Raw genomic sequence first — 72,089 nt, 5'->3', positions numbered from 1 at the left:
CTTTGATAAAGTTGAAATGCACATTATTTTGTTTGGTGGATACTGTTGCCCCCTGGAGGCCATTTCTCAGTTATCACAATATTAGATTGAAACTTAAATTAAAACTTAGAAATGTTTGCTATTATAAACAAAATATTCCCTTTAGCAATTAAAAATATTGTGACTTTAATTAAAAGGGTTTATGAGCTTATCAGAGAAATAACTGATTTCTTACTATGCTGATTATTTTTCTACATTTGCTGTTTAGATTTGCAAATTGCTAGAGAGTAAAATCTAATTGGTTTTTAAGGGAGATGAATATTTAATTTGAATACAGTACTTGGGAAAAATAAGGATTTTGTGAATATGTGTGTGTGTTTTTTAAACAGTGTAGATAATCAGCTTGGGGAGTGTGAATGTCTCCACATGCACTCTAGACAGGTTTGTATGCAATGCTCATAGAAGTTGCTCATTTAGCTCACATTGTTCATAGAAGTGCAAGAGAAAGGGCAGTGCAAGGTTGTGAGTAAAGGCAGCACTGGGCCTCACTCAGGCTTTGAAGGTGCTGTATTGCACGTGGCTGGAAACAGCGCTGAAGTCAAAGGCAGCTCACAGAGCTCAGAACTTTCTGTGGCCAGTGACAGCAAGGCTTCGGCTAATGGCCAAGTAGGCAGCAGCTCAAACCTCACATCCATCTCCTTCTCCACTGCATGACCTCCTGGAAAGGGAGCACTGCTGGGCTCTGTTCCGGAGGCACACAGAGTGGTCTTCTGAAGTGGAAACAGCATCTCTGCATTTGTGTGGAAAGTGTGTCCTCTTTTCCCTTTGTTTCTGGGTCTGCTGGAGTCTTTGAGCTTTTTACAACAGTTTTGTGCATGGCTATCTGCAGCTGACATTCAGTCTAGACAGCAATGAATGTTGGTCACTGTCCGCTGGAATAAAATCTGAACTACAGACCCAACTGCATTGTTAATAATTAATTGGGTTGCTCACAGAGAAAGATTTTATTTTATGTGACTACAAACCTATTTCTAAATATTTAGTTTTTACTGGCATATCTAAACATTGTCACTAATGGTATGGATTAAGTGTTAAGTTATACATGTTAAATTGTTTAGCTTTTGTAATTATTGCCTTGCCTATGCTTGTAATAGAGCTTTTTCTTCAGAGGGGCTGTACCACTCATCTGGTGCTCTGATTTCTGCTGGCTCCCCAGCCCTGTGGAGCTCTGGAGTTAGTTTTGCTGTTCTGCACCAGGCTTCCTGGCCTGGTGAGCACCAGCATTCCAGGACATAGCCATGCTGGCAAAGCAATAACCCCATCGTAGCGCAAAGAGTATCAGGTTTGTGAAGGGAACAGAATAAAGGCTGTGCTGGGTACTGCTTCTCCTGTGTATTGTCTAAGCCCAGTGAGGCTGATGTATCTGGTGGTTAATGAGCCATACACCAGGACAGACTCCCTGTTCTAGATCCCTTCTTGGTATTTGACTGTTGCTTTCCATCCTCACATCAATCTCATGCTGCAGGAAGTCTGGCAGCTTTCTGAACAGGCATATGGAGAGCATTTGCTTCTCCTTGCAAACTCTTTGTCTGAAGGCTGTAAAGTGTCCCTTCTTCTCCTGCTCTTTCTTTTCTTCCTCTCCTCACCATGGATTCAGTACTTCACTTTATGCGAAATGTAATCTGGTCTGTTGCACTGAGCTTCATTAGCACTTCATCTAAGCTGAGTTACGGCCTTTAAAATCTGCTGAAAATCAAAGAAAGGGTGCCTGTTAAGGGGAGAAACAACTGGGCTTGAACTGGTTATTTTCTGCCAGTAATGCCAGTTCCACATAGAGTAGGTTCAAATATTATAATACAGCAGGGTAATATCTGTTCAAATTATTACTCTTCTTTCTGGGCACACTTGTGAATAAAGGCTTCACATAAAATGAGATGCCAGGAATTTGTAGTCGCAGCTCTCTTGATATGCTTCCTAACTAATTAAAGTAGTTAAGTTTTCAGCTGGTGGAAACGTTCAGTCCATGACATAGCTCAGCAGTGTTGATAAACTGAAATATATTTAAGTTTTGAGGATGATCTGATGATTTGAGTCTTATCACATACATATGTTTCCACCTTGTTTTTACACATATCTTGCATATATTAAATTTAAACACTTACATGTAAACCAATACTAACAGTGTATTTCTGTTCCTTCCAAAATTCTAACTTTAGAAATTAAGACATGAAAGCATTGAGGATGCTCATTACAGTGAATGGAAAAGTCTTTACTCTCCTGCCTCTCTACAGAATCCCTCCGTTTCTTCCTGAAGGCTCTCAGCCTGCTTCTACATACCTAATCCTCAAGCCAGAGTTCTTCTTGTGTTGCTTTCAGTAGATAAAAATATACATAAACACAAGCATAATTATTTTAATTCTCCCCAGTTCCTGAATGACACTGGATGTCAAATAAAAGAGGTTACCCCACATTTGCCTCCTGCTCTCCTACTACAGAGGTACTGGTCCAGCCTGGGCAGATGGGGATCCTGGCTGAGGCCACAAGGGATCTGAGCACTTTCCAGACTGAGGCAGAGATGAACATCAGAGGAGGAGGAGGATGTAATACGGAAGGAAGGAGAGGACTGCAGAGACTTGCACCCTGTAAACAAGCCATTTCAGAGGCAGGTAAAGTTCTCTTTAGAGAACATCTGGAACAGATCTGCCAAAATTGTCAGAATAGGTCTGATTGATGGATCTTGGATTGGGGTGCAAAGGGTGTGTGTGATTAAGTTTCACCAGGATGAAAATGGATGAAATATCCATTTGCTATCCTTTTGAAAGGGAAAAATACAAATCTCTGCATTATTCACAGGCAGGAGGCTTAAAATGATGAGGAAAGGTTTTGGTTTCACCTGGCATACAGTTAATTTTCTTCTTAGAAAATTCTATGAAAATTCAAACCTTCTATGGTTTGAATTCATTGTGATAATAATGTTGATAACACACCTATGTTTTGGTTGTTGCTAAGTAGTGCTTACCCTAAATCAAGGACAACTGGCCTGAACTGGTAGAATGTCATGCCCAGTGTATAAAATAGGGAGAATTGGCTGGGAGCTGCTGTTATGTGCTGTGAGATGGGCTGGGCATCAGTCAGCAGGTGGTGAGCAACTGAGTTGTACATCACTTGTCTTTCTTGGGTTTTATTTCTCTCTCTGTTTTTGTTGACTCCCTATTAACTACAGTTAGTATTACATTTATGTTATTAATATATTTTATTTCAAGTATTAAAACGTTCTTATGTAAACCCACCTCCACATCCCCACTGGTGTTTGGGGTGCAGTAAGTGAGTGGCAGTATGGTACTTAGCCTACTGGGGCTAAACCATGGCAGGGAAAAATAATTTTTGCTTTCAGAATGTCATTTTTAACCTTGGTACACTTGAGACTTTGGTCGTGACATCTCTTGAGAAATAAAGACTGCATATGAAATGAGGCCTCTTGGGAAAATGAAAGGGCTCAGGTCTAGGACTGAAGCTGAAGGAGGGTGGTCAGTGTCAAGGCAGATCAAAAGCACCATCTGCAAGATGATCCTGCTCAGCTTTCTTTCCAGTGAATGTGAACAGAGAGCCTTTAACGTAATATTTAACACACAGGGAGTGCTTTCCCAGGAAAGTCTTTGAGAAACCTGAACAGCCATTATGGGGAAGCTGAGGCATAGAGGAAAAATGAGGTGCCTCACCACAAGGCAAACATGATCTCAGAGATAAATAATCATGATATGCTGACTTCTGCTCTGTGTTCATTCTGTTGGTTAAAAAGCTGGGGAGGGGGAAGGTAGATCTTAAGGCCATACTGCTTTGGAGAAGAGAGGAAGTTAAAATATCCAGCACTGTTTGAAATATGCCTCTTTTTCCTGTTAAAACCTCCAGTTTTAGGAACAGGGCTTTAACGGTCACCACAAGGAAGGTTTAAGCTAACCATGGTAGCACGGACAGCTAATCCAATCTTCTGTTTCTGCTCTGACCACAAAATGCAAACCCTAAGAGGTTTATAGGCAGTGATGAGGTGAGAGCTGCCTTGCCTGCATGCTGGGTGGTATTTACAGCTACAGAAATGTGAATAAAGTGTACTCCAGAACGGCATTAATTGCCATCAGTTATGAATACCACAACAGGAAGGAGAACTAAAACCAGAATGCAGCTTCTTGTGTTGGTGATGGAGGGCAAGTACAGCCACAAGCTGAAGATTTGTGACAGAAGGAGGTATTTGTAATTAACAGCGAGGAGGAATTCTAAACTGGAGCAACTTTATGGTCACCACAGTGCAGCCCTGGAGCCATCAGTGCTGCCAGCATGGCCAGAGCTTGGCTTTGTCTGCCATGGCAAACAGGTGGATGAATAGAAGATGACACTGCTGCATGCATGTGCATGAAGCAGCTGGCTAGTTGTCAGGACTTCCAGCACTTTTCTTCCTACTGGAAGAGAAGTGGAAAAAACCCCAAAATCAAATAGACTTACTGACACAAAGAGGTGTCGGGCATTGTGATGCACCAATAGCCTCATCCTTAAAACACTGAAAATCAGTAGCTCAGGGTTCTTCTTTCTGGGCCTTACTCAGCCCAGTAAACCCCAAGCCTGTGCACAGCTGTTCTGGTCTAAGTCAGTGTGACTGACTAAGGGAAAAAAACACACAAGACCTTTGGAAGGTCCCTTCACATAAATTGCTTCCAGTGAATTACTTACAGTTTACATTAGCAGCCACACTCTATGTGATATCATTAAATTTTACAAGGCTGTGAATGAACAGCTGCATCTTACACAATATTTTTTTATCTTTGCATGTAAGGCGCTGGTTTTTTCAAGGCTGTTCCCTAGGCAAGTAACATTACTTTTTCATTCTGCCACAGGGAAAACTGCCATTACTTCCGTGAAAAATTGTACTGCTCTTTAGTGTGAAGTATTAACAGTATTTCTTAAAAGCTAGTTTACTTTGGCCTTACAGGTAAGGTGTGTGGGGGCGAAACGCTCTCACAATAATTCAGCAAATGAGTTTATTTCAGAGTTATGGTTGCAGTTTACAGTGCTAATGACTCACGGCATAGAAATCTTCTGGTGAATACCCCGATTGGAGAAAACTCCCTTGCCTTCATTGTGGTGTTAACATGGGAACTTACACAGCTGTTAGGTCAAAGGCTCCAGGAGCTGCCCCTGCTTAGAGATTGGAGGTGCTCTAAGCTTGGGCAAACAGCCTGGTGGGGCTATGGTGTTGAAGTCACTTTTGCTTACATGCAAGCTGACACAACTCAAGGAGAGTCCAAGGAGATCCAGTACCTGGGATCTGACTGGTTACAGGGCTTTCTATATATAGGGGCTAAGGTAGACAGGGTCTTCTGCAATGGACTTGAAAGGAGTCTATTCCATAGACCCACCTGGCTGAATGTGAAGATCAGTGAGGACAAACGTAAAATCAGTTCTTTCCTGTAATGCTAAGCATGGAAATGTTAACGGGAATCCATACATCTGTGTGCCAGTGACTGGATAAAGCTGGCATAGCAGACGTACCTGGAACAACTGTGTAGCAGCCACACGTGGGCATCTGCAGACTGTTAACCTCTCCCAGATTTCAAACTAAGAGACAGGGCCTGGAGGTTCCTTCACATCTCGAAACATCTTCTCAGCAGAAGTGATATGCCTGTACTTCCTGTCCCATCCCAGGCCCTCCTTCTTGAAGAGACCTGACATAAGGATTTCCAAACCAGAGGACAAATCAAAAATGTGTCACTTGGAAGAGGGGATGATGGACAGGGAGAGATGGACAGGTGCCCTAGGCCACTGCTAGCTGGCTTTTCCCAAACTGTCTTGCACATTCGTAATTTGTTTCTGACTTAAGGAACAGCATCCAAGTGTGATTTATTAATTGACTAATGACAAGAGATTAGGTGGCTGCTCTTCTGATTTCTCTTCCTTATAAGCAAGGATTCCTGCTGCTCAGCAGAAGCAAACAATATTCCTTGGAACAAAATGTAGCTTTCCTCTAGCTCTCCACAACACTTAGCTCATGGCAGTTAATGCCATTAGTCAGAGATCTCCAATTTAGGTGTCATAAAATATTAATTATCAGGTGCTCAGTATCTCTCCCCAGGTGTACATGCTCAAGATGCTGCTGAAGTCCCGTTGGGCAGGAATTATGGGGACAGAAGGAGAAAGATGTTTTGTTTGTGCTGTGGAGGAGGCTAATTACAAAACTTCTCACATTACTGGTGAACTTAATTAATTTGATTACTGCAGAAGAGAGTCTTGATTACAACTGGAAAAGAAAAGCCCAATAGCAAATTATGGGTAATTTGATACAAGACCTCTCAAGTTTATGGTTACATGGCAACTGCATGTTTTGCTGCATTTTGAGTAAGAGTAGTGACTAAGACCTCAGCAGAGGGAGTGGCACAGAATATCCATGGGTCAGAAATTTCCTTGTTCTGGTTTCCTGGGAGAAAGTCCTGATGATTTCAGTGAGTAAAAGAGAGTGTTGCCATGGAAGGAGACTCACTGGTTGTTCCCTGTTTCTGCTAAGAAAATTATGTCTGGAAATCACCTTTTCAATGATACTATTCATCAAACCATAGCTACTTGCCCTATGTTTAAACTCTATTACACATTATTAATAAGCTTCTTTCTTTATTCTGTCTGTGGATTTATAAATAACTAGATTTTATCAGAGATGTTATGCACATAAACAAGCTCTAAGTTTCTATGATTTTCAGTCACCCTTCTACACCTGTCCTTTGTGAAGATGTATTTCAAAAGCCATCTTCCTGCTAGTGGCTGAGCTGGTGATATGTGGGATTTCATTAGTAAGGCAGACAGATACAAGCTGATGTCTTGGTTGAATCGGCTGTTGGATCTTGGGGTTACAGAAAATCCTTAGGGATGTGTGAACAGGCACACTGGTGAAATCACCAAAGAAAAGAGCAATATAAAGAATGGCTATATCTTTAATATTTCTCAGAGCTGTAGTTTTCCTAAAGGTTAGTCTGGCTTTGGAACTACTGTCAGAATGTAAAGAGAAGCCCTCTGGAGCTAAACACATGCCTTTTATTTGCAGTATCTCCTTCCTCATACGACATTTACTAAGCCTTGCATGCTACTGTGATAAATACACTGTTAGATCTGGCTTGCTATTGCCTGTCACTATGAGGTCCTGGGAGGCTGGCAGAGCTTCCCAAGGGTTCACCAATACTGGGAAGTCCCACTGAGGTTTCTGGGGCATTCCTTCCCTTAGTTGCCAATCCCTGTTCTGGCAGCACTGCGTGGGGGAGCAGGGCCTCCTGGGCATGTGCTGCCCCATGCCACTGTGACATGCAGCAGGGCATAAACACAGGGCCTAGGATGCTCCATGGAACTGGGAGGTTGTATGTGAGCATCTGGCTGCCTTGAGTGGTCAAACAGGGGTTCTGTAGTGAAATGAAGGAGAAATTTAATCTCTTCTAGGACCTCTGTTAATGCAACAGGGAAATTTTTTTGTATAAAATATTTCCTTTCAGCTGTGTTGGCAATTATTGGCTTTTTGCCAAATTGATCTTGCATCTGGAGGTTTTGCCATTTTAAGTGTGTCAGGCAGGGAATGAAAAAGAAATCAAAGCTGCGCTGACAGTACCTTTCAACATTGATGAGGAATCACAACAGAGATGGGATGTGAGTAAGCAACTCAAGGCCACGTTCTGCTCCAGCTATGCAGAGACAATATGCTGAAGAACAATAAAGTGGAGCAGTTTGCTTAGCAGAGTCTCTCAGGGCTATGGGATTTTGGATATGTGCCCCTATTCTTTTGGAAAGTAATAGCACTAAGTCATGGAGAAGAGAAAGGAAGACACATACTCTTCCGAAAAAACAGCCTATTAGTATCTGGTTTTCTTTCTCTCAGTCCAGGGAAAATATTGTGCAATATAGGTGATGGATGTGTTGCGTTTACAGTATCAAAAGATGAAAAGTCAGTTCTTACAAAACTTAAACTCAAGTTGGGTTGTGTAAGAGAAAAAACTTGACATTGAACATGATCTGATCATGAGTGGTAAGTTGTACATGTACTTCCATGTTTCTATAGATCAGGGGTTTGTAGCAGTTTGTATCCTGCCCCATTGAACTTTCATGCTATTAGTAGAGTTAGGTGGTGTGAGACAATTTCTGTCAGGAAGATTTGGCAAGCAGAGTCTCCAGCTGCTCTGGGCCTTGCAGCATCACCCTGTGTTTGTGACATGCAGAATCTTGATCTACAAAATTTGAAGTGTTCAGGTTTGCACATGGACTGGCAGTCTTATCTTTATGCCATAGTTTAAATCTTGTGAGTAGGATCTCAATAAAAGACAAATGTCAAGTCTTTGTATAAGCAGTATTGGTCTTTGTTGGATATGTAATGTCAGTACTAAAGTCAGAAGACGTTCTGCCCACTTCAAACTATCAAACCCATTCCTGTGTCTAAACTTACATCACACTGAATATTTACTTGCTATAACTGTTCCATATAAATTGTAGTAATGCCACTTTAAATATATTCCTTTCAATGGCTGTAAGGCATAGGGGATTTTTTTATTCAATTGCTAAAGATCTGGCTATTCTGTACCTACTAGCAAGTACTGAAATATTTATAATTATGCCAAGCTGAGCAGCCAAAAGATGTTCAGGAACACATCCAAAAAGAGCTGAGACCAGCCTGCATATTTAGTGGGGAGTATCTCTGTAAACAGAGAAGGAAATCAAGCATGCAGATGTTTGGGAACAAGTTTCTTAATTTATGGAACTCACTGGTGCCCACTGGAAGCTGGTGAAGATATGACAGCTCATTCCCTGTAGCAGATCTGCCTTTTGGCTTCTGCAAATGTGTCTTTGTATGGATAATGTGGCACAAGCTGAATGTGGCCATCTACAGTGATTAATGTCCTCCCATGGGAATAGGACACTGCTGTGAAAACCATAACTTTTGCAAAGTTACTGTGTGCTGCATAGGAACTGGTTTCTTTTTGGCAATGCAATACAATGATGCTACAGCCTGCACTCAGGCTCTATTTCTTACCAGTTTCTTCTTAAAAGCTCTCAAATTACATCAGTGGTAAAACTCCTGTTGCCTGAGAGGAACTATCTGGCCAAACCAGAATACATCGAAAAACTTCAGCACATATCATTACAGTTAAGAATATGAAATCACTTTTCAAGGCGTTGGCATTGAAGATTCCAGCACACCTCTAGGTCTTACTGATTCCAAACTTTAACAGTAACACTATTAAATAGGTTCAGGAAAGATTTCGGTACTCATCTTCACATCTTCATATGGATTTACTGTTACTAATTGGCTTTCTGAAGCAGATAATTTTGCCAGCATGTGGAAATAAATTTGGCCCTAAAAGAAAAAGGGAAAAATCCATAGTTGTAAACTAGAACTACTTACAATGAACTTGTAAAGGAAAACTGTTTGCTATCCCTTATTCAAAACACAGTGTAATTTCTCTAAATTAATTCCTACTCATTTTCTTGTCCCTGTTGGTTATGACATGAAGGAACAGAATCGAAGTAAGGGATGAAAGACTTAGGCAGGGCATTAAAGCAGATCCCAGTGAAGTGCTGGGACAGATGGCCTGGAGAGGCTGTGGAATCCCCATTACTGGTGTTTGATGTTTGTCTTATCCTGTCTGAAATAAGCATTTGTAGAGAATGTCAGAGACAGTGATTTTGTCCTAAGAAAAAGAGTGGATGGCTTCTTGAAATCTCTTCCAGAGTCTTGCCATCCTCTCCTCTATTTTCCCTATGATTTACATTTCCTTGGGGTTTCTGCCTGCCCTCTTCTATTTTCTTAACTGTGTATTATGGAGGCCTCAGATATAATTGTTGAATATTTGAGTGTAACAAGCTGTTTTTCATTTTCTTTGATTTTCCAACTACATTTTGGTTGTTACATATCCGAAATAGCATATGACCTTGTTAAACTGCAGTTCAGTAAACCATAGTTTGGAACAAAGAATGCAGATTTGGATTTGGAGTTCAACAGAAAACAAACCAACCTCATGCCACTGTCCTGCCAAGGAAAAATGTGGTATGTTTGAGGTGAGGGTCCTCAGAAGCTGCTCAGAGACCAGTGAGCGATCTCCTCAGCCACAAAGTATATGTGTTGGATCGTAGGGAGGGTATTAACCATGGGATCATCTGGGTGGTCTTCATGCCTCAGCCTGGCTGATTCGCAGACTAGGCAAATCCTCACTTGGCAGATGAGCAAGTGAAAAAATGGAAGACTACTTCTTTTCATGGTAGGTAAACAACATATTTCACTTTGCCCTTCAAGCATGTCACTTGAAGCCAAGTGGTTGAGTCATGAAGCCAAAGGAACCACTCTGCTCCTCTGTGATGTTGAAAAGCTAAATCACATTCTCCAAAAATAGTTTTGCATGGACACATTGGATGCCCTTCCTTGAGGAATTTTACAAAATGTCCAGAGTAGAATTGGAAGGTTATTCTCTCTACAATGCACATATATGTACATATATGGGAATATGTCTGTGGCTAAGTAAGCCTAGGCCAGCCCTGGGTGCTGCAGCTCTCACATACATAATCCCCTGACTTCATTTTGAATATGTGCCACAGATAAAGCAAAAAGCCTCAGGAGGACTTACAAATCTTACTACCTTCTCAAAGCCTCAAACAGCATTACCTCTGAATACAAAACATCTGTGTGTTTTATCTCACTGCAAGCACAAGTAACAAGTGCCATTTCTGTAAGAAGCAGAGCAATTAGATTGTGAAAAGGTTTTCCTTCTCTCATCAAAAGTATAGTGAAAAACCAATCTGAAAAACCATCTACTGCCCAGCCTTTGTGCTTGGAGCACCCATTGATGTGACAGATACTGGTTTAAGAGTATGGGTACCTGGATTTCAGACAGTGGCCCTAAGTATTTGATTTCACATCACAAAATTGACCTTAAGAATCAGCTATGAAAATAATGCAATGGTTAAAGTGAAAAAAAAGAAAAAAAATACATTGAGGCTATTATTGGATGTTTCGATTGTGTTGACATGAAGGAACTAGTGCCTGAAATTGGCACTTGAATGGTTGCATTTGAGAAAGTGAGTCTGAATGTGTGTGTGTGTGTGGGCAGGGTGTTTTCTGTTAATGCAGATCAGGACTCCCCTACAGTTAGAGGCTGCAGGTCACGAGGTCCTGCCATAACCATGCTTTCACTTTGTCTCCTCACTCAAAAATAGGATTTGGTGAAGCAGAGAGATGTGGGGGATGGAAGCAGAAGACGTGGGGGATGTTGCAGGTTTTTGGTTCTACTAAAAGGTGTACCTGACATAGTAACACTTAGCATGATTGATACCAGTTTAAAGCAAGCTGGTTTGTTGTTTTTTTGTGCCCTTAACAAAACCTGAGAAGTAGTCCAGAGTTGTGGCTTCAGCAACCAGCGGCGTGAGGCTGGCTGAGCTGTGTACAAAGGGTGTTTGGTTTCCAGCAGATGTCTCAGATACCAAGCCACTAGATCCCACCACAAAAATAGTTGTGTGAAATATTTGTGCATTGGCTGGACTGCTCCCCTTCACTGAGTGCTTTGAAATATCCCACTTGGGCTGTGGATTCTGTCCAATAAGCCTTCTTCCTCCATGGGATGGCGAGGTTCCTCTGTGTGAGAATGAGAAAGGGAAGAAATATGAGTTTTCCCTTAATTTTTACAGTTGTGCTTTTGAAAACTGACATGCATTTTCCTAGCAGGCTGCTGGCGTCGATGTTTGCCACCAGGAGGGATGGGAGAAGGAAAACAACAAGGCCTAAGGCTTCTGGCTACTTTTAAGGGTGTTATTTGGCTTCAGGAAAGAAAGGACCTATAGCCAAACCCACAGCTGATGCCAACTGGCAGAGACAGTGATGGCAGCACTGGGAAGCTGATTTACACTGTCTGGGCATCTGGCCCTGCAGAAAAGTGTTTTGCACTGCAGAATATGAGATAATTTGGAGCCTGCACACTTGAGCATTTCTAGTGTTAAGACTGCTGTTGGTCATTCTTCTCTTTTCAGTGTCATGTGCTTCCCACCTGTGGCCTTTCCTAGCCTTGCCAGGGGCAGAGCTGTGCTTTGCAGAATTTGAAGATGGTGACCATTACTGACCACCACATACACATATTTTTCAGCTAATCTCACTATAAAAATCATGCCACAAATTCCCCCAGTTTCATTCAAATCAGTGAAATCATGCAAAACTGCTGCTTTCGAAAACAAAATGTTCTTAGGCAGAAGAGGCCGTGTTTAAGGGATTTAAGGAAACCCCTTTGTTTAAGGGGTTTCAGACCTGGCTGTAATCTGTCTCTGATGTCTTTGTTGTTCTTGGCTTTATGGGATGTGTACTGTCAAACTGAGCTGTGAAAATGGGTCAGGCACCACACCCAGAGAAGCAATAACCCATCACCCTCATCAGCAAAGTGATGGCATCACCTGTGGCTCTGCGTGTAACAAAACCTATGTTGCCTGATTCACAGGCAGACTGAACTTCCCCTTGGGAAGTTCAAATGTGTTGCAGCCACATGTGCACACAGCTTTTACAACCTTCACAGCCTACAAGAGGCAGTATTTTATGGTGTGCTAGCTGTTTGTTTGTTTATTTCTTTTAGTAGAATCTTTAACCACAGCAGATTTTTATATTTTCTACAAGAAGCACTATAGGACAAGAGTGAGAGTATGAGCAATGGGAGGAAAAAGTAATAGGTTAATAGAGTAGTAGAATCATTTAGGTCAGAAAAGACTTTTAAGATTATTGAGTAAAACCATTAACCTAACACTCCCAAGTCCACTACCAGACCGTGTTCCTAAGTACCATGTCTTTTAAATACCTCCAGGGAGGGTGACTCAACCACTTCCCTGGGCAGCCTGTTCCACTGCTTGACAACCTGTCTGCTGAAGACATTTTTACTAATATAAGATTTAAACTTCCCCTGGTGCAAATAGAGGCCATTTCTTCTTGCCCTTTCTCATCACCTGGGAGAAGAGAGTGACACCCGCCTCACTACTCCTTTCAGTCAGTTTTAGAGAGCGATAAAATCACCCCTGAGCCTCCTTTTCTCCAGGCTAAACAACCTCATCTAGCTCAGCTGCTCCTCACAGAACTTGTGTTCCAGACCCTTCACTGCCTCTGTTGCCCTTCTCTGCTCCAGCAACTCAATGTCTTTCTTGTTATGAGGCATCCAGAACACAGGATTTGAGGTGCAGCCTCACCAGTGCCAGGTTCAGGGGGCCATCACTGCCCTGGTCCTGCTGGCCACACTATTGCTGCCACAGTCCAGGATGCCATTGGCCTTCTTGGCCCCCGGGAGCAGCTGGCTCATGAGCAGTTGCTGTTGACCAGTACCCCTGGGTACTTTTCCACTGGGCGGCTTTCCAGCCACTCTGCCTGAAGTCCGTGGCACTGCCTGGAGTTGCTGTGACTCAAGTGCAGGACCTGGCACTTGGCCTTGTTGAACCTCGTACCCTTGGCCTTGGCCCATTGATCCAGCCTGTCCCAATCCTTTTGCAGATGCATTCCATCGTCCAACAGATCAACACTCCCATCCAACTTGGTGTCATCTGAGAACTTACTGAGGGTGATCCCTTTACCCAGGTCACCCTGGTGATCCCTTCATCTTGACTCACCAAGGAGACCACCTGCCCAAGTCATGGGAAGCCAGTTCCTCCAGGATAGTATCTGGGAAATGGTGTAAAATGCTTAGCTAAGGTCCGTGTGGACAACAGGCACAGCCTTTCCATCATCCACTAGATAGGTCACCCTGTCACAGAAGGAGATCATGTTGGTCAATGAGGATTTGCCTTTCCTAAATCCATCCTGGCTGGGTCTCATCACCTGGTTGTCCTGTACTTATTGCATGATGGCACTCAAAATTATCGGTTTCATGACCTTCCCTGACACTGAGATCAGGCTGACAAGCTTATTGTTCCCTGGGTGCCCCTTTCTGCATTTCTTGTAGATGGGCATCACATTTTCTGATCTCCAGTTAACTGGGACCTCCTTGGTCAACCAGGACCAATGGTAAGTGATTGACAGTGGCCCAGCAAAAGCTTCACCAGGTCCCCCACTATCTTTTGGTGGATTCCATCTGGTCCCACAGATTTGTGTATGAAAATCATGTAGCAGGTTGCTGACCACTGCTCTTTGGATTATGGAGCATCTCTTTCTTCCAACTCAGAGGGTCGGGTACTTGGAGCACAACTGGCTTTTCTATTAAAGACTGAGGCAAAGAAGGCATTAAGCATCTCAGTGTTTTCCACATCCTTAGTCTCTCTGGTTTTGCCCTGCATCCAGTAAAGGATGGAGATTCTCCTTAGCCCTCCTTGTGTTGCGGATGTATTTATAGAAACAATTCTCATTGTCTTTTACATCTGTAGCCAGATTAAATTCTAGTTGGCCTTTGGCCCTTCTAATTTTCTTCCTGCAATATCTCACTAGGTCTGGAAAGCAAGAAAACTAAACTGACAGTACAAAAGCAACCACACATGTTCAGAAGAAAAATTCATCCACTCACGTGTCCTGTCTCTGACATACGCTTAGACCAGAAAAAACACATGCTCCTAGAGCATTCTCCTACTAGCATTCTAGCTACCAGTCAGGCTCAGAGACTTGCCATGCTGGAGGTTGTTGCCTCTCTCTCTTCAGTAGCTCTTTTAAGGACATTCCATCCCTGGCTTTCCTTAATGGCTTTCTGAAACTTTTTATAATTCTGTTACACAAAGCATCTTGTGGTGGTGAGTTTCTCCATTTCATGAAATTAGGACAGAGTGAGTGGCTGTCATTCCTCAGCCTGCTGCAAGAGCATGGAAGCAAAGAGAACACAGGGAACCCCACTGGATATCAGCACCAAGCACTGATGTGAAGTGTGGGATTTGTCTTGTTCCATGGAGCAGCAACACCTACTACTAAATAAATGTTCTTGCTAGCTTCCTTCCAGGTTAGAATGGTACAGAGGGCTGGTACCAGGTCCTGGTCCTAGGTGAGATCCTGACTGCTAGGATATCAGTAATATTGATCCATTTTAGTCCAGCAGTACCTGCAGGCCTTGGATCTGTTCTGCATTGTTCAAATGCAGCAAAAAGGCAGCTCAACTCAGCAGAGCTGGCCATTGGAGCACTTTGTGAAAAAGAGCAGGCAGATTAAGTGGATGCTGTAGATAGTCCGTACCTTTCTTTAGCTGTTTCTGTATTTGCTGGATGCCTAATTTGGTGCTAGACTGTTCAGGTTTAGGGAAAACCTGTTAGACCATAACCAGAGAAATGAGGAATACCAGTTGCTTTCTCAGCAACTTATGATGCCCTTTGAAGCACCCTCTGCCCTGGGATGAAGTATATGGATTTGTCTGATGTATCTGCCAAATTAATTTCTGCTCCTGATAAGCCCAGAAGGTGTTAGTTCAGTCAAAACTGAGACTCTTTTCTTGTCAGCACTAGACTCTCAGGAAGGCAACAGAAGTGTGTATTTCTACACTATCCAACACAGAGCTTCCCTCCAGAGGAGTTTAAAGGGGTGGGCACCCAGATAACTGTCTTTACTCTTTGCCTTCTCAGAGGTTTCAAGTCTGAACCATTGTTTGACAGTGAAAAAACACAGCCTCTTCCTCTGCTAGCTGCAGGGTGTTTTGAAGCAAGTTGCCAATTTTGCTACTAATGATAAAAACATAACCTCTACTAGCATTTTTTTTTGGTCAATAGATCAGGATATGTATGAACAACCACACACAACTGATAGCTTACAAATACCTTTCTATAAGGATTGAAGCAATTTTGGAGGTAAAGCTGCAATAGATATCTAAAGGTTTGTTTCTCACAAGCATCTGAAGTGTCATTGATACCCTTGCGTTTTGTATGCAAGTGTATTAGTCCTAAAAAAAGTTTCTCTTAAACCACCTGCAAAAGCTGTGACATGCTGTAGGAAAGAAAAAAAGCAGCAACAACTGTGTTTGTACAGTAAGTGCACACAAAGGATTTGTACTTTTTCAGGTTGACTTTTAGATCAGAGCTGAAGAACTGCCAGGAGACTTCTGCAGGCAGAAAAATCTTGTGGGAACAGGGTGGAAATGGCTCAAGCTGGTGAAACAAGCCAAAACAAGATCATTTATTCCTAGATAATTGCATCAAATCAAGGTTGACGTACATGCAATTGTGCCTGTGGAGGGAGATAATGTAATGTAGCTAATATAGAATAGGAACACAGACGTCATGAGCAAAATTAATTCCTAATATAGCTTCAGTGGGATTGGTAGATATTACCCAGGCAATGAATATGACTCAACTTATCATATAGAAATGATATATGACTGCAACCTTTTCAATATATATGAAAAAGACCTTTTTAATATGTTAGTAATCACTTTCAATAATGTTATTATTAAATGCCATATTTCCTAATGAGTTAGCTAGTGTGTTGTAAAAACAGTTCCATAAGAATTTTTTTAAAGTCTTGGGAGAGGTGCAGCAAAGTGGCACACCTGCTTACCACTACAGCATTTTGAAGTGATACCATAGACCACAGTATGTTCTGAATTAACTTGAGAGAGGATATTATTTTGCCAATGTCCTTATAACAAATAACAGCTTCAAAATACAGCTGTAGCATCCCTAAAATTGTTGTGCTCTGACCAGAATACATTGTCTAGGCTTAGCAATGATTCTTGAAATAAAGTGTAAACCAACTAATTGTATAAAACTACTCAATCTAAACAACAAACTGCTTCACAGAGGTCAAGATTATGAGGTGCCTCTAGACCATCAGAAGATTTCACACTGGTATTACTGTCAGAGAAAAGTGAAGGAAGGAAACATGTTAAGATCAATAATAAGAGAGGAGGTTGTGTCAGAGCCCTCATGTGGGAATGGTGCTTGGGGAGCAACTTCATCTCTCCAGCTTAGATCTGTTCCAGCTAGCACATTGATCCAGAAGGTACCCAAGAAGACAAGAGACTTGTGGCTGAAAGTTACTTATCCTTCTGTTAATTACTAGTTTTTGTACCTTTTTTAATCCACTTCCTCCTGCAGACAGCTTAAGGAGCATATTGAAGTGAAACTAGGATAAAATTTGTGTACTATAAAGAACTGCCCAAAGCTCTGAAGGGTAGTGATGACACAGGTCATACTTACCATTTGTCTGTACCAAGCACTGATCATGATCTTGCTCAGTGCCTCCATGAGCTGTCAGACCGGCAGAATGACTACTAGACTAGTAGCAACACTGAGAAAATATGAAAAATGTCTAAGCACTCAGAATCTGAAGGGAGGATAGTGAAAATTGGTTATTTCACTTTTGCTTCAGCCCCCTCTAAACACATAAAGAGGGTAGAGTGCACATTTCTCTTAAGGAGATAATAACGAATGAGAAGTGTGAAAGACATGCAGTCTAATACTGCTTTGGGCAGCATTACCTTCCCTCCACACTAGGCCTTCCTCCTTTTCAGCCTTGCTATGGCCGAAGTGGCTTCAGTAGCTGAAGAGTGTCACGTGCTGGACAGCCAAGGAAGGCAAAGAGGGCAGCCAGCAACCACAGGGGCAACTTGCCCTGACACATGGCTCCTGGCACAGGTGCTGTGAGCTTTGGTGCCTGTCCTCTGCCATCCATTCTGTCACTGCTGGGGACACCTTGGCTCCTGCCCTCATCAGCACAGAGCCTTGCTGTGCCAGGACCAGGCATTTCCCACTGCAATGACCATAAAATGTCACCTAGCCTAGAAAGATTCCTAGGAGAAGGACATTTTCATGTCTGCCCCCCCAGCAAGTATTTCCTGGACATGTCAAAGAAGACATCATCACCACTACCTGTTTTTGGCTTATGAAAAGAGACAAGTGATTTTCACAGATGGAGGAGGAATCTGCTTTTTTGTAAATATTTATTTTCACTAGATGGATATTCTCAGCAAGATCAGTGGTTCAGCACAGGGTTAAGAGTGGATAATTTCTCCATTTTTTTCTCTGGGCTCACTGCGTGGTCTGTGGCTCACCAGAGACCCCAGGACAGTGTAGAAATACAGTTTTCCATATGTTTGTTTTCAAGTAAAGGATAAGACCCTAGAGTTTGCTTGGGATGCATTGAGACATAGTGTCAGTTCAGTGCAGGGTTGATTAATTTGTCTTAATTTACTCCTTTGAACAACAGTTTAATCTATGTGTCCATAAAAGATTTCCTGATATGTGTGTGTGCATGCCTGACAAACATAAAAGATGCAGTAAAGAACTGAAGATATTGAAAAGAAATTCCATAAAACATTTTTACATGAAACAGCTGTTTGTCAGGTCTCTTTAGCTTTATGCTAATTTCTGACAAGAACCTTCAAATTTTTCAGTGCAAGAATCTTGTTCTTTCAGCTATTATGTAAAACTTCTCTTTTAAGCCCAGGCATCAATGTTGCTCTCTTTTCTCCTCTTTCCACATACATCTACATCAGACAGATTATACTCGTTCAGCAAGACAGCTAGGGTCACTGCCTTTCAAACTTGTGCTATGTAACACATTCTCCTTGACTCTCATTTTGAATAAAACTTGGTTCTTTATCTACTTGTAGACCAGGAAAAGGACAATTTGGCTGCAAAATACATGCTCTGGGATCAAACAGGGTAGGGGAGAGGGGCTTGTGGAATGGGTGCAGCTCTACATCTGAGTTTCTATTCACCTTCATCTTCCATCATTCAGGGTTTTCTGGGTTTAGCAGTAATCCTAGCAGCTCATTTGACAGATTTAGAATGTTTCATATGTTAATTGGAATCTCACTGCTTTAATGTCTTCATTCAAACAGTTTCTCTGATCATGGCACTGAAAGGGAAGTCTTATGCTATACATAGCTTCATATAAAAAAAGGAAGTTTATGTGATTATGGTAATAGTTCATAAAATCCATCAGACAAAGAATAATTTAGAATTCATTTATTCATAACAGCAGAAGTTAATATTCTTGCTTACAAAAGATTTTCAGACATTAATCTTTTCTTCTGAATTTCTGCTATTTTTGCAGAGGTAGTTTGGATTGTTTGTTCGGATTGCTTCACCATTGCCATAGCCCAAACTACTTCTTTTTTTTTTTTTTTTTTTTTTTTTGGTCCTTTTTAATCTTTTCAAAATACTGTTTTTCCTTAAGTAAATAATACTGATTCCATTAAGATGGTATCAGAGCTGTCTTCCAACTTTACTGTGGATTTATAAAAGTATTTGAACAGAACATTCAATTCTGTTCTCTGTTTTGCAGCTAAACATTTTAATGATACAGAATAAATCACTTCCCTACAACTGAAGGTTTAGGATTTAAACAACTTTGCATATCCTTTCATAATTTGAGAATTTCTGTTAATGGTGCACAATTACTTTGGGAATAGGGGAATAACGTCTGCATTTCTGTTTATAGATGTAATTTCTATTATTTCAGTAGGAGAGTGATTTTCCTTTTTTTTTTGTTTTTTCTGCAGATGATCCTCCTCTATTTCTTCAGCATCTTTCTTATCTAAGATGCTTCAAACCTCCCTAAATGTCATTTTTGAACTGAGCTCATAAAAGTCTGGCAACAGCTTCAAATACTTAACTAGTTACTTGAGACCAAATTGTGTACTCCCTTGGCCTGACTTTGTTGAAAGCCATGCAGTTGAAAGCAGAAAAATTTTGGCATGTATCCCTGAGAGAACTGAAGAGTGACAACCATAGGAACAGTAATTCAGATTAGTCTTTGTATTAAATTCACTGAAGCAATACATCTGGAATGTATTAAAAAAATTTTGTTGTGTGATCTGTCAGTTCTGTGCTGTTATTCTAGGGTCTTTAAAACCCTTTCCTCCAGGTTAAATGAATTTTGTGACTGCAAAGTGACAGATGACAGGAGATGCTTTTCCTTTCCATCTTTATGGGGGGAATCTGATGCATTTCATCAAGGCCCAAGGCCTTTTCATTATTTTACTGTAGAGTCGAAAATATAGGAAAAATTGCTTGTAATCAAATTTGCAGATGACAACAGAAACAGAGATTTGCTACAGAAATAGGAATATAGAGAAGGCAGGAAATTTCAGAACCAGGTCTTGTTACTTGCCTTTTTCTTAATAAAGCATGTTGGCTGGTAAGTAGCCCTGACCAGAGATGACTGTGTATGTGTCTGTGTCTGTATATGTGTATGTGTGTATGTGTATGTGTGTGTGTGTATGTGTATGTGTATGTGTATGTGTATGTGTATGTGTATGTGTACGCACACAAAGATACAAATAACACAGTTCTCTTTCTTGTTAAACTTCTGTGACTTCTGGTGAGCTTTGTGCTCACTCACTTTACCCAAGAGTTCTTCAGCTGGAAGGGGGTTTTGTCCTTTGGGTCAGAGAGAGTTTGGATGAGACTACCTGTTCAGGCCATTCAGATCTACAGGTCAACTCACCAGTTTTGGAAACTTGGTTGGTTTGAGCTGGTTTTCTTTGTGGCCTTGTTGAGTTTATGACTGGGGAGCATTTCCTGGAGAGCTTTAAGGAAAGTGACCTTTTGGTTTATTCATTGTCACATGCAGACTGTAAGGAACAGAAACAAATAAACATCATAGAACCCATTTGAAGTAGTCTTGAGCTACAGGTCAAATAAAAAAAAAAAAAGACCTTGAAATTTATGGACACTTGGGCTACTCACTGTAAAAGACTTCTTTCTGTGTCCTTTAGCTTCACTTGGTCATCTAAAGCTAGGTATGTGTTTTTCAATCTGAACTAAAACGGGGGTAAAGGTCGGTTCAAAACCCACACTCTGCCACAGAAAAGAGACACCTTTCCAGAATATAACAAAAAATGCCCACCATCAACATGAACACTTGCTCTGCACATCATCATTCGTGTGATGACATGTAGAGCCTCATTTCTTCCCTTGCTTTCTTTACACAGACAGGTAGACTGGCATTCCTGCTGTGAGAGCCACAAAAGAGCCCGTCTGAAACATGGGAAGAGGAAACAATTAATTAGGCTGATAAGCACTTGTCTAAAAGACAGAAACTGCACTGCTACCAACCCTCCATCTGAGGTTTGCACTGGCATCCCCAGTCTCTGCCCCTGGCTCACCAGCAGGTAGTGGTACTGCAGAACAGCTGTGCTGCGTGGCTGTGCCAGGGCTGTTGCCACCTCTGTGGAACAGGATCCCAGATCCTGTTCCCCAGTACAGGCAGAAGGTGGTACCAGGTGTTCTTTGCTGTTTCTCCATTGTCTGGAGCATTTTCCCACAGAAGTCTCTTAGGGCTGGCAGCTGTCCAGTGCCCTTCACACAACTTGCCAAGGGTCAAAGGAGTTTCTCTGGGTGGCAGAGGAATTGCTGACAAGTTATGGTCAGCCCAAAGGGCATGAAGAAGGCCATAGAGAGGCACAGGAGCAGTGAGCATGCAGCAGGATCTGCAAGGTTTTCTTCCTTGAAATGGGTAGATCTGGACCAAGTTTGTCCTGCTGCTGTGGGCTTGCTGCAGCCAAGAGAGCAAGACTGGAAGGTACGTGCCTGTTAATTAGTGGTGAGAATAAAATATTTCTGAAGTAAGGTATATTTATACACTGTTGCATGTTGCTAAGCACAGCTTAAGGAAAATAAATAAATCAACCAAAGAAGGCACATTAATTTAATCTTACATGGACATTGTTTTTACAAAATGAAAGGCCTTTTCAAAATTGTGCTGTATCACATTGCCTCTACAAACATGGTACTACTTGCTAGGCTGCAAGTTGAGCCTTATTGGTGACCTGAATGTTCCAGACCCAGTTTCCAACTACTTTAAATTTCTTAGCTTATGAGTGAAAGTGTGTTTCATAGGTTTTTTTGCAAGTGATGAGTGTAGTGTCTGTCCCCTTTCCCTTCTAATCCCATCCTGCCTTTTGAAGTTACTAATTTCCTGGTGACCTCCAAAAAGTATGCAATAACATCTCCTAGTAGCCAGGACACAAGCATGCTGGCAGCAGGTCAGCTCCTTGGGTAAGAATGAGCAAGGACTGGCTGCATTTACTGGTTAGAGTGATAAGTGCTCCTTCCCTTTCAAGTACATGTCCCAGTTTGGATGACATTTTCAGGGTATGATGTTTATGTTAGGTGAAGAGGGTGCGGTATTTGGGGTTTTATTCCACAAATGCTTGTTAATGTGTAGTAATCAGCAGGTTCCTGCTGAGGCTTGGGGGCCAAGCAGTGAGACACTTCATGGGCCAGGCTTCATGGGCCTGGCAGCATACTACCACCAAATAAGGCAGTTTTCAAGCAAAAGATGTAGGTACCACCAGTCTCACAACTGTCTCAGAGTCCAGTTTTGGTGTGGCATCTGATGTCTTCATTCTTTCTAGCTGCATTTCAAACACACTGGGACCTTTTCATTTTGGGGGAAAGAAAGACAGAGACTGTCCTCAACCCAAGCAAACATTGAGTGTATTTCTTTGTTCAGGCCTTGGCTTCCTTATAATTAAATGACTCATAAAATTGCTCACATACAGTTCTGCAAACAAACACAAGAATGTGTCATATTATTAAATCTTGTTGGGTTTTGATGTTTGGTTAGGTTTGTTTTGTTTTGTTGTTTTGGGTTTTTTTTGTTGTTTTATATAGCTGGCATGGAAAAAGCTGTGGGAGTTTTGGGAACAAACTGTGAGCTTTGTACTTGTGCTTGTATAGCAGGAGTTCTGGTTTGCATTAACTTGGGTACAATGTGACACTGGAGGGTGAATTTCTGAGACATGATTCAGTCTGTGCTTTTTCCTGTAATCTAACTTGTGTAGTACTCCAGCACCAACAAGAACCACTACTTTTTGTGCTTATTCCTTATAAGTAGAAACCACAAAAAGATGAGGAATGCCATGCTCACTCCCTATGGCAGCTACAGAGTGGATAGAGAAAAAGGAAGTCATGGCTGACTGAAGAGTTTAAAAATAGTACCTCATTGCTGCCTGCCCCTGGGGAAGCAGTAATATGAGTGAATATAAAATTTTAAAACAGCCAAAGATATGCATGTATCAGTGGGAGAGTCAACAACACATTTACAAAAGAAAAAAAAGAGAAAAAAAGTATTTTTGCTCTAGTGCATTCGACATCTGCAAAAAATGAGGTGGCTCCTGAGTGCAAGGTGTGTGTGTAGGCATCCTGTTACACCAGTGTAATCTGATAATAAACATCTGTACCATTTTGTATCTGCTGTCTTAAAGAGTCTATATTGTCTAAAAAACCAGACACACTGGGAGGAGGAGGTTGGGAACCTTCCTCATGGTGGTGGCTGAACTTTATTGTGCATTGCTTCTCTGAATTGTCCTCTGATTGTCAGAGGGAGCATGAGGGCTTTGGGAGAGGGTTGTCTGCTGGTGCTCCTCTTTAACTTAAGCAAGTTTTTGCACAGTGGTCAGAAGAATGAGGCTTGTGCAAGCTGCTAGAACAGAAATGTAGCTGTATGCACAGAAACAGCCCAGTTTGGGGGCTTTACTGGCAACAGAGGAAATCTTGCTAAAACAAAATGACATCGATAATCTAGGTTTTTATACCCAACTATGGATATAAAGGTGTGTCAATACTAGGGAAAAATAAGGAAACATTGACTCTAGATAGGTATCTTTTGAGAAAAGAAACATCAAACCAAGCCAAACAGTCAATTTACATCTGCTCAAGTAGAAAAAAGACAAAAATGCCCCAAAGTGCTGCTCTTTGACAAGCTCAGTGAGCTTGTATCTCTCAAGCATTTCTTGATGTATCCATGCAGTTTTTTTGTTATCTTCTAGAACTATCACTGAAAACCAACATTATTAATTCTTGCCAGCTAGTCTCAGCCTCAGATTACTGCAGGTGGAACCTGATACACCAGTCAGAGAGAAACCATTCGGTAACACTGGTGAAATCTGCACATAAATTAGAACAAGATATGAAGATACAGCTACAATGGCTGTGTGGTAAAAAGTGAGGACAAGTCATTATTGAACTCAAGTACGAAAGAATTACACAAAATACATGTGCATGTGTGTTTAAGTGTGTAATGTTTTTAAAGGAAAATCTTCAAGCTGTTCAAGAGACAGCTATTAAAGTTCTCTGCTACCTCTTTTGCTGCTTGGTCATGCAATTATAGTCTTGGCACTCTTGCTGTTGCTGAAACCGGCACAATTACTCTTTATTAAAGCAGGAAGGAGAAAGAACAGATGTTGATGTCAATGCAGCCACTGGCAGGTGGCAATGTAACAAGACAGTGTCATTGAACTGTTCTTTGCAAAATCTTTTCTATTTTTTTCTGTCGTTGCAGAAATGTGTTGCATTTCTAACATGGCAGAGGCACGGGGAGCCCAGCACTCAGCTGATCTCTCTGACACATGGCGCACGCTAGGCGGGCAGTGTAGCTGCAGGGGCATGGCAGTGGCATTCCTCCACAAGTACTTTGACACAATTAAGCAAGACATGGACCTAACAGTTTCTTAACCTGACATTTTAAGGCATTTGCAATGGTCGACAGACAAGGGGAGTTAATGATCTCTGCACATTTACACTGGACTGGTCATCCAGGGGCTATTTACATTTGAAGTCATGAATTTTAATGGACAGTAGTGTAATGCTTTCCCCAGCTGCTTCTTGTTTCCTCTCTTCTCTTGTTATCAAGAAATGTGCACACCTCTACTGCTTCAGGGAAGCAGTGGTTATACTACATGGAGAGTTATGTGCCAAGGAACCCAGTGAGCCTTCGTCTCAATTATCACATATGTGACAGAAAAGAAAAAAGTACCTATTTGGAGACAGATGCACATCTCTAGCCTGACTTCAGGGAAGTCTGAGTGATTGGACAATTGTTGTTCTCAGGATTTATGTTACATCTCTCTGTTTTTTAACAGGAATCTTTTTTTTCTTCTTCTTCTGCATGCCTTTCAGTCCTTCTGTCCTCACTAAACTCAGGACTGGTAATTAAAATAGCTTGCTTAATGTTTCCCTGTATTATTCAATCCATATGGCACCCTCACTCCCTTCTAGGCATGTGTGGGGCGTGGTCTGTATCTTTCTGTGTGCAATCTCTCACTGCTGCGGTTGCATAAAGACAGCGAGTCTCAGAAGCCTTTGTTCATCATCCACAGCTGACCATTCACAATATAAATTAATGATGATTTGTCCTCACATGCAACACTGCTTCACAGCAAGGAGCAAAGAGAATGTGTCCTCCGTAACACACAGGCACAACAACAGCCGGGGCAGAGTGGAGAGTGCCAGAAATGGCCAGACAAGTGCTTCACTCCAACTGTGTTCAGGCATTGCCATCTCCTGGCAGGGCTGGGGCGAGGACACACTGCTGCCTTGGTGCACATCCTGGCCGTACAGACCACTTGCAGATGGGTCGTCAGCAAACTGGTAGTGCTGACTGTGACGACTTCAGGGGTGAAAATTATGGGTATTTCTTACTGTCTGATTAAAGGTTCCCTTTTTGCACAGAGTCAGAAGCAAGGACAGGCTGGACAGGGCTCTTAAGATGTCTGGGTGTGTCTTTATGGGAAAAGGCACATGGCTTCTCATGCTTCAAAAAGCTCAGTGATCTTGTAAATTTGAGCCCTAACCAAAGGAGTAATCAGACTGTTTTCCTCCAGTGAAAAGCCCGCTTAGCCTGTCCTTCTGCTTACCTGGTCCTTCTCCACCAGCCTCCCAAACTACATGCTGCAGTTTTCTACTCCTTAACTCTGTCATGACAATTACTTGTGGACCTACACCACCAAGTAGCATTTCTGAGACAAGTCAATCTAAAAATAGACAACCAGGTCCAGCCAGCCAAAAGACAAAAAGTCCCTTCATACCGGTTCGTGCAGTCCCACAAGTGGGAAGGTGCAACAATTAGGACAGATTTGCTACGCAGGAAAACCATCACAGCAGAACAGAGTCAGTCAGTCACTGACTGATCGCCTCAAAGGTAAGCACCTGCTTGAAGAGATGCCTATCTTTCTGCCTTTCTTGTTTATTATTCAAATTCACATTCACACTGATCTAGTCTTAGCTTTCCTGAGAACCTGAGTATGCAAAAAAAGCTAAATGAGAATAAGATACTGCTGTTTTTATTTTAGAATACCTAGAACAGCTGTCTGTATCTATGAGGGAGGCTCCATGTCATATAACGTGACTTAAATCCTGCATAGCTGACATCTGTAAGGCACAAATTCTTAGCTAGCTGATATACTACACTGACTCCTGGCACCTCTAATCTTCCAGTATTGTTAAATAACAATAATATAATTAACTATAATTAACAACAGTATTGTTGTAAAGCACTTTGAAGACTTAGATGCAATAACAACATGCATATTTTGGGAACTTCCTGCTATTCCCGAATTGCTCCAAAAGCAGCTCAGGCTTCATTGGGCTTGTCTGTCCTGTTGGGTACCTTTCACTGCCAACAGGAAAGACTCAATCTTCCAGAAAAGTCACAGTAACTCAGTACATATACATACTCTGCACAGCATCAGGACTTTTTACAAAGCATGTAATTATGAAAGGATTCTTGTTAAAACAGCATATTTTGTAAAAGTATCTTTAATTAAAATGTTAAAACCTAATCCATTTATTTCACAATACTTTATATTCTCATCGTAAACTTATTATGTAATAGTGAAGTTAAAAATAATCAAGTAACTCCAGAAAGTGATGTTGACATTCACTCAGAAGAGAGAAGGCGACATAATCCTCCAGGTTTGTTGTATCAGACATCACTTTTAAAAAGCATGAGAGATACAGAGTAATGTATCTCTCATTCTGGGAAATTGAGTACTGTCACTCGCTGGTTCATAGAGATTTGTGCAATTTGTTTATAACTAATATCCCCATAAATGTACTAATTGCACATGTAGAGATAACAAATTCTCTGCAACATAGCTAAAGTGACAAAACACCTACATATAACTATGGCTAACTTCTACACAAGCTGGTCTTGTAGAAAAGTGTTTCTTAAAAACAAGACAAAAAATAAATCATCTCCAAGGTAAGTCATGTTTGGTCACATTTGAAATACGGTCTATTGCACTCAGTATCTTTCAGTAGCCTGTGGTGTCTTGCAGTGGATGGCCAAGACTAAACTACCAAAAGTCACCAGGTATTATTTAACAAATAGACCATAAACTTAGTAAAAAGACAAAAACCCCAGTAGCTTCTACATTTGTTTATAGTCCTGTCATTTATGAAAATTATTTCACACTTTCTCAGTTAATTGCTCACACAGTTTCATTGCTAGAGAAAAAAATACCACTGCATCTCTAAGAATACCCTGTTCACACAAAAATTAAACATGTATACTCTAACCAGCCATATGCAATAAATATATCTAACTCTAAATCTTATTCTTTATATTCTTCTAAAATCTCTGTATCTAGCAGACAAAATGTATGTAGATTCCTGAGATATACGCAAATGACAATGAAGTAGCTTCTTGTGAGTAGTAAGTGATAGAAATGTTGATATTGATAATATTTAAAATGACATTGAGCAAGCAAAGCCTAAGGGTAAAAACAGAATCAGAAGTTGATTATATTATTTGTTATTGCTATTACTATACTTCCAATTTAATGGAGATGCACACTACATTACAGAAGAGTGATAAAGCAAACGCCTTTTCCTGAGATGCCCACAGGGATTGATAACAGGACAAATACTAAGATTTTGGAGCAGACAAAAGTAATGTTGTCATGCATATGCCCATTATAAAATATTTGAACTACAAGTGAAATTTAACTTTAGAGGTGATAAGGTGTGGTGAAACTCTCACAGATGCTTTTTAAGAAAGGTCTGAAGAAAAGATAGAAATGATTGCTGCTCAAAACACAACACAAGGAGCTATGGTATATCCTAATAGATACATAGAAAAGGTATGTCTGGAGAAGGATGAAAAAAGCACAGAGAAAGGTTAAGTGCTGCTCCATCAAAGGTGTATTTTCAGGAATGCACTATTGGAGTTTATGCTAAAATACAGAATCATCTTAGGTGCTGATATGTTTTCTTCCAAGACAAGATCAAGCCTCTGAGTTCCCAGTTTTCACTGGGGGAAAAAGTAACTCCCTGAGGAACAGCTGGGCTCCACACATGACATGAGGAACAAAAGATGGTAATATTTAAAGGATGTGGTGATGTTAGAAAGTCAAAACTCCTGATTCCCCCCTGCCTACTTTACTACTAAGAAGAATGTGATTTGGTTTAAAGGGGCTTGGTGATAAAATCAAACACACCATCAGTCAAAGCAACTGACACACTTGCACAGTGAATTTGCTTCACAGTGAGAAATTTTTACACTATTCTTCCTTGAGGAAAGAGAAGGCTGGAACAACTCAATAGATTTAAAGGCTAAGAATATTAAAGAGAAGAATCTAAATTCCTATGTGCATTCCAATACAGGAGAGGAAGAGGGCTCAAAGTCATTAAGTAGGTTTTACAGGAACTGCAAAACGTAATGCTAGTAAATCTGAAAATAAAATGAAATGGAATGTAGCGAAAGTGTAAGTATCTACTCTAGCATCCTTGCTGCTCACTTTGAGACTGTTACACTTCCAATACTCTTTTGGGGCTGGGTTTTGTGCAGAAAGTGAGAAAAGGCAACCTTATAGACACAAGGCTCAGCTTTGAACTTTGCAGGTTGAAAATGGAAGTACAAAAATCAAGATTGCTTGGTTTTGGAAAATGAGCTGCTTCTCAGAGGGTGCTGGCTGGAGATAAGGAAGCTGCTGTTCTCCATGCTGTTAGTGGGAGATGTCATAATAGTAGTTACGTAACCTCATCTCAACTGCAACAAATCCTGGTCGGTCGTCAACACTGTGGAAAGATGACAAATGTCACTGCACAGGAAGGAGAGAGCTGTCAAGGTGCATGGGCCTTATTGCCCTTGGGACTCTACCTCACTGATAGCTCATCTGGAGATGCTCACAATATTTTCAGACTACCAAAATCATGCTACAAAATTAATACCAAGTGGCAAATACTACTGCAGAGCATCCAGTCAGTGGATTTACTATCATGCCTGTTACTTTGTGATTGGTAAAGGTAATAGAAGAAAGACATGGTAAATCAGCTCAATTTAATTTTCTACTTCATTTACTTTATTAATAGTCTGGAGAAAAGAATATTTGCCATGCAATATCTGCCTTATAATGGGTAGTACCATCACACAGAGTAGTTAGAACCCCTGAGAGGAGTCTACCCACACACTATATGACTGTACCATCTTTCTTGTATATCTGCAATTGTATCTTTATTTGGAGAACAGAATTAAACTGACAACAAGCCCTTACAATTTTACATATTGAGATAGTTACTCTGCCTGACCTGAACCTTCTTTTTAAAATTTATTTTCTTTCCAATAATAAAGATATATGAGTACAAAAAATAAAAATCAGCATGCTTTATGATATGTTTGTTAATAATAACCTGATCGCTTTCACTGGAGAACTGTTAGAGCATTCTTTTAGTCAAGCCAAAAGGCAGGAATTACTTTTTAGTTGCACATTCGTTCTAGAGTACTAGGTTTAATAAAGTTAACAAAGAAGCAAGGTACCTAAAAATGAAGCACTACAGCTTCTTAATGTAGACCTTTGTTGGACAGGTCTATTCTCCAGATGGTGAACTGGAAGAATAAGTGACCTTACAGTCACTTTGGGTGCTTTCTGGAGTCTTCCTATAGCTAAAAGTAACTCCAGCAAAATAGTTTAAAACAGTAAATCATAAAACCATTTTAATACATTTTTGCAGTATACTAATTAAAAAAATCAGGGAGGCTTTGTTTTTTTCTATAGTACATAATTCTAATTTCTAAATGGTTAAGAAACAGAAAAAAAAATGTTTCTGACATATCAGGTATGACCTGAAAAGACGGTTTACCTCTCGCTGATAAGAAGTCAGCGTGGGATACAATTTCAATATATTCAGTTACAAGAGAAGAGAAAAATAGCTCAAAAAAATTAAATATTGAGGAATGGAATAAACATTTTGGCAATATGACTTTGAAATTTCAGTAAAGCTAAAGCCTTGGAAATGAAAATTAAACAAAACACAATCCCAAATGAAACAAAAATATTTGCTTAATTTCAAACTTTCTTTTCAAAATGCATTAGACTGACCTTTTTGTGGACTTCCTTTTTTTTGATACCCTGTATTCTGTATATAACTGTTTCAGCAAACTCTGTTCTACAAAATTGGCTTTTTGTAGTACATGCTGCAACTCAGATAATTTTCACCTGAAAGTCCAATTGACTCTTTAGCTTGAGTATGGTTGTAAGCTGAACTCCAGCTCAAAAGATGTATTTTGAAATAACTCCCACCCACCCCCTTTCTGGCTATTAACCATATAGATTAAAATGTTCTTCTATCAAAAGAGAAACCCTTCACACTCACTTGTATGTCCAACACAACTTCATTAGACTATAGACTTCTGTTGGACAGACTTCAGGACGTTCCATTCTTTCTCCTCTTTCAATCATCTGTGCAACTTCACCACCTTTCATTCCCTGGAACAGGTTGACCAGAACAGTCAGTCATCCAAGTTGCAAATAATTACAGCACACATGACAGCATAAATCAAACAGAGGCCTGGATTTGATTTTTGGGCTATGCTTTGACTCATTTGTTGCAACAACTCCTTTTAGTTAGGAAAAGATATTGGTTCAAATTTGCTCCGAATTTTTACAGATAAAACAAGGCAAAATACAACCACTCACCTTATATGGCTTTTGTCCATAAGAGAAAGCTTCCCACATTAAAACCCCAAAGCTCCAGACATCACTTTTGCTAGAAAATTTGTAGAAATTCATGCATTCTGGAGCATACCATTTGACTGGCCATTTTCCATGACTTTGTGCCTAAAATATGTCATAACCGAAAGGAAAAATCAGGCTAGATACAACGATTAGTAGTAAACACAACCTGAATGCACATAATTCATGTTAACTTAGATCTGCACACATTTGTACTAAGTACCATAACATTTCTTATGCAGTTAGCATTAGAGAGAATGAGTAACAACTTCAAAAGTGTTACAAAATTGTTACTAATCTTCAACTTTCAAAATAATGCATTGAAATGAAAACTATGGTAAAAAAAAAGGCTTAGCTAGATGACTTGGAGTCATGTTCTTAGTGACATTTAATTTAAAGTTGCTCTTTAAAAATAGTTTTTTCCATTTGGCTCTCCACAAAGGGTAAGAGAGACATGTCCAGGTGGTTGAAGTGGGTGCTCTATATCAAAGCACAGTGACTGCCTTCTGGCAAACTGCAGTTTACCTGAATTATGCTGTAATGCTGCATTATGCCCACTGAAGTGTCAACCTATATGAGCACAGTGCTAGATCTAGTGACAGGACCCTACTGCATCCTGTGGAGCTGTAAAGAAAATGGACTTTTGATACTAATTCTCAAGGCTCTGAGGCTGGGATTGACAAGCTTCTCTGGCTAGGCTGGTGGCAGTGATTTAAGATGCCTTTTCTGGCAGCAGTTACTACTATTCCTATACAGGAAGGTCATCAGAAGGGAGCATGTGCTTGCTCCTCCTCTGCAGTGTTTCATGGGTAGGATTATTAGTTTCAAAGAGCTGATAAAAGGGCACAGACAGAAGGAAGAAGTAATTTTAATTGCAAGAGGGATATACCAGGAAAACAAATACAGGCATGTAACAGCCTTTATCTCTCACCTTTTACCTTATTAAATGATGCAATTATTTTAATCATTTTGGCTGTACAGAGGTCCAGTGAATTTAAAACCAAGATAAACAAATTTTGCTTAGGTTACTTTATTATTTAACAATGCTATTCTCTCAAAAACCTTCCCTAATTCTGCTCTATAAGACAATGTATTAGTGCTAGCCTCGATTTTCCTTGGACATGGCAAGAACTGTTTTGCAACAAATACATTTTCCCCCTTTTATATAAGGTTAGTATCTCATTTCCACAATAACTTTCAATCTTCTAATGACAAATGTACCAAAAGTAAATGAAAATAGACAAGTAAAAAGAGGAATGAGCTTTTCCCTCCCTACATGTCTCTAAATGTTGATCATGTATTTTGAATTTGGCAATCTAGTATCAGGCTATAAAACAATGAATGACACATAATATTTCAGATTTTCAACTTGCAAAACCAATTGCATTTCAACTGAAAATATCTTTATTAAGCTATGTTACTACACAGCTTCCATGTTGGGTTCAAACCTTACCTTGTAATAATTTTCATCAGCACTAAGAGCTTTAGAAAGTCCAAAGTCACTAATTTTGGCGTAATGTTGGGTGACTAATAGCACATTTCTTGCAGCCAGATCCCTATGAACAAAATTATTCTCCTCCAGGTATTTCATCCCCATGGAAACCTGATGTACCAGCTCTGTTATATTCTTCTCTGTGACATGTCTGAAAATGACAATTGAATTTTAAAGAGGTCAGTAGCTCATTTTCCTGACTTTTCATGGAGTTCAAACACAAATCTCTACTTTGAACTTGTCCACATTACACTGGAACCTGATCCACTTACATTCAGCTAAGCTTCAATTAGAAAAGGCAGTCTAGGCTCCTGTCCTGGGCAAGATGCTGTGCTATCACATCAATAAAGGAGAAATTGAAGGATATGTGAAAATTCTCTCATTTATTGAAAATACACTATTTTGGTAGAAATATTTGACAGTTCAGAAACATGTTTCAGTGAAAAATAACTACAATCATTAATTATTACAGTGACAACATATCAATTTTAATTGTCCATAAAGAAAAATAAAAAATAAAAGAAAGGACCTGTATCCTATGGAATGGAATCAAAGTTCACATACCTATTTTTTTGCAAAAATTTGTTCAATGGCCCAAGTTCAGCCATCTCCATTACCAACATCCAGGCCTCAGCTTCACATATACCTATCATTCGGACAATATATGGGTTATCCAGTTGCTGCATTACATTTGCTTCTCTCAGTAATTCATCCTTTATGGCTGGATCATTACTCTCGTTCTTCAGAATTTTTACAGCCACAGGCTTGGCACCCCTGCAAAAGAGAATCCAGTTCTGGGACTAGTTGCTAAAAAATCTGTGCACTAATGCACACAGTCTTCATCAGATGTTTCCATTCACATAATACAAATTGGGACAAAAGACACAATTGACACTCAGAGGAGAAAAAAAACAGGCATAACAGGAACATCTCTCTATCAAATGCTCAGGAGACAGCTAAGCAAAAGAGCAAGAATGAAAAGAACCTGAGATAATTACAGATTGTCATAAAAATGCCTCAAGAAGCCTGAAAAAAAGCATACCAGACAAAATTTTCTTGTCCACTCTGGCAAGAATGGCATAAAGCTCTTCTGGCAAGAAAAACTATAAAGAGCTTTCTAAGCACTGGAGTGTTTTGGAGGTGAGACTGGAACATGCAGCGTTGCCAGGCCTCAAGGCAGTGCTCTGAAATCCTGAGAATCTAAGCCTACTTCTGCAACCTCCCATTCACACAGCAAACTGAAGGAGTGACTGATGAGATCAACAAAGCTCAAGTGTGAAACAAGATTAAAAAATACACAAGCCAAGATCAGAGCCCTTCAAATCCCTACAGCCTATATTGGAAAAATAAAAATCCTTCCTGCTTCTGAAAACCCTGGTTAAAGAAATCCCTCCAACTTCAAGAGATGGGAGTGTGTACATAATCAGTCCATGCACATAAACAGCATACTGATAACATTTTACTACGAAAATGCATGAAGTCAAGTTCAAACAGGGTCTGTTCCTACGGACATGACATGGTAAAAAATGATACAACATGTTCTGTCTCCTTGAAAATCAACATTCCAGCTTCAGGAAACTGGTATTTATCACACTTACTTTAGGCAAAGCTCTCTTTGCTATAGGTAAACTGTCCATGGCACTCTACACGTTTTCTGACAGAGATGTTGTGCAGATGGGAAATACTGTGTAGTATTTGTACTTTTGCAAACTATGGAGGAATACAGTGGAATTCCCACTCTACTATCCCCATCAGGAGAGAATACAGCCATAAGCAGCATTTCGCACTTTACAGACTGAGTGCACACATGTACGTTCAAAGAGAGAAACTGGTGAATATTAGCCCAAATTAGTTACGGTCTGTCACCCCAAATGACGTGCAAAGATTACTGCTGGTCCAAAAAGTAAAGGCTAGAATTTTTACGTATTAGATTCCGTGAAAATAGAAGGCAACACTCACTTTTTCATCCTATAGAACCCTTTCTTTACAGTACCAAAGTTGCCAGAGCCAAGTTCACCCTCCTCCAAAGTTAACAATTTCCTGTCAAGAGTGACATTTTTGGGTTTAATTTCATCTGGATCAGCATATGGACTTTCATAGACCTCAGTATCCATGGGTAAGGCTTCTCTCTGATCACCTGCAGTTCAAACAATGAAAACATAAGACATGGTTTTAGACATTTTTGCTGCCACAGCTAATATATTCACCTTTTCTATGTTCAAGATCATCAGTGTGTTTGACTTGTAAGGGCATTATAAAGAAACCACATATATATAGTCCACATAGCCCATTATAAGCATTTTAGAACACACCAAAAGACAGTGGCCTCCCCCTGGTGACATGCTGTAACTACTGAATATCTGTGCCGGGTGAAACCAGGATATTCCTTGACAGAAGGAGGGTTAAAAGTTGGCCCTTCTCCTTAGTACTTCCCATTAGTTACCTCACATAGTTCTTCACTCAGAATGCTGCCTTACATGTACTTCATTCTTAGGCACCTTGCTTTAATTGCATTATGCTTGGCACTGTGGATGCAACAATTCTTTTTATGATGTGCAAGGATATAGTTTTTAGAGTCAAGGAAATAATAATATTCCACTTCAAAATGGAAAAAGGGTTTCTGCTAAAAGATTTTTGTTATAGATGGTGAAATCTGACATTTTCAGCTACCAGGACTGAGTTATGATAGTGGCTACACCAATATGTAACAGAATGTGAAATATATGCAAAAAAAAAAAGAAATATGGATTGAGAGAGATCTCTGCCATAAAGAAGAAAATTGCATTAATGCTATATATTACTCTGCCTACCTCTTTCTGCTCCTGTAATACCTCTGTTCCTTTGCAGCACATAAGGATTAAAAGGTGCTTCTTCTTGTGGGTGGCTAATAGTTGACTGAAGCTGTAGCACACAAATAAAGTTTTTCTGTTTAACAATGAATAGGTAAGTCAAAAGCACTTTTTTCCCCCAAGGATTTTGGCATAATGATTGCAAGACACCCATAGGTAAGAATCAGAAAGAAAGGGATCCAGAAGAGGTTATTTCATTCCGGAGGCTATTGTTAGAGCAGGCTAAAAGCATAGAAAGATATTACAAATATTTCAGACCATTAGATAAGAGAGAATTAACTGTAGTGGGTCATGCACAAATCTTATTCTGCAGATATTAAATTTACATGCTCTTTTCAAATTTGCCATGTAACACAAATAGTCAGAAGGATTTCCTTCCTCCTTCTTCAAGTTATCTCTCCCCCTATCTAGGCAACAGAGAAATTGCTAGCAAAAATGGAAACAAAAAACAATTTCCTGTTTCACTTGTGGATATTACAGAGGGACTCTATTTTAAAGAAGTGGAAGAAACTGGAGTAAAAAGTTACTACTTTAATAGGCTTGTGTAACCATCAGGGACAAACATAATGGACCAGGTATTAGGACATCTGCTCTAAGGAGGGAGAAGATTACCCAATTAATTAAGCATCTGGTTCAAATACGATTCCTCTGCCTTTACTCTTGTCAGAGAAATAATATGTAGTACACAAACCATCTCATCCATTGTTTGTTCTGGAACTCTTCACCTGGGTATGGCACAATGAAGTACACAGATGAGGGAAACTACTAATCTGGTCGCTTCTGTTTGTGAGCTGTTGGGAACACGGGAATTACAGAACCTATTTCTGCACATTAGCTTCAAGTAAAGAGAAACAAAGCTCTGGTGGAAGGCGTCCTTGCCCATAGCAAAAGGAATGTCACAAAATGATCTTTAAGGTCCTTTCCAACATAAACCATTCTGTGAAGTTTCCTCTAGTGAACTATTGGATGCAATAGAAGTTTTATCGTTTGGAAACTGCATTTAGTAGGGGGAACACCGGACCTGGGAACTACAGACCTTGAAATCATGATGTTATCTGCCCAGTTGGCTGAAATAGAAAAGGTTTCACTACACAGATTTTACTGCAAACCATGTGTAGGAAGCCAGTTTTCAGCAATATTCTGGCCTAGTGAGATGAGCACAGTGAAATCAGGCACAGTAAGGGTAATGTTTCTGACTTGAATTGCTTAGTATTTGGAACAGTGTTAAAGGGCCATTTACTGTCAAGGCAAATCACAAAACTCCGGAGAGTTCTGGGATACATCAAGGAACAAACTGTCTGATCTATCATACCTGAGAACAAGGGAGGCAAATGAAGGTATAAACCAAGATCCTCAGCTCTAGTTTTGTTTTTCTAGACTGATTCACCCTGGCAGCTTTCCAAGACCTGTGTCACTATTTTATACAGGTAATTCACTAACCCAAAACCCCCATTAAGACTGGAAGTCAACTTTTAACTGGCCAAATGTAATTAACATACACCAAATTTGAACACCTCAGGAATCCATTCACTAGTGAAGAACAGCTGGTAAAAACATAGCTCTGGCCAAGACCTAGATGAGTCCTTAAATTTGACATCAGACATTTCTGCTCTTTGCAGTTCAAGAACAACAACAACAACAAAAAAATCAGAAAGGATTGAATGCTCTTGCTCAGCAACTGCATTAAAAAAATAAGTACATAAATTCCATGCTTGCAAATAAAGCTCTGCAGCTGTGAATTGGAAATCACACAGTGACACCAAATACAACAAAGTGGGTTCTCTTTCTCAGGGAGCTGCTCATGTTTAAGAAGAATCATAGTGTCTTGTTTATCATTACTTAACTTGGTTAATATATGTAGAATGTTATTTCTAATTGTTGCAGATGGATTCAATAGCTTAGTAATGTCTTTTTCATTAATATTCTTTCTTTCCTGTCTGGAAGGAAATGGGCTACCCTGGACAAAGAGAAGCCTGAGGTTCTCCAGACTTCTGTGCCTCCGTATTCAATGGCAAGTTCTGTAGCCACATTGTCCAAGCTGAGAAAGGAAAATGCAGGGACAGGGAGAATGAACCCTAAGTCCACTGAATGGACTTAAGAATGAACACTTAAGTCCTAAGGAGAGGATCAGGTCTGTGGTCATCTAAGGAAACTGAATGTGCACAAGCCCATGGAACCAATGAGATTCATTTGAGGGTACTGAGGGAGCTGTCAGACAAAGTTGTTAAGCCACTGTCATTTTTGAAAAATTGTGGCAGTGAGGTCAAGTCTCTGATGACTGGATAAAGGGAAACATGACTCCCATTTTTAAAACGGGGAAAGCAGAAGACCGAGGGAACTACAGAGCAGTGAGTCTTACCTTTGTACCAGACAAGGTCAGGAAGCAGATGGTCCTGAAAACTATGCTAAGTCACATGGAGAAAAAAGGGGCGTTTGGTAACAGCCAACACGACTTTCCTAAGGGGAAATCATACCCAACAAATTTGGTGACCTTCTATGACAGGGCTACAGCACTGGTGAATGGGGCAGAGCAGCTGACATTGTCTATTTGGGTTTATGCAAAGTGTTTGACACTGTTCTGTATGACATCCTTGTCCCTAAACTGGAGAGAGATGGGTTTGATGGATGAACCACTCGGTGGATAAAGAATTGGCTGGATAATCACACGTGAAAAGTGGTGGTCAAGGACTCAAGGTCCATGTGGAGACCAGTGATAAGTGGTGTCCTGCAGGGACAGTACTGGGGCCGATGCTACTCAGCATCTTTGTCGGTCACACGGACAGTGGGATTGAGTGCAGCCTCAGCAAGTTCATTGATGGCACTAAGCTGTGTGATGCAGTCACACTGAAGGGAAGGGATGGCATCCAGAGGGACCTGGACAGGCTTGAGAGGTGGGCCTGTGTGAAATTCATGACCTTCAACAAGCCCAAGTGCAAAGTCCTGTATCTGAGTCAGGGCGATCCCAGACACATCTACAGGTTGGGCAGAGAAGTGATTGAGAGCAGCCCTGAGACAAGGACTTGGGGGTTATGAAAAAGTTCACATCCAAAGCCGCTTGACCAGAAAAGTGAGGGAGGAGATTCTGCTCCTTAACTCCACTATGGTGAGACCCGACCTGGAGTGCTGCATCCAACTCTGGTGCCCCTACCATGGGAAGGACATGGAATTGATGAAGCAAGTCCAGAGGAGGCCACAAAGTTGATCAAGGGACTGGACCATCTACCCTACAAAGACAGGCTGAGGAATTTGGGGCTGTTCACTCTGGAGAAGAGAAGGTTGTGTGGAGACCCCATAGCAACATTCCAGGATCTGAAAGGGGCCTACAGAGAAGTTGGAGGGGGACCCTTCATTGGGAATTGTAGTGATAGGACAAGGAATAATCGGTATGAACTAAAAGAGGGAGAATTCAGTTTAGATAATGGGAAGGAATTCTTTACTATGAAGGTGGTGAGGCACTGAAACAGGTTGCCAATGCCACATCCCCAGAAGTGTTCAAGGAGAGATTGGATAAGGCCTTGAACAACCTGATCTAGTGGAAGGGGTCCCTGCTCATGAGAGGAGGCTGGTACTAGATGTTCTCTAAGGTCCCTTACAAGCCTTAACATTCTATGATTCTATGATTTCTGGTTGAACTACAATTTAATATTTCACAGGCACCTTTTCAGCTCCTACTAGCAAGTTGGGAAAATTGTGCAGCACTCAGAAAACCTCAGATGTTTTTCTTTAGTCCTGCCAGTCATGTACTCACAGCATGTACCCACCTTGCGTAACTTTGAATTGGATTTTCTACCAGGAATTGGAATTTTTTTCTCTTAAAGTCAAGAAGACTGACTAGAAATGGGGCAGGAGATATGCATCCTTGCATATACAGTGATCTGAGTGATAGTAAAATAAAATTTCCTTTTTATTTAATTGTCATTTAAATGCAGAGTCCCTTCTGCCCTACACTTTTAAAACAGCAAGTTTAATTTTGTATCTATTTCTTGGATAAAAGGATCTTTTTTAATACATTTAAGGCATAGGATAACTGATTACTTCTTGTATTCTTACAAGAAACTGAGAATGGGCAAAAGGATCATGGATTTATTCAACCAGTGAAAAGGAATACAAGAAAAGAGTTCTCTAGAGGAGCCTGTTAAAAACGTGACAGATGAATGAAATGGCTCCAACTACTCTAAATCTGACTTTTACTGTACAGATTATAATTTTATAGTAAATAGTATAGTAATATTCTCATTAAGATTGTGTTCATTACGAAGACTGACTTATACACCAAGTGAAATATTCTTTCAGGTTAATAATTCTGAATTGAAAAAATGCAGACCATAAAGTAATCTTATTTTATTAAAATTTAATAGTGGAATACTGCATGACAAGCATCTCATTAGCCATAACCTCAATGAGCTTTGGCGAAGGCATCCCAGTTGCCACTAGGTGGCAGGATTTCCTTTAAATTGTCTAAATTAATTTTACACTGGTAAAACGGATAAATTTCGATCTGGATCCTAAAATTTAATACAAATAGTGCATTTGGGAAATAAAAAAAACAAAAAATCCCAGGAATGAGTAAAGATAACAAATAAAATAAGTATAATTTTTCTGGTTTACTGTCTGAAAGCTTTCGACATAGTAGAAGTGATGGTGTAATTAACCAGGTCTAAAGTAAACTCTGCTTGTTAGGGTTAACGAATGGTAAATCTTAGAATTGTTCAGAGCAGGACTTTTGTCTAGAGTCTAAAATCTGGCAGTATGATGTGGGTCTTAATATTAAGGGTTAAGTACACGTAAGTGGTGATCAAATCAGGTTTCCTAAACTATTTCCCTAAATGACTGTTTTTTCTCTGGCAATACGCTTCAGTCTCTACTCTGTGTATGTTGCCCAGAAGGCAGGAAATAGGTATTTAACAGCAGAAAGTGGCCAGAGCAAGACACAGGTTTTACCAGGTTAACAGAAAGCAGTGTGACCAAAAACATGTCTACAGAGTTCAGACCCTACACTCATTTTTCTGAATCAACCCAGAATGTGTGATAGTTTGGCATTGTATTTCAGGTGGTTTAGGGCAGATCATGAGACTGCATCTGTGTTTGTATGTGATAAACACACAATGAAAAAGTGATGTGGGTCCTCCAGGGGTACACAGCTGACAACAGCTGTTGGTACTTCAGCATAAAAGTGAACTGAAGCTGTAGGAAAAGAGTATTTGTTATTTATCAGGATTATCAAATACAGTATATATCAAAACACAGCCTTTCACTCCTAACAGTAGCGTACCTCTAGGGCTTTTCATGACTGCTCATTTTAGTTGAAGAGCAACTGGAAATAAATCAATAAACATAAAGAGAGACTCATGGATCGAAAGGGCCATACATGTTATTCTCAGCATGCAAACAAACTCATAGCTACATGCTTCGGAACTACATCAGTTACTGGACAGCACCATTTTCTGGCCATGTAAGAGCATTTTCACCAGGACAGGGCTGGGGTCCCCTCGGCTCCCTGGCACCTTACCAATTTTCCCATTCTGTTTGGTCTGTTGACATCTTACACTTGCCCACGTGTAAGTGAATGAATAACAAGGTTTGTGCACATAGGTTACGTAAGTATGTATTTTGTTGATTTTATTGTACCCTAAATGTACTCAGTAATAACATAATTGTGAAAGCAAAACAATTTTCTGATTAGGAAGGAGAGTAGAAATGTAATTTTGTTCTGCTATAACTGAATGGTTTTGAAAAGTAATTTATCACTTACATTTCATTTGCAGAAATACTGCGATCTGCATTAAAATATTGGTGGCCAGATATTACGTAAGAAGAGTCCCTCTACTTTTAAAACTCCTCCAAACCCATTGCTTCAGTTATAAAATCAAGCCCATAATTATGCAGGTGATTAGGATAGATGCAGAAAGCTTACGAAATCTTCACAATCTAATTGTTAGTAGTCAAGACAGCAAGCGAAAAGAGGAGGAGAAGAGAGTGAAATTAGCCGTGTAAGTATTTTTAACCGAAAAAAAGTATACGAGGCACCTTTTTGCTGCCAGCCTTTGGAAAGGTGTACGATTTGAGTCTTGAGATAATTCCACCTCCTGCCCAACTCTAGAAACCACAATGTCAAAGAGGAATAGTAAATGTGTCATGAACATAGCTAAAGGTTTTTCACAAAACAAAAATACAAGAAAAAAACACTCTCAGCTCTTCTGTTGCGTGTGCCTGCAAGTACACACATGATGCATCAAACAAACGTAGTACAGGAAATCTTAGTACTAAATTTTCATCTGTATTACTGTCAAACCATCCTGAACATGCAGACATACCTTAAAGCAGTTTTTAAATTCAAATACATTGCCCTTTCTCCAGTTCTTTATTTATAGAGTATCCTGTATATTTCTCCTTCCTCTGTCACTGGACTTTAGCCCCCTCCTCCTACCCCCAAACATATTTAGCAATGTAGATGAGTAGAAAATTTTCATGTCTGGAAGTCTGACTAATGTACTGAGCAAAATTTGAAGCACACCTTGGTCATACAACAGACAATATGGTTATTGAAGCAGAAAGCACACATACATGTAGTATTAATTCCAAACAAAAAAGGAACAGGAGCTACATTTTACACATGGACTTATGTTCCGTGTAAATATACCTTTAAAAGATATGTGAATATATTTTACAAGAATACACTAATTAAGTTACATGTGACAAATTAGCATTTCTAGGGGTCACTGAGAGATCACACCTGACTATTTAAAACTATGTAGATGGAGTACTTATTTTTCAAACATTTTGACAGATGCTGAGGCAGAAACAATAAACTGAGCCACATTATCAGTCACTTTAAACAGCCTTTGAACTCTGATGTTCTGAACATTTTAGTAGTCCATTTGGACTTCTTATTTTCTGAAAAGATAGCTTTTTTAATTTATAGGATTGGTGTATTTCCTAGTTTTCTCCTAAAAGGTGTCTTATGTTTCAAAACACCAAGGATAGACATGTGGTCCCTGCTGCTGCCAGAAGAACACAAACCTTTTTGATGCTTGACATTCTTCATAGCTGTCATACATAAAAATTCAGTTATTGCATACTGAAAAAGGCTACCGAGTCAGCTGTTTTCTTTTACTTCATGAAATTTTCTTTCCGTATTGGGAATAAATGAATACTTAGCTACAATTTTGCAACAGATACATTCTCTAAGAGGTCAAGTGCTCCTTTGCACAAGCTGAACATGGATGGTTCTCATACTTTTCCAACAAGAGTATCTCCCAGCACTTGAGTAAGCAACCACCTGTAGTGCCTTGATGTTAATACTGCTTAACTCACATGTTTCTATTAGACCTACAGATGCACGCTAAGATGAATACTTCATCAGGCACAGGGACAGTACTACTTACAGTTAGGCTGTACTCATAAAATTTAGGTCTATTAATATTACCTGAAAAACTGTGACTAAACAAATAAAATACTGAGAAAGGTTAAGAGGACAGCTTAGGAGCTGGAGAACTGAACTGAAGACTCATTTCAAAAGCTCCTCTGCAGGTTTAAATACATACTGGGATGAAATTGATTGCAGCGAGAAAAAAGTAATTTGTAAAATGAAAGGGGTCAAAGTCACCTTAAACCTGGTCATGGAGCCTATGGTGAAATGTGAGTAAAGTCCCAGTCCATGTATGTTCTGGGAGAAGCAAGAACAAGTAAGTCTCCATATTCTGCATGGGAAAATTAACTTCAATACAGACTTTTATCATAGATACCTTTCGTTTGCAGAGGAAGCATATTAGTATCACTAAAAAGGAGATGTCCATATTATAATAAACTTAAGCACTTTGTTACTCCAAGTTTGTTCATGGAATAATAGCGAGTACTAGACAAATCTGATGTAGATTAACGTCCCTGATGTAAATTTTACTCCAAGTCCTTACACACCAACAGTTTACAGGTAAATTATTTGGACAGTCTGCCTTGCAGATCACCAAGCAGGTCTTTTTACCTTTTGTGCACCTTCTTAACTTCAAAACAACTTCAGATTTGGGCATGCTATCCCACTAAGACTTTGGAATAGCACCACTGTAATTTAGTCTGTAATATGTATAAAAATGAAAAAAAACCTGAAAAACTGGTCTGGATGGGAACAAAAGTATTAGATTGTTGCTTGGCCATTTTGTTACTCTACTGTCCCTCTTCTGCTTCTTTATTATAATCAATCCCTTCTCACAAGGCATGGCCATTCCTGTTGCCTTGCTTGGGATTGTCTCCTGATGGACAGCATTCTTCAGTGCAGTGTCAAAAACTGGTGAGAATCTTTCAGTTGAGGCCTTGCCAGTGTTGAACAAGCTGGAAACACACTGATGTTTACCCTTCCTCTACCAGCATGGTGGTTGCTCATCCGTGTTCCTATTCTGATTCACTGCAGGCATCACATCCTCTGAAAAACTGTCTCTGCTCACCATTCTGTGATTTACATCTGACTGTTAGAAGTGCAATATCTTGCACTAGCTTCTACTGAGCTTCATCCTTTTATTTTCCAGGATGTTTCTCTAATTCATCACAATTATTTTGATAGACAGTTCAAAAATTCACTATTGCAATTTACATATTTTGGCAAACCTTTTAATAAATTAAACAAATGTGCAGTATACTAGAAATGTCAGAAACTCTGAAATGCTAATTATCATGGTGTAAATAATATAAAGACAGATTGCACATCCTCCACATAAGATTGTGTTTGTATTACGTGTGTTTGTGGTTGTATTCATTCTCTTCAGGCTGGTTTTTTCTTTTTTTTTTGTTTCTGTGTAATCTGAAAAATTGTATTTCAGGCATATTAAAATCTTCATGAGTTAATTTTTGCACAAAGGTATTAATGTGCGAGGACCTAGAAATATTAACAATATTTTAGTACACTATTTGCAAAATATGCACTCTCACTCTCAGCTTTGGTGACGTTCCTTCTAGCTATCATGACAAGTCTTAAGCAGTAGTAGTTAAATTTACACTTAGTGAATTTTTTGTGAATATTATGAAATGTACACAGTATTCCCACACTGTGCTTTCCCTATCGCTACAACTGCATGTATACCAGGAGATATTCATGTGGTCTTGTGTGCTTAAACTTCATGGACATGCTTGCAAATGGCACAGATCCGAACCTCAAGGCAGCATTTTTATATTTTAACTATTTATTTTGTTTTATTAATTATTCATAATAAATAATAACAAATAATTTTTACATATATTTAATATAAAAGAATAAATTTAAAAATATTTTTAACAAAAAAAGGGACTGATTTTGGTTGCCTAATTTCCAATGATTGAAAAAGATACCTGATTTTCAGACATGAAAGTATGAGAATGGCTGATCACAGGCCTGCTAGGAGTCAATAGTCCTGAAATAAAGGTAATTGCCCATCTGAATAAAAATTTTTTTTCTATAGTGTGGGACTGCATCAAGATAATGACCTAGATGATTACATTCCAGGGAAATGACTAAAATTAGCTCCCTATTTCAGATGAAATCAACTACATTGAACAAGACAGTATTATATGATTCTCTGGATGTATCACACCTCAGGTGGCTCCTCTAGTCAATGGACTTCAAGAACTTAGGGAATTATAATGGCAGGTGAACTTGCTCACTCTTCATGGAGTTGGTGAAAGCATCACCCCTAATGCAGTGCACAAGAAATGAAACCCTTGTGCAAAGTCTGATGTTAACTGCACACACCAAATACAAAATAAATTGAACTTCCATGTCTGCTTCAGTCAGTGGATTCTCAAAGTGAACAATGTAAGCAATGTGGTATCTCTCCTCCTGGTGTTGACACAATCACTATAAATATGACCATCAATGAGGCATTCTGCCTATGTAAAATACTGGTTTTTTCACATACATTTTATGTGTAAAAGAAGTAAACAAAATTAAATTATGATTAGCACATACAAAACACTGATGAAAGCAACGCTATGCCAGAATATGTTAATTTTCTTTTCAGCTCACTGTTTACAACACTAGAAGAACAAACTCACAGATGAAATAATATCCAAGAATTAGGACTCCCAGAGTAGTATGTGACTGTAAGCCTTCCCAATTGAATGCTATTACTATACCACCACCTACACTTACCTTAGGAAGTGTTCCAGAAGAAGGATGAGTATTAAAACCAAGATTATCTGTGAAAGAACCAAATGTAAAATGATACTGAGCAAGGTGAGAAATTTGTGTAAGAACACAGAATTTTACAGAGGGGACCAACTGTCTAGTTTTTAAATCACATTACAGTGTTTCTCCTGGACTACCTTCTTTGCTTTTGTCTCTTATATGCAGCAGACTCTGGTACTTCTGGCTACAGAGACCAAAGTATGTGCAGATCCTAAATGATTTGAAGGAGCAGAAAAAGAATGGTGGAAAAAGCATGTAGTGATTCAATGGAGTGGAAAAAGTAAAAACTTCAGTGTTGGACTTGATAAACTCGAGTGTATTTTCCAACATAAATGGTTCTATGATTCTGTTCTATTATTCTATACCCTCTCACCATGGCACTGGTATCCAGCTAGAATGACAGAAGGTGGCCTCAGAGAGAGAAAACCACTTCTGGAAGAGCACAAGTTGGACATAGAACCATCAGATGCATCTCTTTTCCCTTTTCAGTCAGGGCAAGATGGAGGACAATGTCTCCTCAGTGTGACATGACATGACATTAAAGAAGAAACAGGATAAAAAGCACACTGAACCTCACACCACTTTCCCCCACCTCTTCTCCTCCTTTCCCACAAGTTATCACAGAATGCCCCTCTGACCCCCACTTTCAGCGTCGCGTGCAGTCAATGCCTTGTTCTGCCCTACTCCCCCCAACACGGGAACTCACCTGCTGGGTGCACGACTCACTGCACCCACCCCAAACTCCTGTAGCAGCATTGCTGCTGGGCCTGCTTCAGCTTGGAGTAAGGACCACTGCAGTAGTGCTGGGAAGACCACCTTATTCATGTGTGTGGTCCAAGTAATAATACGCACTGCCACTCTGAGCAGCAAAGCACATTTCTGATCTGACAATAATTTAGACCCAGCAGTAATTTAATTTGGTAGCCTTAAGCTACAGGATCTGCCTCCATCATGCACAGTCCGGCAGATATTAACTCATTTGAAAGATCTGCGCCCACTTACATGGCAAGTGGAAAAACTGCACAGATATTTATCATAATTTTCATGTATTTTTATACATATAAAAATAATAGGAATAACTCACCATTTTCTGAGCCGTGTTGTGGACAAGGAATGGTAAGAACCCTTAATAATCCATCTGGTTTGTATGAATAATGCTCAACTAACTAGCAGAATGAGAGGGGAGGAAAAAAAAGGAAATAATGAGAGTAAAAGGTATGAAAATATAAGGGTGGTATCACTAAATATATTGTCATTTGGAACTGTGTGCATATGTACAACAGTCAATACATATTACAACAAACGACTTTGGCATACAGCAGATGTTTACTGCACATGTTCTTTACTTTATGTCTTTTTAGCAGGGATGCATGTTTCTGAAGTAACCTTGTGGATAAATGTGGAACATGATCCAGGAATTGAATTAGTAAGGGTCAGTATTACCCCCCTGGTTTTGCTACTAAATAGCTTTGTAACTCTGTGCAAATAACTTATTTTTTTATCGTTGAGTTTCCACTCTTTTTTTTTTTTTAATTTTTGGGCATAATTACAGTGCAAGAATGATCCTAATATGCAATGCTTTATTTGGACCTCAGAATTGCAATAGGATTTGCACAGTTAGTAAATGTACAGCACTAGTAGTTGTGGCCATTTGAGCTCCTGGATTGTCCTCGCCAGGTCATTTTTTACAGGTTTGTTACTGCTTTTTTCCATTTGGGTATAAAAGAGAAGGTCTGTGAGTGTAAGAGTTGCAGACATTCACAAAAATTGTAAGAGCTGCTTTTAAATTTCCAGTGACACCAGGAAAGAAATACATAGGACATTTACAAAAATGCTAAGAATTAATCTTAGCATTTGTAAATAATCTTAGCATTTTTTGCAAGCAAAGATTCATATTTTAGATTTCTGACTCACTTTACTTGTTTTAATAGATTTTTAAGCAAGAGGACGTAAGAGATTTCTGCAGGGGTTTCAATTCCCCTCCAATTTTCAATTTACACAATCATTTCACCAGTATTCAGTTTGAGTATCAACTATGGCACAGTCAGCTATGGACTTCTTAACTGCCTAACCTTTACCAGGGTTCAGGCATATTTTGGTGGTAAGCCTCAGCAAGCCATGCTTTTGCAGACTTGAAGGTAGAGAAATTCAAAGCTAAAGACTGCATTATGTGTACAGCATCTTAAACCATCCCCTTTTTCCTTCTTCAAATTCTGCTGGTTGCTGTCATAAAGGACAGTAGCAAAAGACTAAACCAAGCATATGCATGATTGAATATGGTTACTTGCAAATATAAACGGACTTCCATTCAAGAGAATGTTCAGCTAACTGAATAATTAATCACAGTTTTGAACTCAGCCGGGCTGCAACATCACATTTAAAAATGATTACACTGTACAATCACACAGCTTTCTACATTAACATATATTTTCTTCATGTATAGAAGCCACACAACATTGGAAACATATGACAAATAACCTGCAAAAATGTGTTCATTTTAGCCAAAGACTATTGTCACAAGGCAAAACAAAACAAAGCTGCCCTGGTCAGTTACATGGAAACGTGATGACAGATATCCACGTGATATAAACTTAACAGACCTGCCACAGGGTGTCAAATCTTTTTCCATCCGGTATGGAGAGCTTTCCGGTCTTATCTCTGTCAATACGATAGTGCAGTACTTTTCCATCATTCAGTAGGCACAGGGCATAGGAACCACTGCTGTCCCTTTCTCGGATGCTGTAGGAATAAGAGAGATTTTCAGGGTTACACTTTACTAGGAATGAGCATTCTTCTTAAATCACCCTTTCCTTAAAACTTCAGAATTAAAAATGAAACAAAATCAGCACTGCAACTTCTGGAAACATTTTGTTAAGTCTTTCATTTATTTCTTAGTGCAATTAATTTTCAGATAAAATGCCTAAAATTTCTCTTTTTTTCTTACAAAAAGGCAACAGATGAAAACAAAAAATCAGTGATGTAAGGCACTCTGTTAGGCAGCTACAGAATACTGTGCACTGCACAAAGCACTCTCTGGGCAAATATGCATTTGAAAGCTTCTGCAGTATGGGCTTACCTCTCTTTTATCTTGAAATAAAGAGATAGAAGAACAGAACAGAAGAAAAAACACTAAAAGAATGTAATGTGAAAATCAAATAAAGGCAACATTATTGTGTGAAATAGCTTGTTGTATGGCTGAGAATTTAAAGAAAATAATATATTTCTGTAATCATTAATTCTTATCATTTCAGTAAAGACATTAAAGTTTTGCTGCAGATTTCACATAAAATTCATATGAAACTTCACATGCACATACCTCATCTAAACTTCACCATGGAGGGATCATCAAATGTAACATAAAAACTTTGTCTAACACTCATAGTAGCCAGCATGATCTCCTTCTTCCAGAAGACCAGGGAGTGCCCTCTGGGATGCCTATAAAGCATGACAGAGTTGTTTTACATGTACTCAGGGCTAGCTGATACTGACACCAGCGTATTCTGATGACTGGACCCAGAGTGGATAGGAATTTGTTACTAGCTTCATCATAGCTGGTGCAACATTTCTGAGTTTAGAAAGAAGGCATTTTCTTTCAGGCGAGTTCCCCTGCTCACTTACAGCTGACAGTGAGACAGCAACAGAATTAGAATAAAATTCTCTGGCTTTTTTTTTTTTTTTTTTTAATGAAAAGCCTAGATTCTGGAACATTAAAACATTTCTTGTTCTGGTGTGCACAGAAATCTACTTACTCTCCACTGAATTTCTGAACGGCCTTGAAAAGAAATACAGCAGTAATGCTCACTAAGGTGTTAAGAAGCTTTTCTGGTGCAACACCGGTACTTGCTATTATATCTCAGAAGATTGCAGAGCCAAGTATTAAACTATTCTCCTCAGCTGACTCCCTCAAGGCTGAAGTAAAACTCTGTTTTGTCTGAATTACTCATGCACCTATTTCTTTCAAGTAGAGTGATTATTGTTGCCTAAGATGTGAACAAGACACTGGCTAAAAGGAAAGGGAAGTAGGGTCAGTTTTTTATTTTCTGAAACCAAAGTAACTTGCCTAAGTCTCTAAAGCAAATTGAAACACATTGTGGTTTCTTCATGACATGTAGGTGTTTTCTCAGCATGCTGATTTCCTGTGCTGACTGACCAGTGAAGAGCAACTAAATGCTAAAATGAAGAACGACTTTTACTTTGTCGTCTTCTGACTCGCTCTAAGCAAATAAAGCTTAGGAAAATATTTTCAGAATAGAACTAATTGTTTCTAAAACACAAACACATGGCGTTTCATTGCAATCGACTTCTGTTCAGAATAAAGCACAAATAGGATTATAAAAATTATAAAAATGCAATGGATTGTTTCTCAGTAACAAATGCCCTTCATGTTTCACATGAGGAAATGGTGGCTCCAATACAATTAATTCTACTAAAACTGGTTCTCATTTGCAAGAGTTGTTACTCTCACAAGAGGCATTTCTTGAGAGCACAGGTACCCATGGGAGGAAAGAATACTGATTTCTAAAGAAATATGCAACCATCCAAACAGCTCTATCACTCTTCAGTGCAGGATTTCAGCAGAGTTCAGGTTTATAAGGCTGTAGTTGCATTTCAGAGCTTTTCCTTTCCCTAACCCAACAGCTACATAATTCTGGAGCCATCTGCAGTTCACAGACGTGTCAGCTTCTGTCAGACAGCTCTATCACTGCACATCCTAAAAACACCTCTGTTCTAACACTCATGATTTATCAGGGTCCAGAGGGAGCCTTGTTCTCTTAGGGTTATGGACCAGGTGGGTTTTAAACTGCAGTCAGTCAACTCCAGCACAACCTGGATCCCTACAAAACACAAAACCAGGAGATACTACCATCTTTCCAAACATGTCTGAAGACCACAAGTATTAAGTGCATTGAATTGACAGCCTAAGTCTTAGTTTTGGCAAATAGAACCCTTACTGGATGACATGGATTGCCCCAAGCCATGTTTCACAATTTCATTTTGGTTTTTAGACTGTGGTAATGACTGCCTAGGTTAGGCTAAGCCTCCGGAACTGCAGCTGGGTAACAGTATCCAGTTTGATGTCAACAGTTGCTGTAAAAAATAGAGTCAAAGGAAAATGTTATTCAAACTAAAAGGTTGTAAACTGACATCTCTTTGAATGGAAATAAAAGTTTCCCATCTTTTTGATGCTGCTGCCTATATTACCCAGGGCCTTCACATCAGATCTAGGAGCTCTCTTCATATATGGAACTTTCCGTCTATTGAAAATAACAATTTTCAGAAAGTTGAAAAAAAATTTAAAAATTCCAAATGCACTCTCTGCTTTAAAGTGCTCTGAAATGAAAAACAATATTTATTGTTCTTCAATAAAGACTGCTAACAAAGAAAGTCTTCATTTTAACGAAGCTATTTTAAAAAAGCATTTTAGCAAGGAAGGAAGCCAAAGCTGGAACTGAGGTATCACCTTGTCTTCCATTTCATGCTATTGCAGAGAATCACAAATGTACAGCAGAAAAACATAAAAATAATAAACACCTGTAAATAAACAACATTGTGATTTCATCCACTGAGAATAATCAGACATATGAAGAACTTCATTGAAAACAGATTTGAATACATATCTATATTAGAGAAGTGCCAAATTTCTAGATTTTTTATGACATACATTTTTAAAACAGCAGAATAAGGGATGTGGAAATTCAAACTGTTAACTGATGCAATGCAAAGAATGTTTGGGTATTGATTTTATATTTCATGCAATTTGTGTTTGAGTATTTTTTATGGTTTTGGGAGTACCACATACATGGCAACCAACAACAATTTGGAGCATCATTGCAGACAGTGCAAATAGCTATCCATTCCCTCCTCTGGTATTTTCATTTGGAAGCAAAAAGAACAACGTTCCAATTTTTTCTGTTTCCATCTGAAAACCCAAATGATCCCTCTCTTTCTAAAGAAAAATATCCCTGAGGGTCAAATAAATAAATTGCTATTACAATATGCCTCATTGACTGTGTAGAAAAAAACAGAAGTTGCAGCATTCTGCAGTGGAGAATTATGAAGAAAATAAACAAGCAAAATGCTTGCTTTAGGAATGGTGTGAAATAATTCTTGTTCCTGAAACCAAAGGCATGATAATTTTATTCTCGGCATTGATTTGCCTTCTCAGCAATAACAGCTTTGTTGATGCCAGAGATACTGACATTCCCCACTGCTGATCGAGCCCCAGCTTGTCTGCCCTCATGACCATCCCTCTGATAATGGTATTAACAACATGGCTACTCATTATCACTTCAAAGATCAGCTGAACAGTGCATATGTTCCAAGTTTGAGGGTAACAAGAAATGAACTTGGTGCCATCAGTAAAAGTATCATATAAAGGGCAAAACGGATTGACTGCCATCTTCATTTGCATCATTTCTTCTCCCCTGTTCAGAAACACATTCAAAGCTGTTTCAAAAATGCCAGAACACTACAGAATTTAGGAGATATCCCAGCTTCACACTATGGCTATCTACACTGGAACCTAAAAATTCATCTCCTGGTGAGTCTGCTGCACAGTTACAAAATACTTTTTGTGGGAAGGATTAGTCTATTTAGTTGACTTCACCCTGGCAGCAAAATACACCATGCTCCGCCAAACCCCTAACAAACAGCTCTGCAGCAAAACCACACCTGCTGTAGGGGATCTTCTTAGTACAGTTGTCTCAGTTAGGGACCACAGCTTTTCTTCACACATCAGACCCACTCTGCTGCTGAAGCACCCAGTGCAGAGCCTGCCTTTAGGAGCACAGCCTTGCCACAATGGTCTGCCAGTGGCACCCAACACATACCTAACTGAAGGTCAGTAAACAGCTCTCCCAGAGTCACAAGTATCATCCAGGCTGCTGTGGAGAGGAAGACAGCACCTCCAGAAACACAGTTCATTGTCTGTATATTATCATTTATCTTGAAAAATTCTTATGGTCATCTAAGCCTAGCAACTGCTTGGCACTTTGAAGAGGAACTTCATCATTAAGTAATATCCCTGAATTAAGGTCACATTTAATAGGACTGTTTTCATCTTCTACGGTGTCAACAATGTCCAGTCCCTTTTATGGATACATAATACTAATAGAATTATTTAAAGAATTCTCTACAAGGTCAGAAAAATGACCTAGCTCAGGATGCAGTCCAGTAGCAGCAAACTCCTAGAAGAAGGCAGTAATCTTAGTGTAAATATAGACTGCTAAATATACCAGAAACAGAAATTTTTGGTCAGACAAAAGACAAGAAAACTCTTTCTGACAATTGCACTTCAAACCTTATTATTTTGAAAAACTGTTACTCATAGTAACTATTGTGACATATAAAAGACAGTTTAGTTTTTAGTTGCCATGGAATGCCATGATGAGTATTACTGTAACTCATTATAATGGTCTAAACTAGATTTGTCCTCTTTAATATTCTCATTACATACTGAAGACGCTCATACGACACCAGTAAAATAGTTTCCTACTTTCCTTTTACACAACAGTTCATATTTTATGTGACCTACATACAGCTATGAACACATGTAAGAAGTTTATATAGACTAAACTGCTAAGCTGCAATGTCTTCACTCACAATTTCCCTAATATTGAATGTAAAACAGTATTTCTGAATATTCTTTATCCTCCACCAACTTCAGAACTTCTGGTTTTTAACACATACACATACGCAAGATCGCATGTTTGTTTAACTTAAGTGGTCATTACTGGTGATAAATCAAGGTATGCCAACCCTTACCACATACCAGAGTTGTTTCCTATGTGAAAGTACAGAGAAAACTAACTCTTTTGCTCAAGAAGCCATAATTTATTTTTCAACTGTTCCACACATGCATGCATGAAGTCACATAGATAATATCAACGATATTATAAATATTTAATGATGCATTAACAACAAAAATACTATTACAAAATTAGTAAAATTATTACCAATATTAATAGTTTGATCTAAGATCAATGTTCTCTATGAGGAAAAATGTAATAAACCCCAGAAATCCAGTGAAGAACCATCATCCAATACAGAATGTAAAACAGTGAAGTTAAGTGGGACTTCAGGTACAAAGTTCTCTATTTTCAGTTTCTTTTCAGATAATTTTAGAGGTATTTTACTTCTGTTCCACTGCTATATTTTTTTTCTCCAAAGTTTGTGCCTAGAGGAGCAATCTTACATAAACATTCTTCATAGAAGAGCTAGGCACTACTTCCCATTTCATGTCACTTCATGACATGGTTTCTGTGCTTGCATTTGAAAACAAACTCTCTAACATATACATATATACTTCACTGACTTTCAAGCCATGACAAAAACTTTAAAAAGATCTTTGAAAATTCCCTAGTAAAACACCCACAGTTAGCTCAGAATTTTTCCTTGGATGCATTGTAGTGTTATCTTTATGATGCTATTCATGGTATTTTGAATTGCAGTCAGGAAGCTTTTCTACTATTTCCATATTTAATATATTAAAAATTCTAGATTTGACAATCTTCTACTGCTGCAAAGTAGTGCTAAAGAAATCTAGATGTTACTTGTATTTGTACAAAGACTTTTGTACTGGATTTTGTTTCAAGGTAGGTAGGTCAGATGGATAGAAGATTCCTGGTGCAATGAAGTTTTGGAGACCCTTGTTAAAAATATACAGAAATATTCTAGCCTTCTAATATTTATTATTTTGTCCATAATAAACAATATGGTTTTTGTCATATTCAAGCACTGCTTGTGGATTTGTTAAATAACCTCAGAGTACCTGATCTCTTTGAAAATCTAGCTTCTCAGTTTGTTCCCAGATTCCAATTGCTACCTCAGGAAGCAAACAGACCTTAGACCTTGAATGTTTTAAAGTTTTACCTTTCAGTCAGCTTCTGGGCTTGAGTATCACAACTAGTGTAAGAAAACACTCCCTGAGAACCTACATTCACAGTCACAAATTCAAAGCCTTCAATTCACAGACGTACAGAATATTCTGACAAGCACAGCTGCTGGGTAAGTAAAACTATGCAGTGTCTGTGCCTGAAATGTGAAACAATGCACTGCTCTCACATTCAGCAGTTTTGCTGCTACTGCTTCGGTTAGCCAGAAATGAGTGGTTTATTTCTCAGCGCCTGCGGAGCAAGCCCATGTTAGGCAAACCACTGCAGAGAACAATAAACCTCTCTGAATTAGATCGTTATTTTGTTATTTGTGATGAACCTCTAAGTCTATGGGTCTGAGCATTAGAATGGCTCACGAAGGTAAAATAACTGATTTCAACACAAACGAACAACACGTTATTTCTCTTGCTGCACTGGCTACTGAACTATGGGGTAGATGAAGTTTTCTCCCTGTGTCTTCCCTGAGACCATAAGAACAAATGGCAGCTGACTGGTTACTATGGTCTGAAATGGCCAGATAGGAAGTCTATACAAGAGAAATTAATACATCAGAAAGCATCCTACAGATGCAGAAGTAGACAGTCTTGTCCTTAATAAGGGGGAACCAAGCTCAACACACTAGCAGCTCATATTATTTAAGCTCTAGTGGCACTTCTCATGGTTTAAACAGAGCCTCAAAATCAGCATTTTCTCCTCTGTGGGTTTCTCTACCTGATATGGAAGCGGCCACCTAAGTTCCATCAAAACTAAATAAAATATGGATCCATTGACATAACCAGTCCCGTGGGAGAAGGTCTGAATGCTCCCCCACAACTCATTAAGCATGTCACTGCAAACAGTAGCAGAAATGCCTCCTAGGCCATCTTTAGGGAACATGGGAAAATGCTGGGAAAATATTTCCAGTCAAAGCAGTAGGAACGCTCATAGAAGATTAAAAAGAGACCAATGTTTATAATAGAGGCTAAAAATGTCAAGTCTCCTAAAAAATTTCACTCCCTTACTCCAAAACCTATCCCTGTTGCTGAGAAATGTTAGGTAATGGATCTTTTTCTTTGAAGAAAAACTAGTTTCCTTCTCACCCCTCCCCCACCTCTGCCCTTCCCCCCTCACCCCAAAGAGAAGTACTTTGGCCACAGAGAAACAAATGTGTACCTGAGGCAAACTGGAAAAGCTGCCAGTTTTAATACATGATCATGATGCAGCTGATACAAAAATTTGATTTGGTAAGGTGTTAAAACAGAAAGCAATAAAGCAATATATTTTTTGGTACAAAAGCATCATTAAAAGAAAGGATTGCTTTTTTGTCTCAATTATGTATCCACCAGAGCTTATGTTTAAAAAGTAGGAAAAGAAACTAGCAAAATCACAGGGCAAGAAAAAAGACAGGTTATGTGGTAATCCTGGGCTGGTAATCTATAACAGCAACTATGTCCACCAAATCCTCTAAACCCTATGCAATAGGAGGACACCTCTGGCGCCACAAATCTTTGTAACTTTTGTAACTGATTTTTTATTACGAGTATGAGTTTGTAATGTAATGTAATGAGTTTATTACATGTTTTTGCTACACATGGCAGAAAAAGCAACTGGGTAAATGAGTCTCTGGATGTGATCCCCGCCAATGAGGAATATGAGGCTGAAAATAGGCATGTGGGGCAACTTGGGTGAGAGTGGCTACGAAACACGAAAGGTTCAAGGACTGAGGGAAGGAAAGAGAGTTCAAGAAATGAGATGTCACTATAGTCAAAGCATTTGTGGTTAAGACCTCATAGGAATTCACTCTACAGGAAGCAGAATTTAAAGGAGTTATTGGTTCCTGTCAACTAAGACTGAAATATGGAAATATGCAAGGGTTGCACACACAGCAGCAATTAGTATGGCACAATTATGGAAAATCAGGAAAGTGAAAGAGTTGGTACTGATGAAGCACGTCCTTCCTGCACTTTGCTTGTGGGGTTTCACTTTGGACTAGCTCTAAAACAACCAAAGAAGGCTGAGTGCTAAAGACTACATAGGTAGGTGATGAAATTTCCCTCAGAAATTACAGAGCTCGAAGTGATCCTTACTTGGCCATAACTTTTAAGCTTAATTTTCTATCATTTTATAAATGCTTTCTGGGTGGGGGGTGGGAATGACAAAGATGGCTCTGTTAAAACACTGATACTTTTCAAATGAGGATTTTCCAAAAAAAGTCTTTTTCGTTAGAAGGTTTTAGGTCTGGTCCTCACAAGATGACAGCTGTCAGTCACTGTCCTAATGACACATTTGTGCTCAGAAAAGAAAAGATCATCAGGCTGGGTAAATGCAGAGAGTAAGCAACAGACATAAAATAGTGCTGTCAAGGTAGAAGCAATTCATTCTGTTGCTTAACTAGAAAACAAAGCACCACCACTGTCCCTGGGAGACCTGGACAGATCCCAACAGCTGCTAACACAGGCAGTTTATGTATAATTGTACCAGTTTAATAAATCTCTGTACTGGGTGCAGGTCATCAGGCTTTGACAGTGAGGCTGCAAAGGCCAGTGGCTGCCCTGGGCTGGTCACAACTGGTTCCAGCAGGCCCTAGTGGACACCCCTGCAGGTGTTCCATGCTTTTGTTATAATTTTCCATCTTTAGTTAAGTGAGGGACTTGCTTAGGGCAGGAAGCATCATGTCATGTAAATTATGCTGAATTGGGTGCCCTCGCTGTGTATGAACCACGTTTCAGGGCATAAGCTCATTTGAGATTTATTCAAAAGAACTGTACGGTAACACTGGAGGCAAACAGCAATATCACAGAAGAATGCACTCACAGAAATTTTCCATTGTTTTTTGACCCAATGAGGATACGGTGCTCTGACTCCTCCCGAGAGATCCTCCCATGGAACCATGGCATCTTCTCATGGGCTGTAGTGGCAATCAGCTTCTCCAGCTGAGGCTTCTGACTAATGATGGCTTGTTCAAGAGCATGCCCCTAGACAGTGGTAAAAAGATGGTGAAACAGTCAAACTAACTTCTGCAATAAAAGCAGAGTCTTTTGGGACTGCTTTTGGGACATCCAAAATCTGCACATATTTGTTGCAAGGGAAGAAAAGGCCCAGTTGCTGCAAAGATTTTAAACCAGAAACTAACATATGGTAATCTAAACATCACAAAATGAGGGTTCTCCTTTTACGTCTAAGAAAAAGAAGGAAAATTAACCAGCAAATAAAAACACTGATATATCACTATTTAAACTTAAAATAAAGTCATATTATTATGCTAATGAGACATAGCTAAATAGAGTTAGTATCAGTCTGAGATTTCAAACATACCTCCAAATTACATATCCTATGGCAGTGTACTAAAATAAACAAACATGCTTTGCACTGTTGCAGCATGTCTATGTCAAAGACATCAATGCAAATTTTCCCAGACAGAACAGTCCCCATTTTAGTGTGAATTATTTAGAGTAATATTAACTTAGACACTTCTAACCCTGTCTTCAACCTACCACTTCTAAATTGGGCCCAGAATCTGAGGGCATTCCTCACTAGTTTCACCAGTTTTTAACTAAAGCTCATCAGCTTCCCTCTAGATTGAGCTCAGACTCATCAGAAAAGATACTGTGAGCATCAGCAGTTATAGAAATGTTGTATAAGTTTCAGGCTTTCCCAGTTTTGGGATGGCTCCATATACTTTACAGTGCAGAATTCATAGGGTTATTTGCTAGCAGCAAATGAGATTAAAAACCTTGTGTAACTCATGAGTTCATAAAGGTAACTCATGGCATCTCAAGGTGAAATAATACTCCTTTTGCAGCCTCCTATACTCCTGTTTCCATGTTAAGACTGGCTTCTTCATAGTCGTTCTCAGGAAAAAATCCAACCTCTTGTCCTCTGTATGGAAAATTCCTACTCGACCCGTGCAGCACTGAAGGTGTATAGGCAGAGCTCTGCTATGCAGAAACTGGCCTGTTCCAGGAACAAGTTCTGTTTTGGACATAATCTAAATTAGCAGCACAGAAACAAGGCCAGTTAAAAGAGTAAGAAGTAAAACAAGTCATCATGTCACCATGCCTGCCTGCATATCTATCTATAAAAAATCCGAATTAAAAGCAATGAAACAAACCATTTTTGATCTTGTTCATTACATGTATTAATTTTTGGTCCAAATCCGATGACATATGTTAGTGCAGAGGTAGATAAGATTATGCTAGCCCAAGACATGGTAGAAATTCTAAAGATTTAAATTTCAGGAAAACTAAACTTGTCACCAAGTTACTGCATGTACTGCGGAGAAAAAAGCCTCACTGTTAAAACTCAAACCACTATGATTTCATTGTGAAAAAATACTACCTAGCAGCAGCAATATCTGGAAAGAAACACCGCAATCTCTTTTTCTCCTAGATCAAAGACTACTTTATGGCAAGATCAGTCTGGTTTTACCTGCAAATTCCATGTTTGCTTGACATACTCTCTGATGAGGTTCTCTTTCAAATCTTCAAAGGGTCCTGTTTTGGGTTCGACGCCTGGTGGCCGATTGAAAGGTTTTCTCAGTAGACAGATGAGGCCATCCGCCTCCTCTGAGTGATAGTTAATGAGTTCAGCAGGACTGGCGTGCGACTTGCCTCCTGTGATAGCATATGAGCCACTCAGCTCCCTCTCAATTGTATAGTGGTGAACCTTCCTTCCATGGGCCAAGGATAAGGCAAAGCCCCCCAGGTAATTTCGGCTTTGGCGGAGCAAATATAGTCCATCACTTGCTCCTCCCTGCATCAGATACTCCTCGGCATCTTCACGTGTGATATTACCAAAGAAGTATGGCAAATGGTTTGCAGGGTTTGATGTGTTGGAAGCCATGGCTTTTCTTTTCCAAGTAGCAAACCTAGAATACTATATCTGAAAATACAAAGACAGAGACATGAATATCAGTAGAAAAATTAGGATAAACCAGTAAGATGGCAGTTCACATGCAGTATGTTCACAGAATCACGGAATGATTTAGGCTGGAAAAGACCTCTAAGATCACTGAGTCTGGACTTCAACCAATCACTACCTTGCCTACAAGACCATGGCACTAAGTGCTCTGTCCAGTTGTTTCTTGAACACCTCCAGGGATGGTGACTCTGTCACCTCCTTGGGCAAAGCATTCCAATTTTTAACAACCCTTTCTTCAAGGAAATTCCTCCTGACGACCAACCTGAACCTCCCCTGGCATAGCTTGAGGCTATTTTGGTAACGCATTTATTGGCGATACATATGTTGACAATTTAAGAAATTACTTTAAACTGAAGATCACATTTTTATTTTTATCTTGTTAGACGTTGTCTGTCTAAATCCCAGCAGCTCTTTTCCCACTTCCCAGCATCTTGGCTAGAAGTGGACAAAATGATCAGTTTCTGCTTCTATTGCTGTAAAGCACATAGGAATTAAAATATGAGCCCTTCACAATAAAATGAAGCATGATTTTAGGGAAGCAATCTGCAGAAGCAACATTAAACAATTCAGGTTGTGTGGGAACAGTCCATTTGTCTTGTAGCTGGTCAAAGTATGCAACGGAGGTAAAGAGTAGAAGACTTTAGGGATAACTATGTAAAAAGGGAGGGTCTATAATGCAAAGGTGTAACCAGGGAATGGGAGTCTTAATGTAGGGCCTTTTGGCACACAGCACTTCGGACTGACACCTTCCCTGGCAGTCCTGCAGCAGGCAGAGCTGTTTGTGCCTACTGCTTAGGTCATCTATGATCCATCAGTGGATCATAGCTGATCTGCTATCACTTGTGCTTTTGTCAAAAAACAGTACTACCTGTGCTACGCTGTGAATACGTGAAGGTTTGGTGCGGGGAGGAAAAGAGTGAGAGGAACACAAATCAACAAGGCTCACAGTATAGAAAACTAGACAGGGCACAGTCATGACAAACCACACGCTGTGCAGATCTTCTGGTTTTCTCCCACCTTCCCAAATAAGGGAGATATCAAAGTTGCAAAGATATTGTAACCCTACAAAATAGAGCTTTGTGCAGCATGTTATTTATTACTCTTGTGATCTGCAACTAAAAGTTACTGGTTTAAGTTCCCATACTAATCTAGTAACACAATTTGCACTTGTTAATTGCAAAAGGAAGTCATATCTGAAGAGGCAGAATGTGGTCCTTAGTAAGTCACCACCAAGCATTGATTCCGCATAAAATACTATGCAAAATGACCATTCTGACTGTACCAGACAAAGCTTTCCTCAAATAGAATAGGTTCATCCAGTAACCTAATGCAGCACCAGAGGATTGCAATTGATAGTACAATGTCCATTTGGAGGCCAGTTAATAGTGTTGTAACCCAGGGTCAGGATTGGGGTCAATATTATTTAAGATTTTCATTGAGGTGTTGGACAGTGGGGAGAGCACAGTCTCAGCAAGTTCACAAATAATACAAAACACAGCAGTGGCTACAACATCACAGGGCTGTGATGCCATTCAAAGGGACCTGAAAAGGCTAAAAAATTCAAATGAAAGGAATTTAATGAAGCTCAACAAGGGGAAACATCCTGTGGAGCAGAGTTTGCCCCTTTTGGATCATCTGCCTTCCTGGCGAGGTGGTGTCTCACACCCTTGTGATGCCACCACAGAAGGGCTGTGCCAGCCTATGACCATGATGTTTTTCAGCAGGGTCTGGCTGCCCACAGTTTGTCCAGGGCCCCTGCAGGTGCACACACCATCAGGATGCCTGGCTTGCTCTATCAGCTTTGGCATAGGGGAAAGCAGCAGGTCTGGGCACTGCACATGGGCAGCCCCGGCTGGTGCTTCCCTTCCCCTGCCCAGTGCTGTGGATTTCACAGGAGCCTGTCCTGTGACAGTGGGTGCAAGAGTGGCAGTGCATTGGTAGCAGGGAATACCCCCAGAACGTTCCTCTTTCTTCCCTGGCCGCCTCCTCCAGGTACACTGCTCTAACCTGGTGGTGATTGGGGAATGGTATGGGGGCTTAGGGTTGTGGGTATACAGGCTCCTCCTCCAGGCCCTCCTCACGTCTTGCCAGAGTCTACCACATGTATGTCTCTCTTGGCAGGACATGGCATCAGGCACCCAGGAAGGCGCAGGGGAGAATAACTCTGCTGCAAGGAACAGTGGCATGGGCCAGACACCCCAGGCAGGGCTGCAGTCAGTTCCTTCCTGTGTGAGACAATGAGAGGAAAAGGCCTGAAGTAGTACTGGGGAGGTTTAGACTGGATACCAGCAAATACTTCTTCACTGAGGAGGTTAACAAGTATTGGAACAGGTTGCCCAGGGAAGTGGTTAAGTTGCCATCCCTGAAGGAATTTAAAGACCTACAGACTGGTGGTTAGGGGCATGGTTTTGTAGTGGATTGGGAAGTGTTAGGTTTACAGCTGGACTCGATCTTAAAAGTTCTTCTCCAACTTAAATGTTTCTATGACTCTTTGATCTATCACTCTGAAAGTCTTTACAAATATGTATGTTTTGAGTGCTCTGGTTCCTGTTTCCTTCACTCCTGCTTGCTTGTTTCCGTCACATGCTCCCATGTAATTTTTTTTACTCCACTATGCATCATATATACTGCTGGTTAGGAGATGAACATAACATCACCCACCTCTAGCAAAGTGGTCCTGAAGGCAGGCACCAAGTCTTCAATACCACTTTCAGGAAAGACGGAAGAAAACTGATTTACTACTAGGTTTTTAGTAAGGCAAGAATTTGGATGCATGACTGATCGACACTGGCTCTTCACCAGCAATGTACAACTTGGAGAGAAGGACAAAATAATCCCATAATGCGTCTTATGCCAAGAATGGTACTGCACTGCAGTGCCTGCTCAAAACACCTCAGTAATGTAGTGAACAAATATCAAACTGAAAAATACCTCCACACTCTTCATCTGTAGAAATTTATTTTCATGAATGTATGCCATTAAAGTTCATTTTTGCCATACTTCTAGTTTCAGATTTAAAATAATGTTAGGATCTAAAAAAGATAAAGAACTTAAGAACGAAAATAACAGCTAATAAAATAAAAGTGGGGTAGGGGACAGGGTTAGAGGGGTGTCATAGGTTAGCAAGCATAGTCCCCGAAGGGATGTCCTTGCTAAAGGGTGCTTACAGCTTCCTCTGGGACCTGATAGAACCTATCAGCTGGCCAGTTTGAATATGGACAATTCTTTAAGCCACTTAAAGTTGTGACCGCCTCTATGATCCACACTTAAGAATAGACAAACTCCCCCCCAAGCTCTCTCTTGTTTCCGGTGTTGGGACAGGTGGCTGCAGGCCCCGTGTGGGGGCCAGTGGGCCCGGCCAGGCCCTGCTCGGGCCAGGCCTCGGCCATCCTGGAGCTGATGGGCCCTGATCCACCCACGGAACCCCCCCCACAGTCCTGCTGTGGGCAGCTGGAGCGGCCCGGCTCCCCCCCCCCCCCCCGACTTCGATAAGTCACATTCCAGCTGCAAGGCCTAGGTGAGATTAACCCTTTTAGTGCTGTGAAGAGCTGAAAACCTGAGGGAAGAGAAAGAGGAGATGCTTAAAGCTGAAATTCTGTCGTAAAGCTATGATATATCAGAGTATCCCATTGTAATTTCATGAAGATATGGGGGGGTGGAATGTTCAACTCGTAAGCAAAAGTACCTGCGCTGAGATAGGCAGATGCTGAAGCAGCTGTAATTTCATGAGAAGTTTGGACAGGGAGAGATGGAAGCAATGAGGACTTTTGCTCCAAATGGGAAAGGAGAAAACCTCAGTTCCTAGAGATGCTCCCAGAGATAGTCCTAAAGATGAAGATGAGGAAGACCCTTTGCTCCCAGGGAAGGAGAAGGGCCTCTGTTCTTCGAGATGAAATGCTCCCAGAAATGGGTGAAGAGAACTTTTGTTTCTGAACGGCTCAACCTTAAAATTGTACCTCAAAAAACTTCAAGAGATGACCCTTGAAAGCAGTTGTGGGAAAAGCTGTAAGTCGGGGGAAGGGACTCGCATGCGAGCAGAGAGACTCCTCTTCCTAAATGGACTGAACAATATTTGGAAGTGGGCAGCTGGCTCGTTGTGATAATGTTTTCATAGCACGAGCAAGAAGAGACTTATCTTCCTAAATGGACTGAACAAAGTTACTATGGAAGTGGTAAACAGACTGAACATCTTTAGGGTTGTCTTTTTACATTGTCAGTGGGAGAAGGGAGGAAGGTGGGGGGAGGAGGAGAGTTCTGAAGGTGGTATCATTTTTTTTTCCTTCTTTTAGGTCTGTTAATAAACTTCTTTATATTCTTTCAAGGTTGGTGCCTGCTTTCTGTTTCTCCTAATTCTTATCTCACAAAAGGTAAACAGTAATGAGTATCTTGGACCAAACCACTACAAGGGGATAAACTCATCATCCCTGGCTACAAAGACCTTTATGGCTACCAAAATTTAAATTTGCTTTGTCTACCATGTATTTCAGATCAGGCTACTCCTCAGAGTATTGTTTTGTCTCAGATTAATCTATCTCAGTATTTTCTACAGAAGCTTCAGGATGATTTGCCCAGAAAAAGTTCTTAAAAGAGAAGGGGAAAAAAAAAATCCACTGGTTGCAATTTAGATGAAATGCCAGTGATGGCATTAGTGAGGGACTGTCTTAAATCTTCAGAATGAGAGGGCCTGCTATACAGGAAGTTTCTAAAATATGAAGAATATTTCTCAGTTATGGAAAGAACAGCAGCAGGATTCTTATGATCTCTTAGATTTCATGAATTATTTATAACTGTTTCAGCAAACAATGACCTACATTGCAAACAGGCAAAAAAGGTTACAGTTGGTAGATTTCGAGCAAAGTTTCTCTACCCCACGTTCTTATATGTGAAGAATATTCAGTGTTTAGCAACGGCAGGAAATGTTTAAACTGATGCAACATCTGGCCACGCACAGAGCCAAATAAACACGCAAACTTTATATAATGGTTAAAATCTTCTTTCTGAATTTTATGTTGAACAGAATGGTTGTTCTCTTTGGCTTGAATTTCAAAATCTTGCCTTCTTTCTGGGAGTGTAATACCCTTCTAGGATCAGTAATGGACCAGAAGAAAATGTCTGAATTCAGAGTCTTCTCCTCCTCTAAGTTTTTCCAGGTGCACAGGTACTGCTGGGTTTTTCCAGCCAGTGGAGTTACAAACATAAAGCTGTAAAACAGAGATTAGGCCTCCTAAGGGCTGAATGTAAGGCTTTACCCTTAAGAGTGCTGAAGGAAGTGCAGCTGGCTACCCAAGAGAGGAGTTTGAGCATAACAGCAAAAGAGGGTCGTAAGTGCAACTCTCCCCCTACCCGTTAATTTGACTTTTAAGGAAGCTACAAAAAATGCAAATATCAGGCTGATCCTCCATGAAAGAAAAAATATTACGCAAATACATAAGAAAATTAGGTACCCACTTCCCCTCAGGCAGCTTCCTTATCACCTCAGCAGGGTACTCCAGACATACCATGAGCGTTTAGTTTCTCACACAATTCATACATAGTAGGAAGCAAAGCACTCTCTCAAAACAGATGAGCAAAACCCAGGAAAACTCAGGTGGAAGGTGTTAGAAAAAACCTGTGCTAGCCATACTGCTATCCTTAGCTTAATTCTATTTAATCTCACATTTAGACAAGGATAAAGGGAGAGTAATTGCTGTATTGAAAGTTTGCCTACCAAAAAGTATAATATTAGTGAGGTACTGATCTCCACTCTAACAAAAAAAAATATAAATAGGAGTATGAATCTTTCTAAAAAGACCAAACAGCAGTGTGGAGGGAGACTTAGGGATTTATGATTGATTAGTTTACTCCTCCACGGGTAAAATGACTGAAATGTGACAGATCAAAAGCCATGTAGTGGTGAAGCAGTGTTACAAAAAATGTTCCTTATTTGAACAGTTATTTTTTTATCTTTTCTTGTTTTTCAAAGTAGAATTCTGTGAGCAGGGTATGAAAGTAAAGAAGTAAGGTTTAAAGCAAATGTCTTTTGTGTGCCTACATATGTATAAGACTCACTAGACAGATAAAAATGATGAAAATATGCTTACTAAAACAATTAGTTCTAGAACAGGGTAATATTTTAAGAACCCACAGAACATCAACAGTTTTCTAGTTATACACAGAAAAACATTAATAATAAAAGAATAATATGAATCTGCATTTTTCTAAAGTTCCTATTTAATTAGGATTCTTGAAATAAAGATGCGTGCCTCTGAGAAAAGCAGTACAAGTTTTTTTAAGGTTCTTCTCTACATTTTCAACTTATGTAACACACCTGAAAGCTAAAAGGAATTCAGCATGCATAGAACTAGAAATACACATTTGATGGCGACTTGATGTACTGTATCAAATATTTTAGTGGTTTCAGAGTTTAAGGAGAATCTTAAAGATATTCTCCAAACTGATGTACACTTTGACATAATTACCATCAATGTATTATAAATCCATTGTTACTGTGTCACTTTTAAAGAAACCAAATTTGAAGAAGTTTAACAAAGAAAATGGATTTGAATTACTGTTCTATTCTCATTTTTGCACATTTAAAATCACCTTCCAATGTGTGTAGGCAGCAGAATGGTGGTCTTAATTGGAACATCAGATTACCTTTAAATGTCTCCTTTACCCTTCTGCATAAACATGAAGATTTAATTTCTATCCAGACCTTAGGAGTTTTTATGAGCAAATTATGCAGAAACAAAGAAGAACACAGCAAGTGTCTAAAAGTAAGTCATTAGGGCAGGAAATGAAGCAGAATATAATTTTATCTAGTAATTATAACAAACTAGAGTTTGATCAGGACACTAGAGTGAACTTTCTGACCTACTGAAAAACATTTAAAAGCCTGCGCAATTCAACTGGTAATACTGGTGATTTTTTCAACTTTTGCAGACATGTCCAAACAATGTTCCATTCATCACACAGAAGGAGATGTAGTGTAGTACTGTCTAAAAGGGAAAAGTGACACTTATATTTCTTTGAGTTGCTGACCTTCCTCAGGGAATTGCCCTTGTTGAGTACTGATGCTTACGGCACTGCATCTCAGTCTGCACCTGCGGTGTCTCTAATCAGCTTACAGCCTACAGCAACATTTCCATCACTCATGCTTGGGCCTCCTCCACGTGTTTTCTCCAGCTTCTCCATAAAAAGTTTTCCTCATGCCATCAAACACTTATTTCTGAATTCTGCAACCTTTCACCTACGATCTAAGCTATGCTGCACTGTTTTTTGCCTTGTACTTCAAACTCCAAAAGCATGCCTTCTTTCATCTCTAAAGACTTTCCTATTATTCCACACATGCTCCTGGCCAGTGATGACAGACACACGAAGCATGTGTTAGTTCTTAGCAAGTTTCATTTTTATTATCTCTTCAACACTGGGCTCTTTCCTTAGCGCGTCTATCTAGTAAAAATACTTGTCTTGGGCCCCAAGTTCCATATTTTACTTTGTTACAGTTCAGTTTCAGAAGCATTTTCTTTCTTTCACATATTTTTGATTTAATGTGATGCTTTTAGGATGATAGCAGTGTTCCAGCTAGGGTTTTTAAACACCGAGATATCTTCTGTACCATAAACATAGCTTAATTAAAATCTGCCTGGGATAAATAGGGAATGTGTTAGCTTTGGGCCCACAATATTTTTCTGATGGGGAATTCAAAACCTGGATCTAACAATATGATCAGTGAGCTTTGGGATAGTCCAATCTGTAACAGGTTCCTGTTTTATCATTATTATGAAAGTTAGTGGCCTAGGTAGCATCTTTCTGAAATTAAGAGAAAACAGTGTTTGCCCTTGTTCACGTAAATCCTCAGCATTTATAAGTAAAAAACTGCCTACTAAACAGGTGGCACTGGTATTTCATCTACTAGGTTTAGGGAAAACACCATTTATTTCCCCTCCTGTATCACGGAGTCATTCATAAAACGAAATGAAAAGAAATATCACAAACACACCTAAAATTATTACTAGCTTCAAAAAACTGTGATTTGAAAAATATTTTCCTACAGATTTACTTTCTGGAGTCATCTTAATCAATACTGAGGACAGATAGACAGATGTTTTTTTCTCCACTGAAACATGCCAGAAATGCCCTCATTTACTCTAAATTGCCTCTGACATCCTGATATCATCAGACTACTCCAGGCACTCTAGCTATTGAAATATTTCCTGAGGAAAAACTACTTGACCTGTCAACACAATTACTGCCCTATTACAAGGCAAACAGATGCTTAGAAAAAGCACCACAGCATTTCTGTTCTATTCAGGGCTTTTCTGTATAAGCTTCTCTACTGAGCTCATGGAGGAGCATTCATCACTAAAAAAGCTTTCCTCACTGATGCTAGGAATCTATTGTCTCTCTTATACAGCACCTTTCTTTTAGGAGTGTCATGACTTTGGTAATCTCTTTACATGTCATAGCTTTCTTCTAATAAGGTTTTTCTGCCTTGATCTTTTAAAAAGCTCAGAATGCTACTGTGAAAGAAAAAAGAAAAGGCAGGTGTTTATGGGTTACAATAATTCTTTCCCTTGAACTACAAACCCTGTGATTTTCACAGATATTAAAAACAAAAACAACCAAAAAACCTAAAACAAAACAATCTTTCTTTTTTCTTTTAGAAGAAGAAAAACCAAAACCACTTTCGCAAAAACATGAACATTTTTTTCTACATCCTTAATCATGCTCTGTTAGTTTTCCTACATCATCCATCATGCTCTATTAGTCATTCCCTTACCTCCTTTTCCATTCTTACACTGTCACACATGCAAACACTGCCTCTTGCTAACCATGTCTCTCGTCAAAGCAGGAATTTCAGACTAAAAATGGGTGGCATCATTTGTATGGGGAAGCCTGCTCCCTTTTGGACAAAGTACTTAACTGTGATTAGTCCCTATTAAACTACCCTATAAATAATGGATCCACTGGGATGAGCTACCTCTGAAGGAAATCATTCAAGATACTGCAGGCAGACTCCTGTCTAATCTCCCATTTTCCTGCTGTGACAAGATGTGAACAAACTTTTTAACTGCTCTGGGCACAGACAAACCTTCACCAAGACAGCTGTGGCTCTGTAGTGACTGCAGAATAGTACAGGTATAATTGTTTCCTCCCAGTGCTGGCAAAATAAAAAACAAACTAAACCCAAAAAACCCCAACCTGTGCTGGGGTGCAGTTACAAAAGCCTTGCATATATATATATACTTTTATATATATATATATGTATGTTACATATTTTGTTTCAAATATATATTTCCTTTTCACAACTACAGTAAAAAATAAAACTCCTTCACATACCACAGACCGTACTACGACTGCACAAAGGGAGCTGTGAAATGAACTTATGAAGTGAAGAGCAAAAAAGAAAATTATTATCCTTCCTGAAAGAAATCACTAAAATTACTAAAAAGAGCTTGAACTGCCTAGTGAATGGCCTGCATATTGGTTCAAAGTTACAGTGCCATTAAATATGACAGCACAGCATGTTTCCAAGTGGAATATGTTTTCATTTTTGCAGAAGAGTTTTTACAGAGCCAGCATGAACAAAACTGTTATGGACAAGACAGTGACAGCACAGTAAAACAAAGCCACATCTAACCATCACTAAATTTCCCCCTGGCCCCAAATAACTCCAAAATCTTCTTTAAAGGTTCACAACTGTCTATTGTATTTCACAACTCAGAAAGAAGTTGCCAGACAAAGGAGATCTATCAGTGTTGTACCAACAATGGTGATTCAAAATATTCCTCTTTTTCCAGGAAGACAAAACCTAGAATATCTGTCCAATTTCCAAAGTATACAAAAAAAGTGTCTTGGGCACAGGGCCAATTATACTGTGAATTTTCATTACCATGAGAGCTGAGAAAGGCTGGCTTCATTCAGAGGGATCAGGGTCCAAGTGTGGATGGATCCAGAATCCATAACTTTGTTTTTCCCTCCTTGTGACATTTTTAGCAAAGTTGCTGGTAAACAAGACATCTCAGAATTAAATTGTAATGAGTTCTAAAAGGAAGTTCTACAATCAAACAGAAGGTGAAAGAAAACCTTCAACCATAAAGAAAAAAAAAAAACAAAAAACAAAACAAAAGAAAACAAACCACAGGAGAAATTCAACAATATTACAAGTCTCAAAGTTTTATAGCCTTACAGGACTAAATCAAAATGCCACATTTCATTTAAAAGTTAAGATAAAGTTCACTGTGGTTTTACTAGTTGGCAGACCTGAAAGATAGGTTTACCTTACATTCCAGTATCTTCATTTAACTTTTTTAAAACCACTAATGGTTGCAGGCTGGCATTTCCAAAGCTATTATTAAGGTATGAACTCCCCTTCTTTTTTGCAGGTCTGTCTCTACTTAGTCTCAAGTCTAGAGGCTACAGATGTAGAAATTATCTCAGTATCTCAGTCATGAATATTAGCCTTCACTTACTGTTAAGCAAACAAGCCAAGAACACTCAGACCCCATTATACTTCATTCCTTTATCAGAAATTTATTGGTCTGTCTTTAGAATAGCTAAAATCTTTGCTGAATAGATGCCTCAATGGACTGGTGTCATGAGTCAGACTGGCAAAATTAGGCAGGTTCCTCTTTCAGGTCAAGGTTATTTTGTCATCTGAAACAGTCTGCAGTATCCTGCTTTATGTATAAAGTACAGAAATTATTGCAGAAACAAAAATAACTTGCCTTTCATACTCCTAGAATAGGCAAGCTTCTACAAAACTGGCCAAGCCTTCTCAGTGCCATTTTTTGGAGTCTATAAAACCATGCCGTGTTACCTTATTTTTCGAAAATCTTCTGCCAGGAGCACAGACCAGGTAAATGTTCTGCTATAGACACGCTAAGCACCAATGGCTCATCTCCTACTGGCAATTACACTCAGAAAGAATTCACACCCACAGAGGTATGAAAGAAAGGCCAGGCATTTTTGTTTTTTGAAAGGAAGATGTGGTACTAGTTGACACAGCCAGGCTGCCAGCACTAAGGGTCAGTTTCTTAAAATCTATCTAACAATGAGAATTACAGAAACATAGCATTGTTCAGGTTAGAAGGGACCTTAAAGACCACATAGTTCCAACTCCCCTGTTATGGGCAGAAACACCTTCCACCAGACCAAGTTGCTCAGAGGCCCATCCAGCCTGGCCTTGAACTCTGTCAGGGATGGGGCATCCACAACTTCTCTGGGCAACCCGTTCAAGCGCCTCATCATCCTCACAGTAAAGAATTTTTAATTTAAAAGCCCTTTTGTTAGAAAAGGAATGTTTCTTTTAAAAAATACTATCGTCCAACAATTGCTCTTCCTGCCTAGATTTTATGGGGACACGCACATCATAAAAGACAGACTGCACTGCAAAAGAGACTCTTCATAACAATTAGTGCATCAGCCCATAAGCAATCCAGAAAAGACTAAGTCCTAAGTCTGCACCTCCCTCCGTATCAGCCTTTATCATCAGAACAAGAAGCACAGATAAAACTTACTTCTCTTTGGTATAAAGAGAGAATTAAAGAGTCTCTTAGCAGGCAGGAACCCATTTTAGCCAGCAAACTGAAACCTAACCTCTCCTCTGACATAAAACACAGAATGTTCCAGGAACACTACACAGAGAGAGAGGCATGAGCCCTTTCCTCCCCTCCTGCAAAGTAAGCCCATTTGTAACACCTGGACCAACTAAATACTCTTGACAAGGCCCATTTATCACTCTGGGCAGACAGAGGATGCACCTGGCCTCAGCGTGTTCTGGGCCAATAGGCAGCATTTCCCTATCTTGCAGGACAAACTGCCAGGCTGGAAAAAACAGCTCTTAGTCAGGCCTCTTGTTTCATGGTGTGTTGTTCTCTGTGCAGCATCAATGGCTACACTGCTAAATGGTCCACTGGTAATTGTCACTATGGATAGCTGCTATGTCACGATAACAAAAGCCCACCTCCATTTGATGAAACTTGTCCCTTGAGAGTTGGAGGCAACTAGATTTCACACTAGCAACATCATGGCCTCAACACACCACTGCTTCCAAGTGAGCACAGCTCTGCATCCTTTTCAGAAAGCATGTTCCAGTGGGTTTGAGTTCACTTATCCCTTACTGGGATGTTTTTCCTGCACTTCTGTGCATAGAAATAACTGCAGACCAGATCTTTGATGCATTTATTGGATGATGACTGTCACACAGTTGTTCAGGGCACCTGAGGCAGCACGAGATTTCTTGCCAACTGCACCTGATAACTGAGGACAGAAAGGTTACTCAAAGCTTCTCTCAATTGACCACTTCAATTCTGGGGTGTCAGAAGTGTTCAGAGCAGTGCTCTTCTGCTTAATATTTATTTTAAGTAAGTAATCATTTTCACTTCACAGCAGCAAGATGCTCCACTGATTTAAAAGACAGTTAATCCCATTACTCGATTTGCAAAACTAATCTTTACTTAAACATCCTGCTTGCTTTGCTAACTCTTGAGCAAACCCTGTTGAATTCATGCAAATTCTATGAAATGCAGCAATGAAATCTATCATTTTATGTTAAAGTTGACAATATTAATGCTGCTTCCTTTGCTCAACATTCCCCATATTTCAGATATTGAGCAACTTGGTCTGATAAAAAGTGTTCTTGCCCATGGTAGTGCAGTTGGAGTTGAATGATGTTTAAGGTCTCTTCCAATTCAAACCTTTCTGTGATTCTATGATATCAAAGATTATCATCTTGACAAAATTTTAGGTTTGAGGTTTTTTTGCATAAAGTGAACTTCTTCATTCAAATTATCAAATTTGGTCTGAGTTTCCCACAGTAGGAACTTACCCATGAGCAATTACATATTACACACGTACCAGCTTCCTTTTCTATGTACTCTGCAAAATGCTGAGAAGACTTTTTTTTCAGTTGAAGCTTTTCTGTAATGCACTTTGCAAGAATTTTAGGGGGGAAATTATTGTCTTTATAGCAGATTTCTAACCTCAGTTTTTGAATCTAGACTAAGAAACAAACTTTTCAGACCCCTACCAAAAAAATCAAGAAATCAATTTTATAAAAAACATTGTAGACATTATTTTAAACTGAGCCAACTTTGAAATCGATACTAGAATTTTTAAAAGCAGAACTACACGTTCAGCGGTCAGCAGCAACACAGATTGTAGCATTTT

At 39.7% G+C, this 72,089-nt stretch overlaps 1 protein-coding gene across 1 annotated transcript; it reads right to left on the bottom strand.

Annotated features, from left to right (window-relative positions):
• Window positions 1–26,489: 26,489 nt before the first annotated feature.
• SYK (spleen associated tyrosine kinase) lies at window positions 26,490–70,586 on the bottom strand. The gene is given in 15 exon segments (XM_069002228.1): window positions 26,490–28,719; window positions 30,295–30,407; window positions 30,618–30,758; window positions 32,107–32,296; window positions 32,710–32,919; window positions 34,105–34,282; window positions 34,956–35,046; window positions 41,022–41,090; window positions 45,109–45,155; window positions 46,229–46,310; window positions 47,745–47,883; window positions 56,832–56,992; window positions 58,446–58,861; window positions 58,864–58,898; window positions 70,518–70,586. Coding segments are annotated over 15 exon segments (1,959 nt in total). The 5' UTR covers window positions 70,532–70,586; the 3' UTR covers window positions 26,490–28,646.
• Between the last annotated feature and the right edge of the window lie 1,503 nt (window positions 70,587–72,089).

The sequence above is a fragment of the Aphelocoma coerulescens genome, assembly GCF_041296385.1.
Source record: "Aphelocoma coerulescens isolate FSJ_1873_10779 chromosome Z unlocalized genomic scaffold, UR_Acoe_1.0 ChrZ, whole genome shotgun sequence".
NCBI classification, from domain to species: Eukaryota; Metazoa; Chordata; class Aves; order Passeriformes; family Corvidae; genus Aphelocoma; species Aphelocoma coerulescens.
Note: the sequence above shows the minus strand (reverse complement) of the source record. Positions and strands in the feature narration are given on the sequence as shown.